Genomic DNA, 59,681 nt, shown 5'->3' with positions numbered 1-59,681 from the left:
ACTTGTGTAGTTTGTGTAAGACGAATATCTGCTTTGTACCTCATATTGGACGCTGCTTATACAATACAATGCAGGGGTGGGTGATGCCCCGCCAGAGGGCGCCCCCTTCGCTCTGTACACCACCAGGACCTGGATATCAGCCCACCCCCTAGCTAATAATCACCATAAAATACATGTACAGCATGTACCGCCTGTCGATGACTTTCAAAACATAAACAGATACATACATGTTACATATATGCAGAAAAATGACATCATACAAAAATGGTCAGCACTCCAGTGTTCTAAATCGAATGGGGGAAGATTTATTCCATTGCACCCCTTTTAGATTTTTTAACTATTTTATAGCACGATGTGACTGTAACATTACAATAGATTATTCATTACTGCAATTTTCATAGTGGCCACTAGATGTCAGCAAAACAGTGAACATTTTAGACTATGGGAAGAATATGCAAATCTGTCTTCCATGATGTAATTAGGAAGTCAGGTGCCTCAGTGTTACAAACCAATAGAGGGCGCTCACTGAAATGTGCAAGCCTGTCTTCCCTGATGTAATTAGGAAGACAGAATCTCAGTGATATGGCCTAATAAAGGCTGCTCCCTTTAGCATCATGCTTGACCTTCCAAGAGGCCTTTGTTTTGCAGTGATGCTGGGATTATTACCAGGTGTAGTCGCTCAACCGAGGGTGGCCGTTTTGATGTTGTTGCATCTCATCAGCCCGGTGTAGAGAAGACTAACCTGGTAGAGGTGAGAGGCTTAGACAGGGTTAGGGGGATATCGTCACTCCTTGGGGAGAGACCAACAGATGCAAAAAATGAATCAAAGAGTTGCAAACAAATGGCGATCAATTTATAGAGACATCAAAAAAAGGATATTAGTGTATATCAAGGTTGACCTAACGCTGAATGATGATACGGTAATTCCTACACATATACTGAGGGAAGCGAGCCTTATTCAGGGGGTCTTTGAGGGTCGCTTTGCTAGATTGGTACGAGAGGAGGAGAGGAGAGAAGTACGGCTGGTACTGCAGAGTCTTCATTACCCTTTGGCTGGTCTCTTAAAGTCTAAGATATTGTCTATTGAACTGTATGCTGTAACCCATCTTGCAAGGCTGCTGGTGAATCTGTTGGCGCTGTTGAATAAAAAAGTTATTTGGTTTACCCCTTCAATCCCGGACTCCTGAGGTAGAACTGCAGGACCCACACACGGCTGCACGGCCCTGGGGAAGGTTCGGAGTGTGTGAGTACTGTACCAGGCCTATAATAATAATAATAATAAATTTTATTTATATAGCGCCAACATATTCCGCAGCGCTGTACAATTTGTAGGGTTCAAATACAGACAGAAAGATACATTATAAAGAAAGTAATTTCACACAATGGGACTGAGGGCCCTGCTCGCAAGAGCTTACAATCTATGAGGTAGAGGGGGTGATACAAGAGGTAGCAAGGGCGGTATTGCTTATGCAGAGGTCAGACACTTTTGTAATAGAGGTGACTGTCATTACACAAACATAAAACTTTATGAGCCGTCAACAGTTGTGTCCCTTAACATGTGGATGGAGCTTGGACCTATAAAGTTATCCTGAGATGACATCATATCATGTGGGGAAATGTGGGAGCGGGGACAGAGGAGGTTTAAGGGTTTACGTTAGAAATTATGATCGGCTTGTCTGATAAGATGTGTCTTTAGTTTGCGTTTGAAGCTGTAGAAATTGGGAGTTTATCTGATTGTCCGGGGTAGAGCATTCCAGAGAAGTGGTGCAACTCGGGAGAAGTCTTGTATACGAGCGTGAGAGGTTCTGATAATAGAGGATGTAAGTGTTAGGTCATTGAGTGAGCGGAGAGCACGGGTTGGGCGGTAGACAGAGATGAGGGAGGAGATGTATGGAGGTGCAGCATTATGGAGAGCCTTGTGGATGAGAGTGATAACTTTATATTTTATTCTATAATGAATAGGCAGCCAATGTAGTGACTGGCTCAGACCGGAGGCATCGCTGTAGCGTCTAGCCTGATAGATGAGCCTGGCCGCTGCATTCAGAATAGATTGTAGAGGGGAGAGTTTAGTGAGGGGAAGACCGATTAGTAAGGAGTTACAGTAGTCAAGGCGAGAATGAATCAGAGAGACAATAAGTGTCTTTAGTGTATCTCTGGTAAGGAAAGGGCGTATTCTGGAGATGTTTTTGAGGTGGAGGTGACATGAACGTGCGAGTGATTCAACATGAGGGGTGAAGGAAAGGTCTGCGTCAAACATGACCCAAAGGCAGCGGGCATGCTGCCTAGGAGTTATAGTAAGGCCTGAGACTGCAATGGATATATCAGGGACAGATCTATTAGATGGTGGAAACAGTAGTAGTTCAGTCTTGGAGAGATTTAGTTTCAGATAGAGTGAGGACATGATATTAGAGACAGCAGAGAGACAGTCACTGGTGTTCTGTATGAGTGCAGGGGTGATGTCATGGGAAGATGTGTATAATTGGGTGTGATCAGCATAAAGATGGTACCTGAAGCCAAATCTGATGATGGTTTGTCCAGTGGGGGCTGCGTAGAGAGAAAAGAGCAGGGGACCTAGGACCAAGCCCTGAGGAACCCCAACAGCAAGGGAAAGAGGGGAAGATACAGAGCCCACAAATGATACACTGAAAGTGCGGCCTGAGAGATAAGAGGAGAACCAGGAGAGCGCAGTGTCATTGAGGCCGACTGAGCGGAGCATAGTGAGGAGGAGATGATGGTCAACAGTGTCAAAAGCTGCAGAGAGGTCCAGAAGAATAAGAAGAGAGAAGTCACCATTGGATTTAGCCATTAGGAGATCATTGGAGACTTTTGTGAGAGCCGTTTCAGTAGAGTGTAGAGCGCGGAAACCAGATTGTAAGGGGTCAAGCAGAGAGTTAGCAGAGAGATAGCGGATTAAACGAGAATAGACCAGGCGTTCCAAGAATTTATAGATGAAGGGGAGGTTAGAGACAGGTCGATAGTTAGCAGCACAGGATGGGTCCAGGGAGGGTTTTTTCAATAGCGGAGTGATAACAGCATGCTTGAAGGAGGATGGGAAGATTCCAGAAGAGAGAGAAAGGTTAAATATTTTAGTAAAGTAAGTAGTGACAGCAGGCGACAGAGATTGGAGAAGGTGTGAGGGGAAGGGGTCACTGCTGCAGGTTGTAGGGCGAGATGAAGAAAGTAGTTGGGAGACTTCCTCTTCTGTAACAGGTTCAAAAGATGAGAAAAGACAGTCTGAAGTGCGGTTGGTGAGGGGATCATAGCTATGGTAGGTGGTGGGATCAATGCCACCTGGGGCTTGGGCAGTAATTTCCTGACGGATCTTATCAATTTTATCATGAAAATACGTGGCCAGGTCATCGGCACTAAGGTCTGTGAATGGCGTCTGCACCTTGGATGTAAGTAGTGAAAAGTTTCAAAAAGCCTTTTAGGGTTGCCGGAGAGAGAAGAGATGAGGGCGGTGAAATAGTCTTGTTTGGCGAGGTAAAGGGCAGAACTATATGTTTTAAGCATAAATTTGAAGTGGAGGAAATCTGCAGGTGAACGTGATTTTCTCCAGAGACGTTCAGCACACCTAGAGCACCTAGCAGGTGACACAGCCTGTGTCATTTTGATATGCACTCTCTGACCCCTCCACCAGGGTGCTGCACACGTCATTTTCATATTTCTATGGCGCTCTAGAAAATCATACATTTTATATAGATTCAATATTATTATTATTATTATTATTATTATTATTATTATTGTTTATTTATATAGCACCATTAATTCCATGGTGCTTTACATTTGGGGGTTACATACAATACACAAAATATACAGGTACATATCATACTAACAGTGATCGGCTGGCACAGTGGGGTAGAGGGCCCTGCCCGCGAGGGTTTACAATCTATGAGAATAAACGCTAAGTTTTACATAGTAGTACACATGTATGGGACACGTAGTCATCATTGCCTATAGGCACAGTCATGTTTGATAATAACATGTAGATCTGAATTAGTAATACCATACAATACAAAAATGAAACAGCCATACAGTGCTCAAAGTAATACTCCAATACAGCAAGCTCATGGCACTGTCTCTAAGTAAGAAATCCATGGATATGTTCAAATAAAACTGCCAAACAGTTTGGGGTCTTATGATATTATCTGAGCAATATATAAAGTTTATATTCTAGAAAATAATTTGCTGATAGTGCACATCCAGCTTGACTATTTAGGTAATGTGTCCTTCCCTCCCCCTGACATGTCCTCCTCCTCCTCCTCTGTGTGCTATGAACCTGTCTAACCTGTGCAGGCTCTTCCTCTGTTTACTTGCAGCCTGACATTCCAGCCAGATGTAGCAGAGCTCAGGCTGCGTCCCGGTCATGTCTGCACCTGTATTCTTTGGCCTGCTCCCTCTCAGTGATCTGTGGTCCTGGGCTCTCGGGCTCTGCCTCCTCTATGTGCTGGTAAAAGTCTCTGAGCTCTATGTGAAGTGGAGGAAACTGGAGAAAACTTTTGGCCCATTTGAAGGTCCTAAACGTCATTGGCTGTATGGCAATGCCCACGAGGTAAGCGATACCATCTATATGGCGTCTGCATTGTGGTAAATTCCAGGGTAGGTTTGCTTTCCGCTTAGGACATTGCATAGCGATTCTGTAAAATACGGTAAATCCATTCATATGCAAATTTACAGTCCAATCCGGCAAGGAGGGACGTTGTACAGAAAATAGATCTCTGGAGACTTTCCAGTGGGCTAAGGGATGCTCCGACTCATATGTTTATTACTTAATAGTGCTCTTCAGGGGAGGCTTTACTCACCTCTCCCCGAGCCTCAGTTTCTAGTGGTGGCAGCTTCTGTCCTCTAAATATGGGTCTGAACACCCCTTTAATGTGCCCTAGGAGGGTGCCAAATAAATAACGTTGTCTTTGGCTCCACACCAGAGAGACTATTCAACCAAACTATAAACTTATTTGCCAGCGTAGAGGGCTTCCATAGACATCTATGCTATATGTATTAGCCCGAAAAATGTATTTCTTGACTGTGACGACTATGTCTTGACCTTCTACCTGGCTTTCATGGTTTATTACATGTCACACTATCTATTATCTATAGCATTGCGTGATATCTCCATTAGTTGTGCAGGTAAATGTGATCTATGGCTCCCTGTTATCTCAGTTCGGAGAGAGGCAAAGGCCCCATTTAGGTGGGCCGGTTATGGGGAGCAAGCTTTTGTAGGAACGCTCTGTGTCCATAATGGGCCATGTGAATGTAGCCACCCATACACATGCACGCTCAGCTTATCCAAGCATGCATGTGTTCTTAGGACACTGCTGATCATATCTGATGGGAGTCTGTTAAGACAATGAATCGGGCATGATAACGTTAAACATGTCCAATGGGAAAGTTTAGCACCGGTCTTGCTCTTGGGCACCTTTGGTCCACATAGATCATTGCTGTGAATGTCTCACTACTGAGGACCTGTCTGTCTTGATTTACCCCCGCAGTTCCTTAAAGAAGGCAATGATCCACAGATTATGGTCCGTTATGCCGAACAATATCCATACGCCTATCCAATATGGCTGGGAAACTTATTTGCTGGGTTAGCGGTATGTCACCCCGATTATGCAAAGGCCGTCCTGTCCAGACAAGGTAGGGCTTCCTATGGCTGACCATTAACTGGCCATCTTTCCGTCTCACGATGACTTGATGTGAATGGGATGATCTGCAGTGTTGTAAACTACTTCATTGTACTGATCGGTGGGGGCCATCGAGGTTGGACCGCCACTGATCAGTCATTGATTAACCAACAACATTGTAACATTGTATATATATATATATTTTTTTAATTATTTATTTATTTTTTTATTTTTATTTTTTTTTTACAGATCCAAAGGATGACTTTGCCTATTACTTTCTAACTCCGTGGATCGGTATGTGATTTAGTACAAATACAATGGATGTGCCTGAGGTTTCAAGTCTATGGGCAGTGTCAGACACTCCTGAAGATTAAAGTAATATAAAAATTTGTGTCCCTTAGGGAAGGGTTTGCTGGTGTTGTCAGGACAGAAGTGGTTTCAGCACCGCCGGCTGCTCACCCCGGGTTTCCATTACGATATCCTGAAGCCGTATGTCAGACTGATGTCCGACTGTGTCACCGTCATGCTGGTAAGTAGAAATGGGCGAACCACTTATTCAGATAGAACCGGAAGTGAAATGATTATACTATGGGGTCTCTTCAGACCCCGAATATAATAGGTGGAGGCCTATAGGGAATAGGGAAGGTGATAAAAATGAAAAAAGATTTATAATCACCTTCCGTTACCTCTCTTGGGCCTCCTTGTGGCCTCTGGTGCTCTGTCTTTGCCTCCTCGGTGACGTCTAGCACTCCCTTGTGTCGTCATGCGAATAGGGTCACCGGTGAAGCCTGTGATTGGGACTGAGCGGTGACATGGTGCACCGGAAGTCATGACGTCATAAGAGAACACCAGACATCACACATGTTTTTCCACCTCCCCTGGATCTCCAGCTATTATACTCCGGGGTTTGAAGTAGAGTATAATAATTTGGCCATTTTAGTTTGTTCAAGAGGAATCCCAGATTGTTAGGATTTGTTAATAACCAAACAATGTAAAATATTTGGGTCGAGTCCAGTTCAATGCGAACCGATTCGCCCATCTCTACTGGTAACTATGTTAATATACAGTCCATTGAATGCAGAATATAATATCCTTTTTTATGCAGATTGTGAGCCCCATATAGGGATCACAATGTACATTTTCCCCCTATAAGTATGTCTTTGTAGAATGGGAGGAAATCCACGCAAACACAGGGAGAACATACAAATTCCTTGCAGATGTTGTTCCTGGCAGGATTTGAACCCAGCGCTGCACCGTGTTGCCCCTAATGCAGAATATAATATCCATCATGTATGTAATATATATACTCGAGTATAAGCCGAGTTTTTCAGCACAGTTTTTGTGCGGAAAAAAGTCTGCCTCGGCTTATACTCGGGTCATTGCGGTAATTCAGCAATATCATAGTTACAGACCCCACATCCGGACCCAGCATACAGACACTGGGGCAGGTGCCGGACGGCAGCATCGCCACGCTCATAGCAGGAGTGTAGCGATGCTGCTCATTTCAAACTGCAGAAGTACTTACGTTACTTCTGCTAGCAGGCCCGGAATACAGACACCCCCCCCCCACTCCATCACATGCTGGGTGACGTGGCCATGTAAGCTCAGACCCGCACCCGGCGTGTATCTGCATTCCGGGCCTGCTAGCAGAAATACCATAAGTACTTCTGTAGTTTGAAACTGACAGCATCGCTACACTCCTGCTATGAGCGTGGCGATGCTGCGGCCCGGCACCTGCCCCTGTGTCTGTATGCTGGGTCCAGATGCCGGGTCTGTAACTATAATGGCACCGCTCTGCTTCAGAGCAGTCACCATACCAACTGGCACCTCGGACTGGCACCACTGTCGGAGCTCCCTGCAATCATACCTGCAATCAGAGATTGCAGGCATGGGGAGCATGGGGAGCTCTGACATCTCTGCTGTAAGTGTTACAGCGGAGATGCTCTACGATGTCCCGGTACGAGGGGTCCGGGTAGGTGCTGCCATGCTGCTGGAGGGAGGAGGGAGCGGGTGCGACCGCTCTCTCAAGTGCGATCTTTTAGATAGGAACTGCAGCCAGCCGCCGGCAGAAGCGATTCTGCCGGGGATTCGCCTCAGCGCTCCTGTAAAGTCTGGCCGGCTGCAGTTCTCCTTCAGGTCCGGCCAGCTGGTGATTCCCCTCAGCTCTATGCAGCCTGCAAAAGTAATGACAATCCAGGCTAAGTATAGGGTATCTGCAGTGCTCATTTTCCGTTGTGAACGGGTTAATAGCAGCACTGCAGATCCCCTATAGTCAGCCAGGCTGAATTCCAAGTGGGGGAAAAAAAAACAGTCCTCAAGCTCAGGGAAGGGGCAGACAGACAACCAAAACACCCCCTCCCCTTCCCCAGCAACTACTGCACCCAAAACTCTGACCATTTTAATTTTTGAAATTTTCCAGTAGCTGCTGCATTTCCCTCACTCGGCTTATACTCGAGTCAAGTTTTCCCAGTTTTTTGTAGTAAAATTAGGGGCCTTGGCTTATATTCGGGTCGGCTTATACTCGAGTATATATGGTAGTTTATCTCTGTTTAGGACAAATGGGAACGTCTTGTTCCAGACCAGAACCCTGTGGAGCTTTTCCATCATGTCAGCCTCATGACTCTGGACTCCATCATGAAATGCGCCTTCAGCTGCCACAGCAACTGCCAGCTGGACAGGTTTGTGAAATAAAAACTCATTCTACAGAAGTGTAACTGGGCAATCCTTCACCCGGGGCCAATATATAGGTTGGCGGGGAACCAGCGAGTTGTTGGTGTGGAGCGGAAGGGAATTAGAGTAGTAAGGATACCTACTTTTGTTTTATTTCTTTTCTCTGTTACGCAGATTTTAGGGCTAAGGCCTCATTCACATGGAGCTAGTGACCGCGTATTTTGGTCCTGATTCTGATGCGGGAAGCCGCGTCCGAATAGGACCAAAATATGCCTGCCGCAACCGTTACGGCTTCCGACAGTTGCAACTTCCTGCTATGGAATAGGCCCAATGAATTGGCCTAGTCTGGAAGATGCTGCCACGAGGCGGACGCTGGGACTGAATCAGCCGCGGAATACGTCTAAAGAAAGGGCAGCTCGCTTCTTTTTTTCTGTGAGCCGGAATATACCGCTCACGGAAAAAAGGAAGCTAGCAGTCTACATAGACGGGGCGGATTCTGAGGTGGATTCGGCATCAGTATCACCCCCTCTTGCCCCATGTGAATGAGCCCTAAGGCCCCACATAGAGGAAACGCAGTGTTTTTTGTTGCAGATGTTTTTTGTTGCATTTATCAGATGGAACAAGTCTAAGACATTCCTTTATACAGTATTTCCCATTCCTTTTCAAGCTACACCTGATTTTGGCTCAAAAAAACAGCAATATCTGCAACAAAAGGAATGGTTGGTATATAAGAAGCTCTAATACTTCTCTCTTCTGCTCTGTCCACTCCTGGATTTGGCTCAAAAAAACGCAACAAAATCTGCAACAATAAAAGCTGCGTTTCTGCAACATGGGGCCTAAGCTTAAAGGGGTTATTCAGGGACTTCATCTTACTTGGTCTGGGCACTTGTTGAACCTGGGGCAGGGGCTTGCTGGCTAAAACCATCCCCCATGGCACAAGGGGTGTGCAAACAGGAGAGGAGAGTGATCTGTGGGATGGGGCTGGTTCCAATCACCTGACCCCAAGTCGGAACTAGCATTGAATCCCCTGTTCCAGCTTCAATAAATGCCTGGACCTGATATGATGAATGAAAGTCCCTGGATAACCCCTTTAAGGGTCAGGAAAGCACATTTAAGGCTAAGGCCCCACGTTGCGGAAACACACGAGCATAATACATTATAGAAAAGTCTTCTGGATCTTGGACGTCCACAGCTCCTTCAATATATCAGATCACCCTAAAAATACGACCTTTATAATTTTTTGATCTCCCCCCCATAGTGAGAGCACTTACATCAAAGCTGTATACGAGCTGTCCCATCTTCTGGACCTCAGATTCTACTTTCTTCCATATCATAATGATGTGATATTTCACCTGAGTCCTCATGGATATCGCTTCCGCAAAGCCTTGAAGATAGCGCACGAGCACACCGGTGAGTCTACACTCTATCCGCTAGTTGTGGGATAATTCGCCAAGGGCATTCTGTAACTCTCCAAATGTGGCAAAACTTCAATGTCCAGCATGTCTTAAAAGCAGCAATAAAACATGGCTTAATAAGAAAATGACATAGTACCTTAAAGGAGTTGTCCTGGTACATCATCGCTGACCCAAGGCTGGAGTGCCGCTATACCACGTCTGCAGTCGCCATGTGGTAGGACCATTAATGGGGTTGTCCTAGTGGCATAACTACCGGGGTAGCTGCAGTAGCGGCTGCCATAGGGCCCGGGACATTATGGACCCAGCGACAGCTGTTACCGCTGTGTTTGTTTTTTCTTAATAGTTAGTTACTCCAGCCGGTAACGGGCCCTATTTACTTACTGAACCTGGCAGGGGCCGGGATTGGTAAGTGACGCCGCAGGCCCCACAAACACTATTATTATACTTGGGGGTCTTTTCAGACCCCCAAGTATAATGATCAGAGGCCCAGGAGAGGTAATTGAACATAAAAAACAGTGTTACTTACCTCTCCGGGCTCCTGAAAGGCTTCGGGCCTACTTCTGTAACGTCCCTGACGTCACATGACGGGGGCATGCATCCTAGGTCATGTGACATTCCAGACGTCATTGAAGATGGCCGACACCACTGAGGAGTGCAGTGGATCCGGGGATAGGTAAGAGTGTTTTTTATGTTGGTATCCCCCTCCATCTCTGATTATTATACTCGGGGGTCTGAAAAGACCAAAGAGCATAATAATTGTTCATGGGTGTTCACAGTGGGGCAATAATACTGTGTGCAGGGGTCACTATGGGGCATAATACTATGTGCAGGGGCTACTATGGGACATAATACTGTGTGCAGGGGCTACTATGGGACATAATACTGTGTGCAGGGGCCACTATGGGGTATAATACTGTGTGCAGGGGCCACTATGGGGAATAATACTGTGTGCAGGGGCCAGTATGGGGAATAATACTGTGTGCAGGGGCCACTATGGGGCATAATACTATGTGCAGGGGCTACTATGGGACATAATACTGTGTGCAGGGGCCACTATGGGGAATAATACTGTGTGCAGGGGCCACTATGGGGCATAATACTGTGTGCAGGGGCCACTATGGGGCATAATACTATGTGCATAGGCTACTATGGGACATAATACTGTGTGCAGGGGCCACTAAGGGACATAATACTGTGTGCAGGGGCCACTATGGGGAATAATACTGTGTGCAGGGGCCACTATGGGGAATAATACTGTGTGCAGGGGCCACTATGGGGCATAATACTGTGTGCAGGGGCCACTATGGGGCATAATACTGTGTGCAGGGGCCACTATGGGACATAATACTGTGTGCAGGGGCCACTATGGGGCATAATACTGTGTGCAGGGGCCACTATGGGACATAATACTGTGTGCAGGGGCCACTATGGGGAATAATACTATGTGCAGGGGCCACTATGGGGCATAATACTGTGTGCAGGGGCCACTATGGGACATAATACTGTGTGCAGGGGCCACTATGGGGAATAATACTGTGTGCAGGGGCCACTATGGGGAATAATACTGTGTGCAGGGGCCACTATGGGGGATAATACTGTGTGCAGGGGCCACTATGGAGGATAATACTGTGTGCAGGGGCCACTATGGGGCATAATACTGTGTGCAGGGGCCACTATGGGGGATAATACTGTGTGCAGGGGCCACTATGGGGTATAATACTGTGTGCAGGGGACATTATGGGACATAATACTGTGTGCTGGGGCCACTATGGGACATAATACTGTGTGCAGGGGCCACTATGGGACATAATACTGTGTGCAGGGGCCACTATGGGGGATAATACTGTGTGCAGGGGCCACTATGGGGCATAGTACTTTGTGCAGGAATGCGGGGGGGGGGGGGGGGGTGGAGTCTGTCAAAGTCTTCAGCGTTGGTCAAGGAGGGGGAGGGGGCATGGCAAAAGTTTGCGTTGGGGTCCCGCCATTCCTAGTTATGCCACTGGGTTGTCCAGTTACAGACACTCTCCTGAGAACAAAAGGGACTGATCTGTTGAAATTGAATTGCTTGCTCCTTCTCTTCCCAGCCATCTTCTATCAGAGGCGAGTAGATGGCCACACATACATAGATGGTTGGCTGGTTCTGTGTATATGGGCAGCTTGTATGAGACATTCATTTCCAAATATTGTTCATGTTTAGATAAAGTAATAAAAGAGAGGAAAGAATCTCTCAAAGAAGATACAGAATTGGAGAAGATCCAGAAGAAGAGGCACCTGGACTTCCTAGATATTCTCCTCTGTGCTAAGGTAGGGGATGGTAAGAACTGCAATACAACACGTTTCCATATACACTATTAGGGCAGCTTAGAGGGTGTCCTTTACTGGAGAACCCATTATATCAGACAGATAGAATAAGAGCAGGTCCCATTATGGCGGACTCAGTCTGGCTATTTATCATACGATCTCCCATGTGTGTGTATGAAATAACCATCCGACCTGTTCACGGTACGATGTAACACGTAATGTTATTAATGATAGGATGAAAATGGTCAAGGTCTATGTGATGAAGACCTGCGGGCAGAGGTGGACACCTTCATGTTTGAGGGACACGACACAACGGCGAGCGGCATCTCCTGGATATTATACTGCTTGGCCAAATACCCTGAGCACCAAGAGAAATGCCGGGAGGAGATCAGAGAGGTCCTGGGGCAAAGGACGACGGTGGAGTGGTGAGAACCTCTTGTGTCCAGTATACTTCTATAGCACATTTACCCTTGCCGAAGAAGTTGAATGGAAATAGACAAATGCTGCGATCATTTTATATAATCTTTTTTCATTGTGTTTAACAGGGAAGACCTGAGCAAGTTGCCATACACGACCATGTGTATTAAGGAGGGCATGCGCCTGTACCCACCTGTACCAGAAGTGGCCCGAGAACTTAAGGAACCAATCACATTCTTTGATGGGCGAAGCTTACCCAAAGGTCAGATAGCTAAATTTTCAAGACCATCTCTATCTATCTATCTATCTATCTATCTATCTATCTATCTATCTATCTATCTATCTATCTATCTGCGATGCTTTGGGAGCTATCCATCTATCTATCCATCCATCCATCCATTACATCTATTTATCTCCTATCTATAAATCTATCTATCTATCTATCTATCTATCTATCTATCTATCTATCTATCTATCTATCTATCTATCTGTCTGTCTGTCTGTCTGTCTGTCTGTCTGTCTGTCTGTCTGTCTGTCTGTCTGTCTATGTATCTATCTATGTGCTGTGATACAATTATATACAGTATATTGTATATATAAACAAATATTGTTTTTTCCGGTTACAGGTACCAATGTCCTCATCTGTATTTACGCTATAAACAGGTGCTCCAGTATCTGGGATGATCCAGAGGTAATAGAAGAGAAAAATATTCTGTCTAAAGTCCATAAACTCACAGATATTTCCCCATTCTGTTCATACAGTTGCAAAATTTCTTCTCTGTAGAACAGGACTTTGTACTCCTAAGTAACCAGGATCTAAGATATCACTGGCATTCTCACTATAATAGGAGAGGAGCGCTATATGCTCTACGTGGCGTTATGTTAGTTAGTGTTTGGACAAGCTTTCAATATATAATTCACCATAGCTTTCCAGGGATAATGTGTATGATTTGTTTATTTATATAGCATCATTAATTGGATGGTGCTGTACATTGTTATATTAATTCCATGATGCTGGATATTATTATATGAATCCCATGGTGCTGCACATTATTATATTACTTCCATGGTGCTGTACATTATTATATTAATTCCATGGAGCTGTACACTATTATATAATTCCATGGTGCTGCACATTATTATATTACTTCCATGGTGCTTTACATTATTATATTAATCCCATGGTGCTGTACATTATTATATTAATTCCATGGTTCTGTACATTATTATATAATTCCATGGTGCTCTTTACATTATTATATTACTTCCATGGTGCTGTACATTATTATACAATTCCATGGTGCTGCACATTATTATATTACTTCCATGGTGCTTTACATTATTATATTAATTCCATGGTGCTGCACATTATTATATTACTTCCATGGTGCTGTATATTATTATACAATTCCATGGTGCTGCACATTATTATATTAATTCCATGGTGCTGTACATTGTTATATTAATTCCATGTTGCTGTACATTATTATATAATTCCATGGTGCTGTACATTATTATATAATTCCATGGTGCTGTATAGAGATGAGCGAACACTAAAATGTTCGAGGTTCGAAATTCGATTCGAACAGCCGCTCACTGTTCGAGTGTTCGAATGGGTTTCGAACCCCATTATAGTCTATGGGGAACATAAACTCGTTAAGGGGGAAACCCAAATTCGTGTCTGGAGGGTCACCAAGTCCACTATGACACCCCAGGAAATGATACCAACACCCTGGAATGACACTGGGACAGCAGGGGAAGCATGTCTGGGGGCATAAAAGTCACTTTATTTCATGGAAATCCCTGTCAGTTTGCGATTTTCGCAAGCTAACTTTTCCCCATAGAAATGCATTGGCCAGTGCTGATTGGCCAGAGTACGGAACTCGACCAATCAGCGCTGGCTCTGCTGGAGGAGGCGGAGTCTAAGATAGCTCCACACCAGTCTCCATTCAGGTCCGACCTTAGACTCCGCCTCCTCCGGCAGAGCCAGCGCTGATTGGCCGAAGGCTGGCCAATGCATTCCTATGCGAATGCAGACTTAGCAGTGCTGAGTCAGTTTTGCTCAACTACACATCTGATGCACACTCGGCACTGCTACATCAGATGTAGCAATCTGATGTAGCAGAGCCGAGGGTGCACTAGAACCCCTGTGCAAACTCAGTTCACGCTAATAGAATGCATTGGCCAGCGCTGATTGGCCAATGCATTCTATTAGCCCGATGAAGTAGAGCTGAATGTGTGTGCTAAGCACACACATTCAGCACTGCTTCATCAAGCCAATACAATGCATTAGCCAGTGCTGATTGGCCAGAGTACGGAATTCGGCCAATCAGCGCTGGCTCTGCTGGAGGAGGCGGAGTCTAAGGTCGGACCTGAATGGAGACTGGTGTGGAGCGATCTTAGACTCCGCCTCCTCCAGCAGAGCCAGCGCTGATTGGTCGAGTTCCGTACTCTGGCCAATCAGCGCTGGCCAATGCATTCTATTAGCCCGATGAAGTAGAGCTGAATGTGTGTGCTTAGCACACACATTCAGCTCTACTTCATCAGGCTAATAGAATACATTGGCCAATCAGCGCTGGCCAATGCATTCTATTAGCTTGATGAAGCAGAGTGTGCACAAGGGTTCAAGCGCACCCTCGGCTCTGATGTAGCAGAGCTGAGGGTGCACAAGGGTTCAAGTGCACCCTCGGCTCTCCTACATCAGAGCCGAGGGTGCGCTTGAACCCTTGTGCAGCCTCGGCTCTGCTACATCAGAGCCGAGGGTGCGCTTGAACCCTTGTGCACACTCTGCTTCATCAAGCTAATAGAATGCATTGGCCAGCACTGATTGGCCAGAGTACGGAATTCGGCCAATCAGCGCTGGCCAATGCATCCCTATGGGAAAAAGTTTATCTCACAAAAATCACAATTACACACCCGATAGAGCCCCAAAAAGTTATTTTTAATAACATTCCCCCCTAAATAAAGGTTATCCCTAGCTATCCCTGCCTGTACAGCTATCCCTGTCTCATAGTCACAAAGTTCACATTCTCATATGACCCGGATTTGAAATCCACTATTCGTCTAAAATGGAGGTCACCTGATTTCGGCAGCCAATGACTTTTTCCAATTTTTTTCAATGCCCCCAGTGTCGTAGTTCCTGTCCCACCTCCCCTGCGCTGTTATTGGTGCAAAAAAGGCGCCAGGGAAGGTGGGAGGGGAATCGAATTTTGGCGCACTTTACCACGTGGTGTTCGATTCGATTCGAACATGGCGAACACCCTGATATCCGATCGAACATGTGTTCGATAGAACACTGTTCGCTCATCTCTAGTGCTGTACATTATTATATAATTCCATGGTGCTGTACATTATTATATAATTCCATGGTGCTGTACATTATTATACAATTCCATGGTGCTGTACATTATTATATTACTTCCATGATTCTGTACATTATTATATTAATTCCATGGTGCCGTACATTATTATATAATTCCATGGTGCTGTACATTATTATACAATTCCATGGTGCTGTACATTATTATATTAATTCCATGATTCTGTACATTATTATATTAATTCCATGGTGCTGTACATTATTATATTAATTCCATGGTGCTGTACATTATTATATTACTTCCATGATTCTGTACATTATTATATTAATTCCATGGTGCTGTACATTATTATATAATTCTATGGTGCTGTACATTATTATACAATTCCATGGTGCTGTACATTATTATATTAATTCCATGATTCTGTACATTATTATATTAATTCCATGGTGCTGTACATTATTATATTAATTCCATGGTGCTGTACATTATTATACAATTCCATGATTCTGTACATTATTATATTAATTCCATGATTCTGTACATTATTATATTAATTCCATGGTGCTTTACATACCTTACACCCCTAGCACAGTGGGGTATGATCTATAATTGAATTAAGAAAATTTCCCAATATGCATATTGTGTAGCGCCTGGTAGGTCTTTGGATGGTGCTCTGTGTTTGTAGTCTAGACATATTGTAAAGTCGTCATAAGCGTGTACTATGTGCTGTAGCATTACTTGTGTTTGTGTCTTTTCAGGTGTTTGATCCCCTGAGATTCTCTCCAGAAAATTCATCCAGCAGACATTCGCACGCCTTCTTGCCTTTCTCTGCAGGAGGAAGGTAATGCTAAAGGAAACTACTATATATATATATATATATATATATATATATATATATACACACACATACACTCATCGGCCACTTTATTAGGTACACCATGCTAGTAACGGGTTGGACCCCCTTTTGCCTTCAGAACTGCCTCAATTCTTCGTGGCATAGATTCAACAAGGTGCTGGAAGCATTCCTCAGAGATTTTGGTCCATATTGACATGATGGCATCACACAGTTGCCGCAGATTTGTCGGCTGCACATCCATGATGTGAATCTCCCGTTCCACCACATCCCAAAGTTGCTCTATTGGATTGAGATCTGGTGACTGTGGAGGCCATTGGAGTACAGTGAACTCATTGTCATGTTCAAGAAACCAGTCTGAGATGATTCCAGCTTTATGACATGGCATTGCATTATCCTGCTGAAAGTAGCCATCAGATGTTGGGTACATTGTGGTCATAAAGGGATGGACATGGTCAGCAACAATACTCAGGTAGGCTTTGGCGTTGCAGCGATGCTCAATTGGTACCAAGGGGCCCAAAGAGTGCCAAGAAAATATTCCCCACACCATGACACCACCACCACCAGCCTGAACCGTTACCGATACAAGGCAGGATGGATCCATGCTTTCATGTTGTTGACGCCAAATTCTGACCCTACCATCCGAATGTCGCAGCAGAAATCGAGACTCATCAGACCAGGCAACGTTTTTCCAATCTTCAATTGTCCAATTTCGATGAGCTTGTGCAAATTGTAGCCTCAGTTTCCTGTTCTTAGCTGAAAGGAGTGGCACCCGGTGTGGTCTTCTGCTGCTGTAGCCCATCTGCCTCAAAGTTCGACGTACTGTGCGGCGTTCAGAGATGCTCTTCTGGCTACCTTGGTTGTAACGGGTGGCTATTTGAGTCACTGTTGCCTTTCTATCAGCTCGAACCAGTCTGGCCATTCTCCTCTGACCTCTGGCATCAACAACGCATTTCCGCCCACAGAACTGCCGCTCACTAGATGTTTTTTCTTTTTCGGACCATTCTCTGTAAACCCTAGAGATGGTTGTGCGTGAAAATCCCAGTAGATCAGCAGTTTCTGAAATACTCAGACCAGCCCTTCTGGCACCAACAACCATGCCACGTTCTAAGGCACTCAAATCACCTTTCTTCCCCATACTGATGCTCGGTTTGAACTGCAGGAGATTGTCTTGACCATGTCTACATGCCTAAATGCACTGAGTTGCCGCCATGTGATTGGCTGATTAGAAATTAAGTGTTAACGAGCAGTTGGACAGGTGTACCTAATAAAGTGGTCGGTGAGTGTATATACTATACACCTGTATTGTTGTTCATGGGGACTTTGACAACTCTAACATAACACTAACATAAAAAAGATCTGGACTTTACGATCAGACTACATGGGATTTGTTTGGTGTCTTTTACCATGGAGACACATAGGTTTTTATTGGAGCTGTAGGAACAAAACGACTGGCACCAAAGTTCTCCGTGAATGATGTTGTCTTCATCTGGAGCTTTTATTGTGTAAGATCCTGGGGCCACCAGAGAATGCTTTGGTATTGTGATAGGCCTGTGTAACCCTAATTTCATGTATTATATATACAGTAGCTGTATATACCTTACGTCTGTATATTCTCATTCCCAGGAACTGCATTGGACAGAATTTTGCAATGAATGAAATGAAAGTTGCAGTTGCTCTGACATTACAGAGGTTTGAGCTACATCCGGACCCTCAGAGAGAACCCATACAACGATCCCAGTTAGTCTTACGCTCCGCGAATGGGATACACCTTAACCTAAAGAAGATAGATGGCGATAAGATGAAGAATATCTGATCTGATAAAGTTCTTGATATTATTTTTATACTTAATTATATTAATTTAGTGATGTTAGTATTTGTAAATACAGCCAGTTTACATGTAGAACTATATCATGTATTGGATATAAAGTAGAACTCTACAGCTACAGCTGCATACACATTGTCTAAGTATTAGTAAAAAATATGCAAATCTATTTTCCAGGATGTAATTAGGAGAACAGTGCCTCTGTATGCTGCCCTCTAGGGGGCAGCCCCCTTAACATCATGCATGACTCAGTTAATAAGCCTACTGACATGATGCGGGGTTTATTGCCAAACTAGTATTTCTATTCCAAAAGGAACAGATTCCCAGCTATGGACAGCGCTGTTTTGGTCTTTTGGACCTCATCAGCATAGCGCAGGGATACTAGTTTGGCAGAGTGAGAGACTATAGATGAGGGTCAGGGGATAATCATACACATTAGGGAGAGTGTGTGCCTACATAGGCGTCTGGAGACTTACAAGTCATTCCTGCTCCGCTAGGGATTCTGGGTAAAAAATATGCAAATCTATTCTCCAGGATGTAATTAGGAGAACAGTGCCTCTGTATGCTGCCCTCTAGGGGGCAGACCCCTTAACATCATGCATGACTCAGGTAATAAGCCTACTGACATGATGCTGGGTTTATTGCCAAACTAGTATTTCTATTCCAAAATGAACAGTTTCCCAGCTCTGGACAGCGCTGTTTCGGTCTTTTGGACCTCATCAGCATAGTAGATATTCTACAATGCTTCAAATCCACTAGGGGGAGCTTAAGGGGTACTCCCATTTTGGGCATGGATGTCATATACTCTGGATATATAAATATCCCTTAGATGTGGCTTCCATCTCTGGTACCTTCGCCTATCTCAAGTGCTCGATCCCTATCTTGTGAGTGCTATGAATGACCCCTGGGGCCTGTGACATCACCCAAGAGGCCGTAAGAGGCCAGAAAAACAAACCTGAATTTTCAGAAAATTTGCAACGGATATGGGCTGGCTCATTGCAAGCCAGTTCTCGCACCACTACATAGAACAATAGAAAATTTAATGTAACTAATAATATATGGTGTTCAAATGCAGACGTTCACTTTAAGGATGAGGCCCCACGTTATGAAAACGCAACTTTTTTTGTAGATTTTTCTGCAGTCTTTGGAGCCAAGGCCAATAATGGCTAAAAAAAGGGAAATACACAAGAAGTTGTAATACTTCTCTCTTCAGTTCAGTCCACTCCTGGCTTTGGCTCAAAAAAATGAAGCAAAATCTGCAACAATAAAGCCGTGTTTTGCAATGTGGGCCTAAGCCTAAGGCTTCCTAATTCTATTTCACTTTTTTTTGGTAACCACTACTTGAATACATGACACTACCTCTACTGGGATATGAACTTATATTGGGGCACTACCTGTACTGGTGTGTGAACTTATACTGGGACACCACCTCTGCTGGGATATGAACTTAGATTGGGGCACTACCTGTACTGGGGTGTGAACTTATACTGGGACACTACCTGTACTGGGGTGTGAACTTATATAGAGGCACTACCTGTACTGGGGTGTGAACTTATATTAGGACTCTACCTGTACTGGGGTAGGAACTTATATTGGGACACTACCTGTACTGGGGTGTGAACTTATATTGGGGCACTACCTGTACTGGGGTGTGAACTTATATTGGGACACTACCTCTACTGGGATATGAACTTAGATTGGGGCACTACCTGTACTGGGGTGTGAACTTATACTGGGACACTACCTGTACTGGGGTGTGAACTTATATAGGGGCACTACCTGTACTGGGGTGTGAACTTATATTAGGACTCTACCTGTACTGGGGTAGGAACTTATATTGGGACACTACCTGTACTGGGGTGTGAACTTATATTGGGGCACTACCTGTACTGGGGTGTGAACTTATATTGGGACACTACCTCTACTGGGATATGAACTTAGATTGGGGCACTACCTGTACTGGGGTGTGAACTTATATAGGGGCACTACCTGTACTGGGGTGTGAACTTATATTAGGACTCTACCTGTACTGGGGTGTGAACTTATATTGGGGCACTACCTGTACTGGGGTGTGAACTTATATTGGGACACTACCTCTACTGGGATATGAACTTAGATTGGGGCACTACCTGTACTGCGGTGTGAACTTATATTGGGACACTACCTCTACTGGGATATGAACTTAGATTGGGGCACTACCTGTACTGGGGTGTGAACTTATACTGGGACACTACCTGTACTGGGGTGTGAACTTATATAGGGGCACTACCTGTACTGGGGTGTGAACTTATATTAGGACTCTACCTGTACTGGGGTGTGAACTTATATTGGGACACTACCTCTACTGGGATATGAACTTAGATTGGGGCACTACCTGTACTGCGGTGTGAACTTATATTGGGACACTACCTCTACTGGGATATGAACTTAGATTGGGGCACTACCTGTACTGGGGTGTGAACTTATACTGGGACACTACCTGTACTGGGGTGTGAACTTATATAGGGGCACTACCTGTACTGGGGTGTGAACTTATATTAGGACTCTACCTGTACTGGGGTAGGAACTTATATTGGGACACTACCTGTACTGGGGTGTGAACTTATATTGGGGCACTACCTGTACTGGGGTGTGAACTTATATTGGGACACTACCTGTACTGGGTTGTGAACTTATATTGGGACACTACCTCTACTGGGATATGAACTTAGATTGGGGCACTACCTGTACTGGGGTGTGAACTTATATTGGGACTCTACCTGTACTGGGGTGTGAACTTATGTTGGGGCACCCAGACAATAACACTACTGTGATACATTTTTATACATTTGGATGTAGGTATTTTTTATAATCTTACGCTGGATCTTTGTGTTTGCTATTATAACAGTGAAGTTCTTAAAATTGATTTTAATAAATGATATGAAGTGTATGCAGCAGAATATTGTCTTCTTACATGGAGAGAGAACTTTATTGTCACCGCTATTAAAATTTTTATAACTTATTCCAGTATCTAGTAGTGCATATTTGGATTCGTTCCTCATCTCCAAGGTTGACTGTTGCAGGCGCCCTACTCTACTGCTGTATGGCGGTATACCTATTTCTGCAGTACTCTACCCCGGGGTTGTGTGCTGACTACCGCCCATTACTACTATCAGTGGGAACTGCCATAAAGCAAACTGTGATGGTTTTGGAACTCACAGCATGTCATTTATACCTACTGACACGCCGGTGGTTTCCCTATAGGTAGAATTGAAGCCCTGCACGAAAACCCTTGATGCATTGCGCTGCGGTTTTGCTTGCAGCGCTTTTTTTTTTGTCTTTTCTAAGGGTTTTTTTGTACCTTATTTTTTTCAATTTGGAAATCTGTATATCTTCAGCATGCTGATAACAGCACAGTGTTCCCCTATCTCTGTGGGGGAAGGGACGTGACAACCCCTCTGGGCTCCACAATGCCTTCACATCTGTATTGCAGAAACTTTCAGTAGAGAGTGGCTATATATGACCTATAGAAAAAACTATGACTGGGATCAGATCCATTGGAGACTCCGCTGCAGAGGGCAATGAAAATCAGCGAAGAAAAAAGTCCTGCACGGAGGACACCCAACGGACCGCAGTATAGTCAACGTGCTCTGCATGTATCTGCTGTTTCAGTGGTCCAGCACTCCATCGCTCGGATCCATGTGGGGTTTGTTTTTTTTTCCACTGATACATTTATCTCAATGGGGTCCGTGAAAACTGACCCTATAGTCCAATACGTGACGTAATAGGACAGGCTCTAGTTCTTCATGGATCATGGACAGCACGTGGTCGGGCAGATCATTCATCTGAATTGGCCGGTAATCTGAGACACATCACCAGATTATCACTGGGTCAGGCCGCTGCTCCCCCCTCCTCCCATAGCTCGGCCTCCTCTGACTTTCTCCTGAGTGTAAACACAATTCTGTTCCAAAATTTTCCAGGAAGTCAGTGCATGTAGAGAAGATCTCCATTACAGAGGGGACGCCAAGATCCTAAAGTACAACTGACTACAATACTAGGATGATTATCTGCTAATTCCTGCACATGGAGGGTCCCTGCACCCGGATCCCCTCCTCCTGGACATGCCATGTTATAAGGAATAGGACCTGTTGTATATCTTCAGAAAACTCAAGACTTTAGTGGAGTCTCAAGGCAATGAACTAATGATAAACAAAGATTCCTTGGAGACAGCGGCCTCCTATGTCTCTACAGCAACTCCAGACAGCAGATTGTGCACTGCCTGACATAGCACAGCAGGTGGGTGATAAAGGCAATGCTAAAGGCAGGGGCGGACAACAGGGCCCCCCGTAGGTAAGGGGGCCCATCACCTCAACAGCAGCTTTCTTCTTTCTATTAGATTATTAAATACCTAAATTAATGAACTTCATGGCTAAAGATTAGAAATGGGTGAAACATTTTGTTCTGAGGTTCAACCCGAATATACTAAATTGTTTGTTTCTTTAACAAAATTGGTAATTTGTCTTAGATTAAGTAAAATGACCCCCGCCACAAGCATTGCTGTAAATTATTATAGTCTGGAGTATAAGAGGTGGAGTCCCAGGGGAGGTGTAAAAAATAAACATTCATACTCACCTTCTGTTACCTCTTTTGGTAAAATAAAACCGCCATACGGTGTTCGAATAGTGCAATATAGTGCCCCAGACTGTATCTATACTACTAAGCACTTATCATAGCAGCATTTTCTCTGCGTTGTGACCCCCTTGTCCTACTGCAGGGATAGGGAATATTCGGTTCTCCAGCTGTTACATGACTACAACTCCCAGCATGCTACTTGCTCTGCTGTTCTTGGAGCTCCCATGGAAGTGAATGGAGCATGCTGGGAGTTGTAGTTTCGGAGCAGCTGGAGAGCCGAAGGTCCCCTACCCCTGTCCTACTGCCTGGGGCTGAGCTGCAATACCAACACGGAGACAGAAGTGGCACTGTGCCTAGAAAAATTCAATGCCACAGCCCCTTTAATGCAGCAATTGTCAGGGGTCCAAGCACTTATGCGAATCCTAGTAATATGCTAATACTTTCTCCTACTGGTTAACCCCTATAGTGTTAGCGTAGATATCTTTGCTACTTCTGGAAATGTTCAGAATAGAAAAGTTACATAATAGATATTACTTTCTTATATCGCAGACATGAATCATTGTGTCCTTCCCTCCCTCTGACATGCCCTCTTCCTCCTCCTCCGTGCAACGTACTATGATCCTGCCTCACCAAAGCGGGCACATTGTCTGTTTACTTGCAGCCTGGCAATCCAGCCAGATGTAGCAGAGCTGAGGCTGCGTCCCGGCCATGTCTGCACCTGTATTCTTTGGCCTGCTCCCTCTCAGTGTCTCTGATCTGTGCTCCTGGGTTTTCTGGCTCTGCCTCCTCTATGTGCTGGTAAAAGCCTCGAAGCTCTTCGTGAAGTGGAGGAAACTGGTGAAGGCTTTTAGCCCATTTGAAGGTCCGAAACGCCATTGGTTGTTTGGTAATGCCCACGAGGTAAGAAATACGATATATACAGTATGGCGTTCAGACTTAGAAAGACGCCAAACAGTGGGGGCTCCATCTGAATGATCTATTCTATCACCGTTTAAGCCCATTACTCTTATCCATCATAGGGACTATAATGATGGTAGTGTGAGCCCAACCTTACATAGCAATTCCATAAAATTCTGCAAATTTCCATTAAGATTCCATTTGATAATCCAAAAATCCTGATAATCTGCACAAAATCAGAAATATTGTATTCTTCTTTCCCTATCGCAGACCCGTTTTGCTGAATTTCACTCCATAGGTGCCATAGACAGAGGACAAGAAGTAAATCCTGTCTAATAATATAGCATCTTTTCCCATAAGAATTAATGGGTGTTCCCGAAAAATGTCATTGTGTTGTGGAGAACCTTAAAGACGACCTGTCACAGGTCTACGAAGTCCAATAACATAGTGGGCCACTACATGATATACAGCCAACGCCTGGACAGGATAGCCCTGTGCTCCACCATTTTATTCAACTTTATCTGTGGCCTAAGGATGAAGATAGAGTTGGAATTTCTACTTGTCACTAGGAGCAGTGGGACAGCACCCAAAATCTGGGACAGTCCCGCTCGACCTGAGGTCGGTTTCCATACAAGAACTATTGGATATTTCTCCGTTGAGCCCCTTCTTGCTATAACAGCGAGGCTTATCCCGTTAATTGATTGATTTCCACCACAGTTCCTTAAAGAAGGCAATGACCTGGAGGTCGTGGTCCGTTATGCTGAACAATATCCATATGCCTACCCAATTTGGCTGGGGAACTTCTTTGCAGGGCTAGTGGTCTGCCACCCCGATTATGTAAAGGCCATCCTGTCCAGACAAGGTAAGGGTAGGGTTGAGACGATCTTGAAATTTCAGGATCGTTTTTAAAATCCGATTTTTGATCATTTTCCAGCCGATCCCGATTGTGAAATTTGCTCGATTGCCAATCAGGATCCGATCTTTCCCGATCCTGATCGCTCAACGCTATTAATGATATATACATGAATAGGGTTGAGCCAATCTTGAGATAACCTCCGACCTCGATCCTGCTGGAAAGGATCTGGATCGAAATTCCGATTGTGAAAATTTACTCGATCGCCAATCGGAATCCGATCTTTTCCCATCCCTCAACCCCAGGTAAGAGCTCTTGTTGGTGACAACTTGCTGACTATCTTTTTGTGCTACGGGCACTCGTACAGACTATCTGCTGAGCCTATGGTATGCAAATAATGGGTGTTGCGAATCACTTCATTGTGCTGATCAGTGGGGGTCCCGGAGGTCGGTATATGTAGTAGTCACATCGTAGTATATAACTTGAAATACTCCTCGAGGAACACTATAGGCAAACCTTAGGGAGTGTTTGTGACGTAGGGTTCATGAGTTCCTGCATCAGGCTCCCACAAAAGATCTGTGTTAGGCTAATATAGTGTATGAGTCCTGCTCGGAGTATCCCTTTAAAGGGGTTGTACCCCTAAGGACACCTATCCCTTAAACACAAGACATGCTTTATAACTGAGGGTCCAAATTCATGATCACATCCATTGGCAACCAAGCAAAGCCAAAGCTGTCACCTCTAAGATAGTCGGAGAAAATCTGTAAAACTCTCCAAAAATTTTTAGTAATTTAGATTTTCATACATGTAAAAAAATTTAATTTTTTTTACAGATCCAAAGGATGATTTTGCCTTTCGCTTTATAACTCCGTGGATCGGTAAGTACAAATATACAAATGCAATGGCTGTGCCTGTAGATATTGGATGAATTCCTTGGGATAGGCTGACAGGTCTCATGTCTATGGGCAGTATCGGACGCCCTATCTCCAGAAATCTCATTTTTAATATTTGTACCCCTTAGGGAAGGGTTTGCTGGTGTTGTCAGGACAGAAGTGGTTTCAGCACCGCCGGCTGCTCACCCCGGGGTTCCATTATGATATCTTGAAGCCGTATGCCAGACTGATGTCCGACTGTGTCACCGTCATGCTGGTAACTATATAAACACACGGTATATGGAATGAAGAATATAATAGTCCATCGTGTATGTAGTTTATCTGTGTTTAGGACAAATGGGAACGTCTTATCCCAGATCGAAAGCCAGTGGAGCTCTTCCATCACGTCAGCCTTATGACTCTGGACTCCATCATGAAATGCGCCTTCGGCTGCCACAGCAACTGCCAGCTGGACAGGTTTGTAGAAAATAACCCATTCTACAGAGGTGTCACTGGGCAATCCTTCAACGGGTGAAGATCCAGATGGTGGGGAACCAACGAGCTTGGCATGGGGGCAGCAGAGACTGGAAAGTATGTGTTATGAGTTATGGGTCTCATCACTCCATCATGGATGCTCCCGAGATAAGACCGACAGGGGCCCTTAACACATTACTAGGTAATAGGGTTGAGCGATCGGATCCGGAAAAGATCGGATCCCGATCGGTGATCGAGCAAATTTCACAACTGCGATCGGGATTGGAAAATGATTGGAAATTGGATTTTGAAATCTCAACCCCAAAAGTGACTTTTCCCATAGAGAAGCATTGACTAGGGTTAAGTGATCGGGATCGGGAAAGATCGGATCCCGATCAGCGATCGAGCAAATTTCAAGATCGGGATTGGCTAGAAAATGATCGGAAATCGGATTTTAAAATCGATCCTGAAATCTCAAGATCGGCTCAACCCTACTAGGCAATGAGTTGGTCCTAAGACTACCTTAAACATCAGATCACTGTAGAAGTATGTGCATTTATAATGTTCTGATCTCCCCCATAGTGAGAGCGCCTACATCAAAGCAGTATACGATCTATCCCACCTGGCGTACCACAGATACTTCTGTATTCCCTACCACAATGATGTGATCTTTCACCTGAGTCCTCATGGATTCCGCTTCCGTAGAGCCTTGAAGATAGCGCACGAGCACACCGGTGAGTTGAAATTGAACTGCTTGATTCGACTACCCCTGACATCCCCATCGTGGTAGTAGTCCCTCAAATATTAGATGATGGCTAGTTCTGCCAAATCTGTGTTTGGTATATTTTGGGCACTCGTTTCCAAATAATGTCCATGTACTGTACTTATATTCAGATAAAGTAATAAAAGAGAGGAAGGAATCTCTCAAAGAAGATACAGAACTGGAGAAGATCCAGAAGAAGAGGCACCTGGACTTCCTAGATATTCTCCTATGTGCTAAGGTAGGGGATCTATGGCGGGTCCAGCTCTTGGGGGACAGAGTTACAGTGGCGCCCCCATATGCCTCAACTTTACCTATACTGTATAAGGCTGGAGCTACATGGTGATATTGGCAGAAACCCAAGTCACTGGACGTACAGACATGTCACAGCTCGAGCCACTGCCTCCATTATTCTCAAACAGATGATTTTCTCTTACTAAACTTCAATAGGAACATGGGAAGAATATGCAAATCTGACTTCCATGATGTAATTAGGAAGCCAGTGCCTCAAGTATGCACACCAATAGAGGGCGCTCACTGAGAATGTGCAAGTCTTCCATGATGTAATTAGGAAGACAGAGTCTCAGTCAAACAAACCAATAGAGGACGCTCCCTTTAACATCATGCCGACCTTCTCAGAGGCCTTTGTTTGCAATGATTTGAGATTATACCAGATACAGTCTCTCAGCCAAGGACAGCTGTTTTGATGTATTTGCATCTCATCAGCTTGGCGTAGAGAGGATTGATCTGGCAGACAGGGTTGAGGGGATATCGTCTGAGAAGGTCAGCATGATGTTACAGGGAGCGCCCTCTATAGGATTGTTTGACTGAGGCTCTGTCTTCCTAATTACATCATGGAAGATAGACTTGCACATTCTCAGTCAGCGCCCTCTATTGGTGAGGGGGGTATCATCACTCCTTGGGGAGAGACCACCATATCGGTGTGTGGAGACTTATTAAGCCTTTAGCACTCCACTTTGCAAGGGACTATGGGAAGAATATGCAAATCTGTCTTCCATGATGTAATTAGGAAGTCAGGTGCCTCAGTGTTGCAAACCAATAGAGGGCGCTCACTGGAATGTGCAAGCCTGTCTTCCCTGATGTAATTAGGAAGACAGAATCTCAGTGATATGGCGCCCTCTATTGGTGTGCATACTTGAGGCACTGACATCCTAATTACATCATGGAAGTCAGATTTGCATATTCTTCCCATGTTTCTTTGCACAGTGGAGCGCTCATGGCTTAATAAGACTCCACACACCTTAATGGTGGTTCTCTCGTTATGGAGTGACGATATCCCCTTAAACTTCAATAGTAATCATACAAGGTTGCAATTTGGTAAGAGAAAAACCTCCTATTCAGATTAATGGAAGCCGTGACTCAAGCACAAACCCTGATAGCAGCCAATGAATAAATACATAATAAACCTCATATACCTTCAGGATCGCCTCTGCAATTTCTAATCTCCTGCAAATATAGTAATAAAAATAGATGATCTATTTATAATTAATATTCTATATATTGTATATACATTAGATTACAAAATATATACTATATGATATTGATTAATAGGATGAAAAGGGCCAGAGTCTATGTGCTGAAGACCTGCGGGCAGAGGTGGACACCTTCATGTTTGCAGGACACGACACAACGGCGAGCGGCATCTCCTGGATATTATACTGCTTGGCCAAATACCCTGAGCACCAAGAGAAATGCCGGGAGGAGATCAGAGAGGTCCTGGGGAAGAGATCGACGGTGGAGTGGTGAGAAGCTCTTGTGTCCAGTATTTGTATATACCATTAGTGTCATAGTCATGACAACCATGAATTTCCCATATCTGATATTTTGATGATGTCATGGTATATCTATGTCTCTTTCAAATGCTTTATACTGCAGCTCTGCTTGTTATGATTGGCTGTTAAGACTAAGCACAAGCCCACCCCTCACTAAGTGGCCATCTTCACTTGAAGGAGCTTTTTTCTAGAATAACTTGCAAGCATATTGAGTATACACAGTAGTTTTTGTCTGTTCTTCTGTTCCATTGTAGTAACGAGAGAATGGAATGAACATTGAAATAGATCCATCTAATGACGGCAACAACAGATCCCGAGAGATCCCACTGCTTCTATTATGTTTTTTCATTGTGCTTGACAGGGAGGACCTGAGCAAGTTGCTGTATACCACCATGTGTATTAAGGAGGGCTTACGTCTCTACCCACCTGTACCTACAGTGGCCCGCCAAATTAAGGAACCCATCACATTCTTTGATGGACGAACTTTATCTAAAGGTGACTTTATCTATCTATCTATCTATCTATCTATCTATCTATCTATCTAATATCTATCTTATACTGCATATATAAGGGCACATATATGGTTCTTGTGTCTTCCGTCTGCAGGTACCACTGCTCTCCTCTGTATTTATGCCATAAACCGCTGCCCCAGTATCTGGGAAGATCCAGAGGTAATACTCGGAAAGTGGAATTTTTCTATAAGTCCATAAAAATCACAAATGTTATTCTTTTATGTTCTACATCTGTGTCTCTGTATTAGGGTCTGACACTCACAGGTAACAGGAGCTCAGATATTGCCGGCACTGTCTGTACTATAGGAGCGGGGGCGCTATAGGTACTATGTGACATTATGTTAGTTAGTGTTCGGACATGCCATTCAGTATGTAATTCACCTCAGTCCTCCAGGGGTATAATAACTGTATATTGTATAGCAGCTAAGTCTTTGGATGGTGCGCTATGTTGTAGACAGGTCATGCTAACAATGCAGTATGCCACACTAGTACTCTTAAAGGTGTTCTCCAAGGAGTCTATCATCACTTGCTTCCTCAGGGGTATTGTATGTGACGAACCCAATGTCTGGTTCCAAGTTCACATGACCAAAACCAGGGTCCAGCCCCAAGAGCTCTGCCTCTGCCCCCCTCTTCCATGTTTTCTATCAGTTACCTATATCTTGGGACCTGGCTGTATACATCATTATAATATTATAGCCACTCCCTATGATACAGGCATCTAGTGGTGAACACGGGAGAGAAGGGGTTGAGGATGGTTGAGAACTATGTGCTATAAGGCTCGACAATTTGTCTATTGCACCGTTCTGTCCCTGCTATAAACGTCTTGTGAACACTGCCCCCCAGTGGCCAAAAACACATAAAAAATAAGTCACATGTTTAAAAACCCCAGGTTGCCAAAGGTATCCTAATAGTGTACTATGTACTGTAGTAAGCATTTCTTATCCTGTGTCTGTTTAGGTGTTTGATCCCCTGAGATTCTCTCCAGAAAATTCATCCAAAAGACATTCCCACGCCTTCTTGCCCTTCTCTGCAGGAGGAAGGTAATACAAAAAGGAGACCTTATACTATATATACAGTATCTGTACGTGCCTTACCTCTGTATATCCTCATTCCCAGGAACTGCATTGGACAGAATTTTGCAATGAACGAAATGAAAGTTGCAGTTGCTCTGACACTACAGAGGTTTGAGCTACATCCAGACCCTGAGAGAGAACCCATACAACGATTCCAATTGGTCTTACGCTCCTTGAATGGGATACACCTTAACCTAAAGAAGATAGTTGGCGATAAGACGAAAAATATCTGATACTGAGTTGAAGAAATGAGACTAATGGAAAAGTGGACAGCACAATTACAGGATAGATCTGAAACAAAGAACCTGGATTTACTGGGTGATAAGTTTTAGATGAGAAAAGTAAACAAAATAAGTGTAGAAAATTTATGATACACTAGCATCTGCCCGCGACTTCGTCTGCAGGTTGGTGTTGGCGCTGAGCCGCTTATATATAGCCAATCGCTGTTGTGGATGATCCACCTGCTCCCGTGTATCAGCTCTGCTACATCACAGCCTATGCGCAGCATACTCTGCATATGGAGAGCGTACTCAGCTGTGCTACAGCGCTGCCTAAGCTCTGCTACATCTGGCCATTTGGATTAGAGGGGTGTTCTTATGTCAGTGTGTGAGCAGCTTCTGTGTTACAAAGGGCTGAACGGATGTTGCTGAAATGTGCCAAAGTTCTCCCCCTCCCAACTCTATGTGAGCCGTCTATTTCCCATCATTTGTAGGGACCATTTTTGCCCCTATTGGTCGGTCCTGATCTCTTATAGTATTCACAGTGAATTGGCTAAACCCCGCTCTCTGTAAGGACCTTTATAATAACTGGGCTTCGGCTTCAGTAATGTTTGTAAATCCTATTAATATTATAAATGTGAAAGTTTGTGGGTTTGTGTGTTTGGATGTTTGCATGTTCGGATGTTTGTTCCTCAATCACGGAAAAACCGCTCGACCGATTTGGCTGAAATTTTCCACAAACATAGTTAATACACCCGATTAAACAATAGGCTACTTTTCGTCACAATAGCGCACATACGTTTGTGCCAGGACCCCCACAAACCCCAAACTCACACCACCATCTCTGCAATCTCACACACTTTGGACCATAGCAAGCCCCAAAATTCATATTGCCCTCTACAGCCTCGCCCCTAACCCCACACAATCACATATACATATACTTTACCACTTTGCCCCTCACCTTAACGATACTCCAGGAGGCTCTCTTTAACGCTCCGGAGCAGCCATGTTTGCCGACCCCCACCACTCTGACAATCCGCGACACCCCCCACCCATGTCAATACCCCTAGGCAGTCTAAAAAATGCAAAAAAATTTTTTTTAAAAAAAGTAAAAAAAATATAAAAAAATAAATAAAAAGGAATAAAAATTCAAATCACCCCCTTTTCTCTAGAACACATATAAAAGTAGTGAAAAACTGTGAAACACATACATGTTAGGTATCCCCATGTCCGAAATCGCCCGCTCTACAAAGCTATACAAATATTTTTCCTGTTCAGTAAACGCTGTAGCGGGAAAAATGGTCAAAAGTGCCAAACCGCTGTTTTTTCACTGTTTTGATTCTGATAAAAATTTGAATAAAAAGTGATCAAAGCAAAAGCATTTCCCAAAAATGGTAGAACTACAAAGTACACCCGGTCCCGCAAAAAAATACGCCATATACATCCCCGTACATGCATGTATAAAAAACTTACGGCTGTCGGAATATGGCGACTTTTCAAAAAAAAAAAAATTTAAACACAGTTTTGGATTTTTTTTAAGGGGTCAAAATGTAAATAAAACCATATAAATTTGGTATCGCCGGAATACACAGAATACAGGGGACATGTCATTTTGCTTGCACAGTGAACGCCGTAAAACCAAAGCCCGTAAGAAAGTCACAGAAATGCATTTTTTCTTCAAATCCACCCCATTCTGAATTTTTTCCCTGCTTCCCAGTACATTATATAGAATAAGTAATGGTGGCATCATGAAGGAAAATTTGTCCCAGGAAAAATTAAGACCTCATATGGCTCTGGGAGCGGAGAAATAAAAAAGTTATGGGGTTTAGAAGGAGGGGAGTCAAAAACGAAAATCAAAAAATGCCATCGGCGGGAACTTCAAATACTTCTGTCCCAAAGTCACAGCTCAAATACAAATTAACTTCAACACAAAAGTCTCATGTATTGTCTGAATTACAGCAAAAACAAGATACAAAGTTACATTTCATATCCCATACCTTATACACAGTACGAAAACCTTACCCATGCCTGTATATACCCACTGCTACAATCACCACAGACGAAGTCGCGGGTACCAGCTAGTATATATATATATATATATATATATATATGTCCAGGAATGTGTTTTTCCTATATTTTTATTGATATCATATACATACTACAGTGCACCAAATACTCAGCTGTGAGGGCCGTCTACTACCAAAGACTCTCTGCCCACATCCCAGACTTCATATCTGCAGACGAGAAGAGGAAACTCTACATCCTACTGGGAGAAGAAGAGGCCACTGTGGAGATCGCTGCCCAATACGTGTCCAGCTGTCACCAAACAAGAGGAAGATGAGACCCCACAGACTGTTATACCCCAAACCTGTCATCACAGGTCCTTTAGTGTTGTGTGAACCTAAATTCCTTCATTGCAGTCGTGTAGTGACGTCATTTACCGGGATAAAAAGTAACCTATGTTTTAATCGGGGTTCCTATCTATGTATGTGGCAAATTTCATGCAAATCCGTTTAGCCGTTTTTGCGTGATTGAGGAACAAACATCCACATATTATATTATATATATTATATTAGTTGGATAGGATAGGAAGTAGGATGAGTGTATAAGATGTATTATACATGCGTGCATAGGTTGGGGGATACATGAGTGTATAAGCTGTGTGATACAAGTTTTGTGATAGTGTGTATGAGTTGTATGGTACAGTGTAAGATGTATGTTATGTGAATGTATAAGTTGTGTGATACATGAGTGTATAAGATGTATTATACATGAGTGTATAGGTTGTTTGATACATGAGTTGTATGAAGTTATTGGCGGCTCTCACTGAATCCTACAGATTTAGGGATACATTTTCCTAGATTCATGTTGTAACTGTGACCCTGCATCTTCATAAATCTGCATTTCCCTGCACCATTCGGGTTATTGGCATACAATACACTTGTCTTAATTCATTTGCCCCTCTATCTATCTATGGAATAATCTCTCCCATCTCTTTATACTTTGTAGCTTTTGTTTCTTACAGTGTTACCTTTTCTCCTCCATATCATTTCGCAAAACCATCCTCAATAAAATTTTTAAAGAAAGCAAACAAAAATCCTAACGTGTGTTGTGTGTCAATGACCTGGCAGGTTTCCCTCATTGACGCCCTCCTCTCTCGTCCCTCCTCCTCCTCTGTTCTATGCACCTTCCTCTCCAGAGCAGGTTCTTCCTCCTATCTCTTACAGCATAACAATCCAGCCCAATGTAGCAGAGCTGAGGCTGCGTCCCGGCCATGTCTGCACCTGTATTCTTTGGCCTGCTCCCTCTCAGGGTCTCTGATCTGTGCTCCTGGGTTTTCTGGCTTTGCCTCTTCTATGTGCTGGTAAAAGCCTCGAAGCTCTTCGTGAAGTGGAGGAAACTGGTGAAGGCTTATAGTCCGTTTGATGGTCCCAAGCGTCACTGGTTGTTTGGCAATGCCCATGAGGTAAGAGATACCATCTATATATATATGTGGCGTTCTACGTCTTGTTACATTACTTCTAGGTTTATGTTTGTTTCTACCTTGCAGAAAATTTAAGTGAAGTATCATTCCCCTACTATATTGCCACATTTGTCACTTTACTTGCCCCCTCCATCAGTATGGACTCTCAGCCTGGCCTAAGTCCAGGTATCTTCCAAAGCATCGGACCCTATCAGGGTGGCATTGACTATATAAGTATGTAGCGTTCATTGGGGACACGTTATCCTGACAACAGACGGAGCACCGGAGGGGTCTCTTACCTTGTAAAGTTTGGGGAAATATGCAAATCTGTTACCCAGGGTGTAATTCGGAGAACAGTGCCTCTGTATGCTGCCTCTTAGGACAGCCCCCCCCATGACGTCTTCAATAAGCCTAATCACATGATGCGGGGTAATTGCCAAACCAGTAGATCCATTCCAAAAGAAACAGAATCCCAAAACCATTTTGATACACCCCACATCTCCACACATTGCCCAGACAAGCTAATGATTTTAATGAGTACCGTGTAATACTTGATTTCCCCTCTGGAGGAGCTGCAGGAAATTTGGACACACGTTGCTTTGTTTCCCTACAGATTACAACTGATTGTTGGGAGCTTAAGAGGTTTTTTGGGGGCTAAAAATATTGATGACCTCTCCTAAGGAAAGTCAGATCGGTGGAGATTGACTCCCAGAATCCCAACAATCAGCTGTTCTCAACACAGAGAATGGAGCAGGAAGCAGACAGCGCTGTTCTCTGTGCGGTGGCCAGACCAGGTACTGCAGATGAGCTTCCAGTAACAGAGACCATTGCTGTCTGCTTCCTTATCAGTTGTCGGACCACTGATCTGACATTGATAACATTGTATAGCAGCTATGCTTGCTATGGCAGCTCTGTCCCTTTCATGTGAATGGGACTGAACTGCAAACAGTCAATGTGACAAATGTCTATGCGGATTTTTGAAGAACAGGCATATGGCGGTATAACATGGCCTCGTAGATTACAGCTCCATACCCATTACAGTTTGTATAAAGTAATGATATGGCCGTATACTCTTATAATCCTCCCACACAGATCCTATCTGGATATATTATCTATGTAATCCCTGGATCTGGAGTTTGAGCTCCACTTATGGCTCTCATGATGTTGATAACATGTCTGTGTTGCAGGATATACAACACCTGATATAATGTTTTTCCACTTTCACCTACCTAGGTCATCCCATATATTATGACGAGTTGTCTTGTTTCTTAATAAAGCCTTGAACCGTTCCTTGTAAGCCACATTAAAGGAGTACTCCGACCTTATACATTTATAACATATCCACTGGTCCCAGATTTTTATAAAGACTAATCCACGGTGTGAACATATCCTAAACCTGGAGCCCTATCTAGTACACTCCCCGATTTATTTAAACTGAACTGCAGTACCACATACAGCCCCTAGAGAGGGGTGGCGCTGTTCTAATATAAGGCAGCCATGTTTCTCCTATTAAATAATAATACATCATCTATATTGTATACCCATTATATGTCACTTCATTATATCCTTAGTTCCACGGAGACGGAAAGGACTTGGACATAATAGCCGGCTATGCCGAGCAATACCCGTACGCCTATCCATTGTGGCTGGGAAATTTCTTTGCATCTCTGACTATATGCCACCCCGAATATGCAAAGGCCGTCCTGTCCAGACAAGGTAAGAGCTGGCACTCTTTAACCTAATGGTAAATGAACACGTGGTTGCTTTTTATTAGATTTTTGTTGGTTTATGGCCGGGATAGGGAACCTTCGGCTCTCCAGCTGCTGTGAAACTACAACTCCCAGCATGCTCCATTCACTTCCATGGGAGTTCCAAGAACAGCAGAGCAAGTATGCATGCTGGGAGTTGTAGTTTTGCAACAGTTGGAGGGCCAAAGCCTCCCTACCCCTGGTTTATGGTAAGTTGTTCCAATTTCCTTTAGGAGCCAGTAAAGGATGAGACTGTATGGCTTACATCCCAGTACAATAGCGAGTATTGCTCATAGTCTAGATAGTAATAATACTGCAGATCTTATTTATACCCCATAATGTCACTTCATCCATTCCCGAATCACCGTCGCCCAATGATCTCCCCGTCCTTACAATACTCAAGGTTGTAACGTTACATCTTCTCCTTTTACAGATCCTAAGGATAACTTTGGCTACTACTTTATAACTCCATGGATCGGTATGTAATGTGCTACATCTTATTATACTAAATATATCTGCAGATTATAGTGATGGTGTCATCAGATTCACACGGGAATGTCAATGAGAGGTGAGGGTGTCATAAAAAACCTCAAAATTGGCAACTTTTTTGCACACAAACTCAATTTGCACAAACAAATTGCAACTTTTTATGCTTTGCACGTGATCTGCCCTTCTGTCTATGGGCTCCAGTAGATATTATGTATTGTATTAATGTAGGGAACAGTTGATATATCAAAATATGGTTCACCCTGCCTGTTGTACATTCAGGGAAGGGTTTGCTGGTGTTGTCAGGACAGAAGTGGTTTCAGCACCGCCGGCTGCTCACCCCGGGGTTCCATTACGATGTTCTGAAGCCGTATGTCAGACTGATGTCCGACTGTGTCACCGTCATGCTGGTAACTCTATGAAGCTCCTCAAATATCAGAGAACGTAGCATTCCAGTATGGAAGTCCTTATCTTGTCTTTATTCTAGGACAAATGGGAACGTCTTACCCCGGATCAGAACCCAGTGGAGCTCTTCCACCATGTCAGCCTCATGACCTTGGACTCCATCATGAAATGTGCCTTCAGCTACCAGAGTAACTGCCAGATGGACAGGTATAAGGTTATAGTGGAGTCTTCTGCAAAAACTAGACTTTATCTGCCAGTAGTACCCCCGACTGGACAACCTTTAGAGACATCACTATGCCCCCATACTGATTTGTGTCCTATCCTCGCAGTGAGAGCGCCTACATCAAGGCTGTCTATGACCTCTCCTTTCTGGTGGACTTCAGGTTTTGCTGTCTCCCCTATCACAATGATCTTATTTTTTACCTGAGCCCTCATGGATTCCGTTTTCGGAGAGCGTTGAGGACGGCGCATGAACATACGGGTGAGTCGGTTGCCCTCCAATAGGGTAGATAATAATGACTATAGTGTGTAATGCAAGACTTGTAGAAGCCACCACTGATGACCATAAAGACTCGAGTCTCCCAGGTAATTCCTTCACATTATTCACTCAGATAAAGTTATAAAAGAGAGGAAACAATTGCTGAAGGAAGATGCAGAGCTGGAGAAGATCCAGAAGAAACGACACTTGGACTTCCTTGATATTCTCCTCTGTGCTAAGGTACTGTATGGCGGCATTAATAGCTTCGTAACTTGTAATACTGTGATATAGTAGGTTTGCTCCCCGCCATCCAAACCCCATTACTTTTTGATGTTTCCCATTCACAGAGCCATATAAGGGCTTATTGTTTGCGGGAAAAATTTTGCTTCACAATGGTATCATTTATTATTCCGTATGATGTACTGGGGAAAAAATCAGAATGGGGTGGAAGTGAGGAAGAACTGCGTTTGTTCAACTTTATAACAGGCTTAGTTTTTATGGAATTCATTGTACAGTCAAAATGTCATGTCACTTGTACTCTATGGGTCGGTATGATTCCAGGGATAACCCCTTATAATCCAAAGGATTTAACCCCTTAAAAAATCCAAAACTTTGCAATAAAAATTTACCAATGGATGCGACCCTGAATGCAGGAACTTTCTATGGTCTGGAACTTGTCAGAAACCCAGCCATGATGTCCTTATTGTGGTCGGGTTATCTTCTCATACATGTAGTGTCCTCCTGATAACCAGCCATGATGGACTTATTGTGGTCGGGTTATCTTCTCATACATGTAGTGTCCTCCTGATAACCAGCCATGATGGACTTATTGTGGTCGGGTTATCTTCTCATACATGTAGTGTCCTCCTGATAACAAGCCATGATGTCCTTATTGTGGTCAGGTTATCTTCTCATACATGTAGTATCCTCCTGATAACCAGCCATGATGTCCTTATTGTGTCCGGGTTATCTTCTCATACATGTAGTGTCCTCCTGATAACCAGCCATGATGTCCTTATTGTGGTCAGGTTCTCTTCTCATACATGTAGTGTCCTCCTGATAACCAGCCATGATGTCCTTATTGTGGTGGGGTTATCTTCTCATACATGTAGTGTCCTCCTGATAACCAGCCATGATGTCCTTATTGTGGTCGGGTTATCTTCTCATACATGTAGTGTCCTCCTGATAACCAGCCATGATGGACTTATTGTGGTCGGGTTATCTTCTCATACATGTAGTGTCCTCCTGATAACAAGCCATGATGTCCTTATTGTGGTCAGGTTCTCTTCTCATACATGTAGTGTCCTCCTGATAATCAGCCATGATGTCCTTATTGTGGTCAGGTTATCTTCTCATACATGTAGTGTCCTCCTGATAACCAGCCATGATGTCCTTATTGTGTCCGGGTTATCTTCTCATACATGTAGTGTCCTCCTGATAACCAGCCATGATGTCCTTATTGTGGTCAGGTTCTCTTCTCATACATGTAGTGTCCTCCTGATAACCAGCCATGATGTCCTTATTGTGGTCGGGTTATCTTCTCATACATGTAGTGTCCTCCTGATAACCAGCCATGATGTCCTTATTGTGGTCAGGTTATCTTCTCATACATGTAGTGACCCCTGATAACCAGCCATGATGTCCTTATTGTGTCCGGGTTATCTTCTCATACATGTAGTGTCCTCTCCTGATAACCAGCCATGATGTCCTTATTGTGGTCGGGTTATCTTCTCATACATGTAGTGTCCTCTCCTGATAACCAGCCATGATGTCCTTATTGTGGTCGGGTTATCTTTTCATACATGTAGTGTCCTCCTGATAACCAGCCATGATGTCCTTATTGCTTGAATTATTACTTTATAGGATGAAAATGGTCAGGGATTGTCCGATGAAGATCTAAGAGCTGAGGTGGACACCTTCATGTTTGAGGGACATGATACAACGGCCAGCGGCATCTCCTGGATGTTATACTGCTTGGCCAAATACCCCGAGCACCAGGAGAAATGCCGGGAGGAGATCAGAGAGGTCCTGGATGGGAGGAACATGGTGGAGTGGTGAGAACATAGAGACTAATTTATTAAGATTGGTATTCCTTCATCTATTCCCCCAATGGTGTTGCTTTTCTGCAATGGATTTCCAGTTCATCATATACTAGATCACTTTCCAATACCATTTTGGATGGTTGCTTCAACAAGGGTTGACTGTATTCTGTGGGGCATTAATATTTTCGGCTTTATTCTCCAGGGAGGACCTGAGTAAGCTGCCGTACACCACCATGTGTATAAAGGAGAGCATGCGCCTCTACCCACCTGTACCGGGAGTGGCCCGGGAACTTAAAGAACCAATCACATTCTGCGATGGCCGGAGCCTGCCCAAAGGTCAGTTATGTTTCTCATTGTAACACCCGACATCGCCCAAATGCAAGAGTTAGATCATTTCCATGGTCAGGAGTTGCCTATATGTGATGAGTCTTCTACTTTCTATGCAGGTGTAGATGTTTTCGTCAGTATATATGCTATAAACCGCTGCCCCAGCGTCTGGGAGAATCCAGAGGTAAGTGAAGAGTTAAAACATTTTTCTTGACGAAGTTAAAAATCCCTAAAACTTCGGATAAAGGAGAAGTTTGTTTAGATGGCTGCAGTGGTGGGTTGTCCACATACACGCGTTACTACTGCAACCAGCCAGTGATCTCATCGCCATAACATAGTGACATTCACCTCTACACTCCAAGTGTGCCACATGAAAGCCCCAGTGACCAAGGTGTGGCAAAAATGACCATGCAACAAGTCAAATTTCATCAGATAGTAATGTCCCTTTAAGGCCGAGCCCCCTTGCAGATGGCCGTATGAATGGTCAGTGTGCTATCTGCTGCAAAATCTGCAACAAGCCACTTTTAGGCAATGTGAGGCCTTAGACTAAAGCGATTTTCCAGGACATTTCTGTTGATAACTTATTCTTGAAATAATATCAGATTGGTGGGTCTCCAACTCCTGGCACCCCCACTGATCAGCTGATTTAATGGACTAGGAAATAGCATGGCTCTGTCTACTGTGTAGTATCCAATAAAGGTACTGTGCACATGAGAGAGCTGCCATACCATTCTAGGCCACTATACAGATGGATGGAGCTGTTCTATGTCTGGCACTGCTGTGCTCCTTTCAATCACTTGATCGCGGTGGTGCCGGGACTCGGACACCCACCAACCTCATACGGATGAACTAATATTAGGCCATCAATAAAAGTCCTGCAATGCTACAATGCAGATAAACAAGAGCCGGCCTAGCCGGTGTGCGGTATTGTATTATAATTCTTCTATCATTTCTAATTTGATGATTTCTTATTTCTGTTTAGGTTTTTGACCCCCTTAGGTTTTCACCAGAAAATACGTCCAATAGGCATTCCCATGCATTCCTGCCCTTCTCTGCCGGAGGAAGGTAAAGCTCTCTGCCATCCTGAGAGACATCTACTATAGTATTAATGATGGCTGTAACACATAGGAGAGGATACAGATATAGTACTTATGTTATACACTAATATGACCAATCCCTTTTATAGAGTCAAAATACTGTGAATACTCTCCAATGGTTTTGATCATAGATGCCTTGGCATAGCAATGGCGGCCCCCCAACCCCCACCGCTACCACCTGTACAATAGGCTGAGCACATTGATATATAGTTGTGATGTCACAGTACAGAGATAATACACACAGTGATGTCACAATACAGAGATAATACACACAGTGATGTCACAGTACAGAGATAATACACACAGTGATGTCACAGTACAGAGATAATACACACAGTGATGTCACAGTACAGGGATAATACACACAGTGATGTCACAGTACAGGGATAATACACACAGTGATGTCACAGTACAGGGATAATACACACAGTGATGTCACAGTACAGAGATAATACATACAGTGATGTCACAGTACAGGATAATACACACAGTGATGTCACAGTACAGGGATAATACACACAGTGATGTCACAGTACAGGGATAATACACACAGTGATGTCACAGTACAGAGATAATACACACAGTGATGTCACAGTACAGGGATAATACACACAATGATGTCACAGTACAGGGATAATACACACAGTGATGTCACAGTACAGGGATAATACACACAGTGATGTCACAGTACAGGGATAATACACACAGTGATGTCACAGTACAGGGATAATACACACAGTGATGTCACAGTACAGGGATAATACACACAGTGATGTCACAGTACAGGAATAATACACACAGTGATGTCACAGTACAGGGATAATACACACAGTGATGTCACAGTACAGGAATAATACACACAGTGATGTCACAGTACAGGAATAATACACACAGTGATGTCACAGTACAGGATAATACACACAGTGATGTCACAGTACAGGGATAATACACACAGTGATGTCACAGTACAGGAATAATACACACAGTGATGTCACAGTACAGGGATAATACACACAGTGATGTCACAGTACAGGAATAATACACACAGTGATGTCACAGTACAGGATAATACACACAGTGATGTCACAGTACAGGATAATACACACAGTGATGTCACAGTACAGGATAATACACACAGTGATGTCACAGTACAGGAATAATACACAGTGATGTCACAGTACAGAGATAATACACACAGTGATGTCACAGTACAGAGATAATACACACAGTGATGTCACAGTACAGAGATAATACACACAGTGATGTCACAGTACAGGATAATACACACAGTGATGTCACAGTACAGGGATAATACACACAGTGATGTCACAGTACAGGAATAATACACACAGTGATGTCACAGTACAGGGATAATACACACAGTGATGTCACAGTACAGGAATAATACACACAGTGATGTCACAGTACAGGAATAATACACACAGTGATGTCACAGTACAGGATAATACACACAGTGATGTCACAGTACAGGGATAATACACACAGTGATGTCACAGTACAGGAATAATACACACAGTGATGTCACAGTACAGGGATAATACACACAGTGATGTCACAGTACAGGAATAATACACACAGTGATGTCACAGTACAGGATAATACACACAGTGATGTCACAGTACAGGATAATACACACAGTGATGTCACAGTACAGGATAATACACACAGTGATGTCACAGTACAGGAATAATACACAGTGATGTCACAGTACAGAGATAATACACACAGTGATGTCACAGTACAGAGATAATACACACAGTGATGTCACAGTACAGAGATAATACACACAGTGATGTCACAGTACAGGATAATACACACAGTGATGTCACAGTACAGGGATAATACACACAGTGATGTCACAGTACAGGATAATACACACAGTGATGTCACAGTACAGGGATAATACACACAGTGATGTCACAGTACAGGAATAATACACACAGTGATGTCACAGTACAGGGATAATACACACAGTGATGTCACAGTACAGGAATAATACACACAGTGATGTCACAGTACAGGGATAATACACACAGTGATGTCACAGTACAGGAATAATACACACAGTGATGTCACAGTACAGGGATAATACACACAGTGATGTCACAGTACAGGATAATACACACAGTGATGTCACAGTACAGAGATAATACACACAGTGATGTCACAGTACAGAGATAATACACACAGTGATGTCACAGTACAGGGATAATACACACAGTGATGTCACAGTACAGGATAATACACACAGTGATGTCACAGTACAGGGATAATACACACAGTGATGTCACAGTACAGGAATAATACACACAGTGATGTCACAGTACAGGGATAATACACACAGTGATGTCACAGTACAGGGATAATACACACAGTGATGTCACAGTACAGGAATAATACACACAGTGATGTCACAGTACAGGGATAATACACACAGTGATGTCACAGTACAGGATAATACACACAGTGATGTCACAGTACAGAGATAATACACACAGTGATGTCACAGTACAGAGATAATACACACAGTGATGTCACAGTACAGGGATAATACACACAGTGATGTCACAGTACAGGATAATACACACAGTGATGTCACAGTGCAGAGATAATACACACAGTGATGTCACAGTACAGGAATAATACACACAGTGATGTCACAGTACAGGGATAATACACAGTGATGTCACAGTACAGAGATAATACACACAGTGATGTCACAGTACAGGAATAATACACACAGTGATGTCACAGTACAGGGATAATACACAGTGATGTCACAGTACAGGATAATACACACAGTGATGTCACAGTACAGGATAATACACACAGTGATGTCACAGTACAGAGATAATACACACAGTGATGTCACAGTACAGGGATAATACACAGTGATGTCACAGTACAGGATAATACACACAGTGATGTCACAGTACAGAGATAATACACACAGTGATGTCACAGTACAGGATAATACACACAGCAGGGGCGTAACTACGTGGTAGCAGCAGTAGCAGCTGCCACAGGACCCGGGACATTAGGGGGCCCGGTGACAGCCGCTACCGCTGCGTTTTTTTTTTTTTTTTTTAAGTCCGTTACGGGCCCTATTCACTTGCCGATCCTGGCTGGGCCGGGATCGGCAACTGACACCGCGGGGCCTACAGAGGCTATCATTATACTCGGGGGTCTTTGCAGACCCCCGAGTATAATGATCGGCGGACCGGGAGGGGTAAGGTAACATAAAAAACAGTGTTACTTACCTCTCCACGATCCTGCCAGGCCTCCGTCATTCGTGTCTGACGTCACATGACCCAGGCCAGCTTCCCGGGTCATGTGACGTCTGACGTCATTAAAGCTGGACCAGAGCGGCAGCCGACAGGAACAGGTAAGCAACTATCTCTGTTCTTTTAATGGTTTTAATCCCCCGGGTCTCCGATTATTATACTCTGGGGTCTTTTCAGACCCCAGAGTATAATTAATGTTTATAGGTGTCCACAGTGGGACATATGGGGACACTATAGGGGTTAATACTGTGTGCAGGGGACACTATAGGGGTTAATACTGTGTGCAGGGGACACTATAGGGGTTAATACTGTGTGTGCATTGGACACTATAGGGGTTAATACTGTGTGTAGGGGACACTATAGGGGTTAATACTGTGTGTGCAGGGGACACTATAGGGGTTAATAATACTGTGTGCATTGGACACTATAGGGGTTAATACTGTGTGTGCATTGGACACTATAGGGGTTAATACTGTGTGTGCAGGGGACACTATAGGGGTTAATACTGTGTGTGCAGGGGACACTATAGGGGTTAATACTGTGTGTGCAGGGGACACTATAGGGGTTAATACTGTGTGTGCAGGGGACACTATAGGGGTTAATACTGTGTGCATTGGACACTATAGGGGATAATACTGTGTGCAGAGGCCACTAATGGACATAATACTGTGTGCAGGGCTTACTAAGGGACATAATAGAGTGCGGAGGAGGGGGTCAGTCGAGGTCTTCGGCATCGGTTTGGGGAGGGGGGGCCCCATGTCAAAAGTTCGCCACGGGGCCCCGCCATTCCTAGTTACGCCACTGACACACAGTGATGTCACAGTACAGGGATAATACACACAGTGATGTCACAGTACAGGATAATACACACAGTGATATCACAGTACAGGGATAATACACACAGTGATGTCACAGTACAGGATAATACACACAGTGATGTCACAGTACAGGGATAATACACACAGTGATGTCACAGTACAGGGATAATACACACAGTGATGTCACAGTACAGGGATAATACACACAGTGATGTCACAGTACAGGGATAATACACACAGTGATGTGACATCACAACATATGATGAAAGTACTTACAATGATGTTACTGACAGCTCCATTTCAGTTTGTGCTTCTTACACATTTCCTCCTCTCATGTAATATTACCGCTATAATTTCTCACTTGCAGGAACTGCATTGGGCAAAACTTTGCAATGAATGAGATGAAGGTTGCCATTGCCCTGACTTTACAGAGGTTTGAATTGCACACGGTCCCTGGGAAGGAGCCATTATTATTAGCTCAGTTAGTCTTACGCTCCTTGAACGGCATACACCTCAATCTAAAGAAGATCGACTGCGAGAAGAAGAAAAATATCTGATCTGAAGAAATAATGACTCTAAAATGCAAAAAAAGTACAGATAATATATATAATTTTTAATAATTATACATGGATGTGATCGGCTCCTGCAGATAATCTGATGGGGAGTAGCTGTTTATTCTACAATCCAAACATGTCGGACCACAATACATTGTATCTATTTTCTACTAATCCGGCTCCCTTTGTAGACCTTTTACCACCATCATCTCCTACTCTTTGCATCCTTCAAAAGGGGTCTCTGATTCCGGCACAGTTGGAATCTTTTCTCTAGCCCCCGCCATTCCTGAGCCACCATTGCTGTAACTTCAATCACAATTATACTATTGACTTTGTTTGGACGTCTATGGAGCCTGACAATAGGTCTATGTGTCTTTAGTCAAAGGAAAGAAAGGCCAGAGATCGACTTTCTCCAGCCAAAGATAACAGGGATCATATATGTCCGGCAGCCGCTGATCTCCACCCTCCATTACATGGGATAACCATTCACCTTATTAGATAACATGAACCTAAGGACTCCGGTACGAGACGATAAAATCTTTACAATTTTTTAGATAATATTTTCTCATTTATTTTTATGAACTATGACTCAATATTTATTGATAGGATGAATTTGTTGTACAATAAACTGATGTAATATACTGGATGTCTGGGGAATTTATGGGGTTTTATTCCTGTGGAGGCGCCAATGGGAGGATTGTTTTCATCGCTATTATGTATCACATTATAAAGTTATTCCCTACCCTATCGTATTCATTCGTTGGACAATCCCTTTAAGGCTACGTGCCAGATTGCGCTCCACTTTACTACGTGTGAACGCAGCCTAAGATTGATTTACTAACCCTTTGCTGGGTATAACCATCTGCTATTCAGCAGCACTAGTTAAAGGGGTTTACCATCTCAAATCAATATTACATATTGATGACCTTTCACAAGATATGTTGGGGTTCAATACCTGGACCCCATACAGATCAGCCGTTGCAACGGCCCCAGTGTGGCAGAAGCTGATAGTGGTCAGGGAGCGTGTGCAGTGCTGCTCCTATTCTGGAAATAGAAGTAGTGCAACAGCTCCACCCTCTGAATAGTGGTGATTGGTGGAACTGCATGCCACTCCTATTACTTGTATAGGAACAATGTTGTATACACTCCTATGCTGCATCAGCTGATCTGTGTGGGGTCCGGGTGTCAGACAGTTCGCCTACTGATGACCTTTTCCAGTATAAAAATTCAATTTGAAACCGGAAAACCCAATTCTAGGCTATTGTTTATATTAATAGAAGATACAGCATTCACTTCACAGAACAGGCAAATGCCAGCTGGTTAAGGGAACGCGCTGAATCACTATGAGGACAAAGTTCATACAGTAAACACTGACAAGCATATTAGTGACGGGTGTGACAGTGACAAGGAATGCAAAATCACGTGTATGCAATAAAAGCACAAGCAGGTGCTGAGCTGTGGTCACAATATACAAAAATGTCTGCAATAATGATAAATAATACAAATCATATTCAAAGACTTCAAAGACCTAATGGGAGTCAATAGAAGGGACCCTGCATTCATAACCCTCCTCTACTTGTCAGATCACTGTCTACAAAGAGCATGTTTAAGGACCCAGAACATCAGTGCGTTACTTAGCTTATAGATTTATAGAGGATATGCCACAAAAAGTATCATTCCTCTATCTGTGACTTGAGATACTTTGTAATACTTGTATACAGTATGAGAAAAATACTTCTTTATAGATTTAGCTTAGGTCTCATGGACACAGTGCAATGTGCAGGCCAAGGCTCCCCTGATGCTCCAATGTTTATGGAGCAGGTTCTCAGCAGACTGTCAGAAACGCCCTCCTGACAATGAAGAGATATTGGTAACGACACCGATATCTTTTCTCCCGGGGCAAATAATGAGAAAGCCGACAGTGCACTGATTTCTAGCGGTGTATCACATCGCATGTGATCGAGGACATGAAAGGTCCTCTTTAGGTGAATGGGAGTAGAGCTCCAGTTCCAGGCGCCACCACTACAGTGTACAGAGCCAAAAATTGTATACAGTGTACAGGAGCGGAAGTTGTATACAGTGTACAGGAGCCGGAAGTTGTATATAGTGTACAGAGCCAAAAATTGTGTACAGTATACAGGAGCCAGAAGTTGTATACAGTGTACAGGAGCTGGAAGTTGTATACAGTGTACAGGAGCCGGAAGTTGTATATAGTGTACAGAGCCAAAAATTGTGTACAGTATACAGGAGCCAGAAGTTGTATACAGTGTACAGGAGCCGGAAGTTGTATACAGTGTACAGGAGCCGGAAGTTGTATACAGTGTACAGAGCCGGAAGTTGTATACAGTGTACAGGAGCCGGAAGTTGTATACAGTGTACAGGAGCCGGAAGTTGTATACAGTGTACAGGAGCCAGAAATTGTATACAGTGTACAGAGCCGGAAGTTGTATATAGTGTATGGGGATGTACACTGTAGCAGTTCACTTGAATAGGAGCAGAGCTGTTTCCAGCTGTATACCTTGTATACAGTTTCTGGCAGCCAAATCAGCTGATCGGGTGTTGGACCCCACTGGTGTGATGCAGATGACCTATCCAGTGCCTAGGTCAATGGTATCCATTACGCTTAGACAACCCCTGTGATAGCAGATGCCATCAATGAAACTGATGTTGATCAAGGAAATTTACGAAAGAATATCAAAATGTAAAAAATTAAATGATTTTAAAACTCTTGTAGCCTGACACATAAGGCGTCCCCGGATTTGGCGTCATACAAATGCTCTGCAGGCCACATACTAGAAGTATACTGTATATAGTATACAGATGATCACATGACCTGAGATCTTACCTTTACCTTGCATCCTATAAAAAGGGCTGATGAAATGGTTGATGTCAGGCTGTAATCCCTGGAACAAGAGATGAATAGTTACAGTAGGTGTGTCTGAGATTACATATCATACAGAGCTCGACCTCTCACCTGCTCGGCATTATACTGATATATGCAATGCTTCCATACGACCTGAAGAGGGGGCTGCACACAGGGCATCCCAGAAATAGCAATGAGCTGAAACACCTTAGCTAGGAAGACTGGTCCAATAGTGTCTGCAGCTACCGGAAATGCTACATGAGATTGATGTCTTATCCTAAGGATGTGTCTAGTTTTCTAGGATATTAGGATCAGTGGGGGTCCGGCACCCAGCACCCCTCGCTAGACATTCAGGTCACCTCTGCAGCCTCATCACAAAAAACCAAACAAGTATAGCACCGTATATTGTATAGTGGCTGTGCTTGGTATTGCAGTTCAGCACCTTGTCAAGGGGGGCGCTGCTGGAGATCCAATAGACAGGCGATCATGTGGTTGAGGTGATTTACCTTTGCCTTCCGTGCCATAGACAAGCCGCTTCCTATAAATAGTATGATGGGAGACAGAGATGTGATAAGTGACCAAACTCCAGAGATATTTCTGCCCTTACTTATTGATTCTGATGTCTTCAGTTTTAGGAGGTTGCGGGTGCCGAGGTCTCATCCTACAGATAATAGCGCTGGTATATGAAGTGATAATGTATCGTCATATAGATGTCATTCTATACCTACAATGTCTGAAACCCAATACCTCCCCCACACATGATTTAATGCCCCCACATAATGCATTTGTCCTATGGCCCTGGGTGTGGCGCCCTAACAGTATCAAAGCATGCTCTGGTGTACCCAAGCTCTAACACAATAAGGGACAAGTACAAGACACCCAAATATGAAGGGGGCCAAGGTCTATACGCTATTGGTTGTTGGAGGGTGCCATAAACTGCATTAGTTATTCCAGATTCTTGGAGTGCCCCCCAAGTATTACCCCTGAACCCCAAAACATAATGGCTAAAGTTATCTCTCCCAATGCTTTCGTTGTCTGCTGTGCTTACCTAGGACAGTACTACGACCTGCTTGCTGGAAATGTGGATCGATAAGTGGCCGCCTGACTAATGTATCGCCTGGAAACACAGGAAATAGATTAGAAACAAGTAACCAAAAGGCAATGAAATAATGGCACTCGGAACGGAAACCCAACGGATCCTATGTTAGAATATGGGATCTTTCAGACTCCATTAGTGTCCATCCTATTGGAGATCCCTCGCGTCCTTCATTGTATATCAGTAAGTTTATTGTGATACAGATACAATATGTTCCAGTGTGACAACCAGTCTGTGAATTTCTATCTAGTCGTCATCCTTATCAATACCGTCACAGAAAGCAGGTCATGGAGGGTTAAGCTCACGAAACAAGACTTTGCATTATTTCCATTATATGGAGGGTTATTAATGTCTTCAAGGAAAGCAGGGACAGGGAAAGCTTCAAGAATAACCGAAATATCAGTCAATGTCTCATTAGCTTACATCATCAGAGAAGCTCCTAGGTAGGTTCCTTCATCTGGATATCTTGGTTCATACTTGATCATCTGGTTGACGGACTCTGGGATGGTCACGACATCTTGTTCAGGATGACAGAGAAGAGACAGCAGGCAGACCGGCCATAGATCCCCCATGGATGACCACCACCCACCACAATGATGACAACCCAGACGTGTGTCTGTCACTCATTTATGTTCATGAGAGAGGGTCTTGCCCTTCATCTTGTTGCTTTATAAGAACAACTCTAAAATGATGTACCCTAACCGCACCCATGTACCAAAATATAGAAGAGTGAAGTCAACAGAGTATTAACCCTATGTATGCCATGTATATTGTAATATCATAAAATTTAACAGATAAAAAAATTGAATAATTTCCGTATGCTAAAAACCAGTCGGCCTATGAGCTGTCCGCGGTGCTGACTAATTTGCTTGAAATGGTGAAAGGTGTCAATGTAACCAAAACCTTTATATTGTATCCCCCCAGGAACTGCATTGGACAGAACTTCGCCATGCGTGAGATGAGAGTGGTCATGGCGCTGATGTTACCGAGGTTTGAGCTGAGTATAGACCTAACAGTCTCCCTCACAATTTGATGACTCGGGTCTATAACCTTATCTTGCACCATAAGGTCTGGTTTGTGGCCGACGCCACCTTCGGCAGTATGTCTTTGGGGAGGGAGACTCCCTCTCCTCCCATATGTCATCTCAATGGCTTTCCCCTTCCCTGACACTTTCTCAGAGTCAATGTGACATCGTTGAGATTGTCGGCAACCCTATATACCCTATATGCATCGTAATATACATTGTAATATACATTGTGCTTTCATATAACATGGGCAATATAATAAAGGAACGCTACCCTGCCACCTTCGGCAGTATGTCTTTGGGGAGGGAGACTCTCTGTCCTCCTATATCTCATCTCAATGGCTTGCCCATCTCTGACACTGTCTCAGAGTCAATGTGACATCATTGAGATTATCCGCAACCCTATACACCCTATATCCATTGTAATATACATTGTGCATTCATATAACATGGGCAATATCATAAGGGAACTAGAAGAACGCTAACCATTTTCTTCAGTTGTCCCCACTTCTCAATGCTCATGGTGATGTCCCTTATCCCAATCTCCCTATATACTCCATTGTGGTGATCCAGGAGAGGAGCCCTGAGATTGCATGTTATATACTTGTTGCTCCTCAGCATTTATACAACATCTTATTTAGTATTGGTCAGTGCAATGGAATTATAGATATGGATTATAACTTCATTGCTTTCTTCCATGACATAATCCATCTTCCTGGTTCACTGATAGCCGGTGTATGTGTGTATACGCCTCTGTGCACACCTTCCTCAGGCTTTCATCTCCTCCTCCACATGTTCATTGCTCTGTCTTTTGCATTTGTCAGGTTGTAGCTCCTCCTGTCATATATAAGGCTCTGCAGTTATAGCAGAGCACTCACTCCAGACATGGCCTCGTCCCTACTGCCCGGACCCTTCCCCCGGAGCCCCTCTGATGTCTTATACTATGGCGCCTGCCTGCTGGCCCTCTACCTGCTCTACAAAGTCTCTGCTCTCTACCTGAGACAGAAAAAGTTGGAGAGAGCATTCAGCGCTTTTCCGGGACCGAAACGCCACTGGTGGTATGGCCATGCCCTTGAGGTAAGTGGCATCGGAATTTTTTGTTACACAATTGGATTTATTACTTACCAACGTTCCGATTGTCTTTGGCCCTTTGGGGCCCAAGTGTCTTGTAGGATAACTTTCTTTGTGCCATTGCCATACCGATTTCATAGCCCTGGATTCATCTACAGCCTGATTTTAACACATCTCTGTGCCACATGACAAATTCAGCTCAACTATACCTATGCTAATAGATCTATAATAATAATCCTATGTGTGCAGAGCAGTGACATATTCGGGATTTTTTGCAAACAAAAAATGTATGCGATTATGTTAGTGGCACGCACCTGGATTTTTGCAAGCCCCAGCCCCAGGTGACTATAACAATTTCAGCCATATTTCTGTTTTTGCAAATTTCTGATAGATTTTGCATTTTAATTCTTAACCATTTTCAATGTCTCTGCTTGTTGTCAGTGAATGAAAACATTCATTGCATACGTTCGGAGATGGAAGGCCGCTTCTATGGTCAACTTTCACATGCGGGGTTTGTTACAGTGTTTCAGGACAGGATTTTAGCTCTGATCGCTACTCCTACTCTCCCTATCAGCCAAGTGTATTGACCATAATCGGACCCAGAGATCCGATTGAAGCTCATGGGCCCCAATACCATATCCATAATGGAGCTCCTACCAACTCCCTCAGGGTCCAGGTCTCGGTAGCAACTGCTTACCATATAGCTACGCCCCTGATCAGACCCTAAAAGGCGGCCATATTAGGGGCATTTACAATGGGTCGAAACAGTCATGTCAGCTGTGTTTACACATGTTGTAGGGCGGTACAATGGGAATTAGGTTAGACGGTGGTGACATGACTCGAGTGTTCATCTTTACCTTCCATACCATACAGTATATCAGACAGAGGATAACAAATTGGAAAGTTTCCAAGCTCGAGAGATATTTATGCCCTTTGTGCCGCTTTTATCTGAGGTTGTGGGTCCAGAGGTCTCATCCTGCAGATAATATAGCTGGTTGGTATATGAACATGTTATTTCCAGGGACAGACAGTATAGGGGCCCCTATGCAAGAACAATATGTGGGCCCCATGCTTTCCAATAACTTGTCCCTTCCTATAACAGTCATTAGCTCAGTATCTTACGCAAGGTTCATACCTGTTTTTGGGTTTCCATTGAGGGCATCAGCTTGGGAACGCCTCGTACGGAAACCTAATCCTCTTAAAAAAGTGGTTACCCATGGAAATCCATCTCTAGTTTCAAGTATAGGGTTTTCTTTACATTTTTAAAGAAGCTTTTGAGGCTTACAGACCATAGGATGGGTCTTCTATTGAAGAACATCAGGAGATACTCGATGATTGCCACAACTATAGACAACTTTCTAAATGTCTCTTTTTTTCCGACCATGATGCTTGTCATTGCCATGTCTAGTCTAGGTGGACCATCTGGTGGGACAAGGAAAGGTTTTAGCTGACATCTTTCTTCTTCTTAACAGTTCAAACAAGATGGGACTGATCTAGACATGGTGAATGGATATGCCAAACAATATGACTGCGCCTTCCCTATGTGGTTTGGAAATTTCTTCGCCTCTCTCACGGTCTATCATCCAGACTATGTGAAAGCCATTCTGTCCCGGCAAGGTCAGGAACAATGCTGGTTATATCGTTGCGTCTATAGTTTATTGGTTTTGGTTTCGTGGATCTTTTTGTTATGTTTTTGAATGATTTATCAAACTTTATATACAGCCGCTCTTGTCTTCGGCTCAAAAAACTGTTAAAAAATCTGCAATTAAAATAATCCGCTTTTCCGAAACATGAGGCCTCGGCCTAACAAATGGAGCTGCATGGAGTTGTATGCCTTGTCATGATTAATGAATATATCCTAAATACACTTATCATTTCTTTATAGATCCCAAGGACAACTTTGCCTATTACTTCATAACCCCATGGATTGGTATGTAACACGGCTTTGTAAGCTGTATCGTATCTAGGCAGAAACGTATATTGGGGACCCAGTGCTATGTATAGTGCTTGTGTCTTCTTATGTTGTAGAGAGGCTCCAGGGCCCCCTGAGGCTCCAGGGCCAAGTAGTAATTGCTGCCTCTGCACCCCCTATAGCCATGCCCCTATATCCATGTGAAAGTGAAAATTAAGTGATGTGAATTGGATACAGCAACCAGAATGTGATGAGCAGGAGGTGGCGGTTTTCTATGGGCGTAGAATTTTGGCTAAATGTATAACCTTTAAAATGCAGAAAATACATATTACTATTTTTGTGTCCTAAAGGTTGAACATTAATGGAACACGATTCATAGGCATCATAGTAAATACATCCAACAGCTATTCTTCCTTACCTCCCCACATACTTGCAGTCAAGGCTACATGCATTCTCTATGGTGGCTTATCTCCATTGAGAACAAGACATTGGCATGCTGAAATTCAACTCGTCCGATCCTTTCTGTGCCCTGATATCTTCTGATTGACCATCTAATATACACAATACATAGCCATCTACCACTTTGACCAGTCTTCTGCCTTCATGTCATCCAGGGAAAGGTTTGCTGGTGTTGTCAGGACAGAAATGGTTCCAACATCGGAAACTGTTGACCCCGGGATTCCATTACGATGTTCTGAAGCCGTATATAGGAATAATGTCCAACTGCGTCAACGTCATGCTGGTAAGGAGAAATTGTGAGGTCCAGAAACCCAAATATCGTTCTAGAGTAAAACACTACATAGAAGACAAGGAGGGTGAGGGATGAGACATAGCCTATGTCTGACTATTATATGACCGCAATGACTTGTACTGTGTATGCTCGGGGTAATGGTATATTGTGTTTAGGACAAATGGGACAGACTGGGTCCACAGAAGAAATCAGTAGAACTTTTCCATTACGTCAGCCTCATGACCCTGGACACCATCATGAAATGTGCCTTCAGTTATGAGAGCAACTGCCAGCTGGACAGGTCGGTTACTGACAATTCATATCAATGCTCGACTAATCTAAGTTCACTTCTGCACCTTGGTCTCCGTCATCTGGGTCCACCAAGGGATCCAAACGACGGAGAGCCGGACCGGTGAAACACTGGTTACTCATGAAGGCTGGTGGACCCCATTGACTATAATGGGGTTCCAGTTGTGCACCATCCATGGAGAATCCGGCGCAGATGTAAACTTAGCCTTAGTGGTGAGAACTACATTGACTTGAAGGACCTAGTAGTCATGTGATCCATAAAACATGGCTGACCACTTTCTTCTTCCTGCAGTGAGAATGAATACATCAAGGCGGTGTACGAGCTCTCCTACCTGGTGGATCACAGATTCCGCTGCTTTCCGTATCACAATGATTTTATTTTCAGCTTGAGCCCACATGGATTCCGCTTCCGGAGAGCATTGAAAACAGCGCACGGACACACAGGTCAGGAAACACCGAGAATTATTCACACTTTAAAGGGGATTCCGAGACTTAAATATCAATGTCCTGCCTTTAGGATATCTGCTCAGTGGGGTCAACACTTGGGACCTGCACAGATCAGCCGCACAAAGCGGCAGTGGTGGTCAAGGGACATCTAGCTCATTTGCAATGTGACCTGTCTATATCCGGGACACAGGGCGATTTGGGACACGGAACCCCCAGTCTATAAGAACCTGTGGGTGGTTTACTGTCCCAAATTGACCTGACATTTAACACACAAATGTAACAATTTTTGTCAAAATCTCCGAAAATATTCTCCGAGAAATAATCTCATTATATTTCTTCCATATAGATAAAGTTATCAAACTGAGGAAAGAATTGCTAAAACAGGAGACGGAGCTGGAGAAGATCAAACAGAGGAGACATTTGGATTTTCTGGATATTCTTTTATGTGCCAAGGTACTGACGTCGCTGTATCCAAAGGAGTAGCTGTAAGGGGGTGCAGGGGTAGACCTTATATTCACAAGGTAGTGACAGCTCTGCTCCATTCAAGGGCAATACCAGACGCAAGCCATGGATAAGAGTGGCGCTGTGTCTTGGGGGGTAAAAAATCGAATCCCTTATTTTAACCCTGGACAACCATTCCAAGTTTTTTTGGGGACTAAAATATTGAACATCAGTACCAATACCAGATCAGTGGGAGTCCAACATCCGGCACCCTCACCGATCAGCTTTTTGAAGACTACTTACCAAGCATAATGCAGTACATTGTACAGCGGCTGTGCTTGGGATTGCAGCTCAGCCCCGTTTTCATGAACGGGACTGAGTTCCAAACATACCATGTGACTGATGAAGGTGAAGTTATATAGAGTGCTACTACCGCTTCAAAACATTGATCTGTCCCGGTCCCCTGCCTATTCCAGAAGGTAGGTCATTGATATTTTAGTCCTGGAAAAACCCTTTAACTATTATCCATCTACTCAAGAAACAGTGATGTGTGTCTGTTTATATCAGGATGAAAACGGTCAGGGATTGTCTGATGAAGATCTACGAGCGGAGGTGGACACCTTCATGTTTGAGGGACACGACACAACGGCCAGCGGTGTCTCCTGGACATTGTACTGTATGGCTAAGTACCCCGAGCACCAGGAGAAATGCCGGGAGGAGATCAGAGAGGTCCTGGGAGATCGGACCACGGTGGAATGGTGAGAAATCTGATATCTTATTGCTTAATCTCAACTGTAGATGTTGTTGTGCCCCTACGTCCGGGTGGGCTGTCTCCTCTAATCTCCTTCCTACAATGGCGCCTGACACTGTTCTGCCTCTCAGTGCCATGATATATGGGATTCCAGAAGATGCATAACATGCAAACAGTAGAATTTTTTTGCAAAAATATTCAAGTCAAATGGAGGAATCTCACCACACCTTACATTTGCATGGACTGTCTATAGGGGCGCCCTTGTCCCTCTAGTATTAGGCTATGTAATACAGTTGTATACATGTTTATAATGTGAGAACCCCACAAACAGCTCATGTCTCAGCTTCCTGAACACCTGTGAATGTGACATGGAGGGAGGTGGAGATCATGTTCAGGTTGTGCATACAAAGAGCATGGGAGAACAAATGCTGACCCCATCTACAACCCGTCCTGCAACATTCTGGGAACTCTAGTATAATGTTTCACCTCAGCTTACAAGCAATTGCTATACCAGGGGTAATCCAACTCATCTTTCTTGTTGACCTATCCCCAGTAATAATAAATCAGGGGCTCCAACACCCAGGACCTCCGCTGATCGGCCTTGGCGCACTCACGAGAAGTTTCTGTTTCATAGTGGCCATACAATGTCATTACAGCCTTGTACCATTCTCTTCTATGGCTGTAATGACATTGTATGGCCACTGTAAAACAGAATGTGTGTGTGCAATGTAAACAGTGAAGAGGTCACGGCACAGGTGGGAATGGTCCCAGGTGTCTGACTCCCCCAAACTCTATATTGAGGATAATAATATGATCACAATCATAGATTATATAAGACCGGCTCAGGTCTGAGCTCACTAAAGTCAGTGAGAAGATCCTCGTGGGTGGGACTGTTTAAAGCTATTGACAGAATAAACATTGTAATATTATTATTATTCTATGTTGCCAGGGATGACCTGAGTAAGCTGCCGTACACCACCATGTGTATAAAGGAGAGCATGCGCCTCTACCCACCTGTACCGGGAGTGGCCCGTCAACTTAAAGAGCCAATCACATTCTTTGATGGGCGGAGTGTCCCTAAAGGTCAATGAAAAATTGAATTTTTTTTTAACCCAATGATTACAATAAAATAAATCATAAAAAAAAAAAGAAATACAAGATACATCAGAATCCAGAATTTTACAGGTTAAAAGTTATCTCGCCACATTTGATATAAGAGCGCCATCATTGGAGATATTAAAATTCTATTTGAAATCTATAAAATTCAATCATTTTCAAGACCAGTAATCTGGGTGTTTGTGAATAAAGGAAGTTTTTAATATATTTTGTACCAAACTATTACAAATTCTTCCTGTGTCTTTTGAACAGATACCGTCACCTTTCTGAGTATATATTGTATAAACCGATGTCCCAGTATGTGGGATAACCCCGAGGTAAGTGCAGTCTATGAGTCAGTACATGGCATAACTAAAGTGAAGCCTAGTCTGATACAGATGTATATACAGTATACTGTGACCCCAGAGTATATAGGTGGAGGTCCAGGGGAGGTGAAGGAAGAAGGGGCAACACGGTGGCTCAGTGGTTAGCCTTGCAGCGCTGGAGTCCTGGGTTCGAATCCCACTAGGAACAACATCTGCAAGAAATTTATATGTTCTCCCCATGTTTGTGTGGATTTCCTCCCATTCTGCAAAGACATACTGATAGGGGAAAAAATGTACATTGTGATCCCTATATGGGGCCACAATCTACAAAAAAAAAGAAGAGGTGAAGGAAGGGGAGTATAATTGTGTTGTTTGTTTGTTTTTTACACCTATCCTGGGCTATTCACCTATTATTAGGGTTGAGCCGATCTTGACTTTTCAGGATCGATTTTGAAATCTGATTTCTGATCATTTTTCATTCGAACCTGATCTCGATCCCAATTCCGATCCCAATGCAAGTCAATGGGATTTTTTAACTAATCGGAGATCGGATTTTAAAAACAATCCTATTCACCATACAGCATGGAATCTAACAATTGAACACTTTAATTGTTAGAATCCACACTGTGTAGTGATTATTTTTAATCCTCTGGCTACTTAGTCCCCCCTGGTGTCCACTTACCTGCAGAGATGGCTGGTCCGGTGCCCGGTGTTCTCGTTCTTCTTCGCCTCACTGCGCCCTGCCTCCCAGGTTAGGAGGGTGTGGGCGGGTACTGGGAGGGGAGACATCGCGTCTCCCCGCCCTGTACCCGCCCACACTCTCCTATGTCACAAGCCCCACCTTCTCTCTAGCTCTTTAACACTAACCTGGGAGGCGGGGGCAGCGAGGTGAAGAAGAACGAGAACACCGGGCACCGGACCAGCCATCTCTGCAGGTAAGCAGCTACTAGAGATTTTAGCTAATCTCCCATTAGAATGAATGGACGCAGTTGGCACGCAGGGGTTTAAGGCTGTGTGCCGGCTGCTTCCATTCATTCCTATGGAACCACAGCGGAGCCTTCACACTGAATATACACTCCGCTCAGAATGAGCGGAGCGTATACTCACTGTGAAGGCTAACATTCTTAGCTTTTCCCACAATGCTTGGCCAGTAGCAAAGCAATGTGGGAAATAATCACCAATCTCGATCCCACCTAAAAAGATTGTGTTCGGAATTCCGATTGCGATCGTGAAATATTCTCGATCCCCGATCGGAATCTGATCTTTTCCAAACACGATCGCTCAACCCTACCTATTATAATCTGGGGTTTGAGGAGACCTCAAGAGTATAAAGATTTCACTTCTGGTTGCGAACCCCGAAAGTTTTGTCTTTGGACAAACACAAAACTTTTGGAATACTTGGGTTGAATCTGGTTCGTTCCCAAACGGTTTGTTCTCTAATTGTGGATTAGCTCAGAATTTTGTATTATGTAGCAATTGGATTTCTTCCTACAACCAGGTTTATGTCTCTATTTATGGGTTTTAGGTTTTTGATCCATTGAGATTTTCCCCGGAGAATTCATCCAAGAGACATTCACATATGTATGTTCCATTCTCAGCTGGAGCGAGGTAAGACAACTTGAAGATCTAGAAATATTACACATAGGTTTATAGAAATATTGAGAAGCTTAGTGGGATACAGACGTAGTAGGTTCAAGTGTAACAACTAGAGATGAGCGAGTAGGTATTCGATTGATTTGATACTGACAGATTTACATTATTGGCATAAAATGGTGACATTTATCAATTAAATTGAAACCTTCTATTTTCTCATCCCCCAAGGAACTGCATTGGACAGAACTTCGCCATGCACGAGATGAGAGTGGCCTTGGCGCTGACGTTACCGAGGTTTGAGCTGAGTATAGACCCCGACAATGAGCCCCTGAAGATCCCTCAGCTGGTCCTACGTTCTGTGAACGGCATTCACTTGTATCTCAAGAAAATAGAAAGATCGTAAATCCTGAAGACTGAGATGTCTGTGATTCTGTTGTGTTTGTGTTGGCAATTTGACAAATGTGTTGTAAAATAAAAATGAATATTTGCTGTTATGCAATCTATATATGACAATGTGTGCTTTGTGACAGTAGCTACATAGTAGCAAGGGAAAGAGTAGTGCTTGCCTATTGGTGTACCAACCCCAGGGAGACTAGTGCAGGGAACGGTGCATCATCCATACAGCAGTGAGGATAGCTCCTGGAATAGCTATGGAGACCGGAGAAGGTGAATCCCTACCTGGGGCACATCTGACTCTGAGACTACAACACCTGGTGGTGAATGTACAATACTGCCGCCCTACTGGTGGACACCACCTACAACAACATGTGACTGGTTAGAGACCAAGCCTTTGCTGCCCGAGTAGATTAAGG

The 59,681-nt window shown here is 43.7% G+C and overlaps 4 protein-coding genes across 4 annotated transcripts; all 4 read left to right on the top strand.

The window, feature by feature from the left end:
• Positions 1-4,366: 4,366 nt before the first annotated feature.
• Positions 4,367-18,437, top strand: LOC142218343 (cytochrome P450 4B1-like). Its single transcript, XM_075286997.1, has 12 exons — positions 4,367-4,552; positions 5,490-5,634; positions 5,871-5,915; positions 6,023-6,150; positions 8,175-8,303; positions 9,554-9,701; positions 11,904-12,010; positions 12,242-12,432; positions 12,553-12,686; positions 13,051-13,115; positions 16,506-16,588; positions 18,227-18,437. Exons 1-12 carry the CDS (start codon positions 4,367-4,369, stop codon positions 18,414-18,416), a joined length of 1,551 nt encoding a protein of 516 aa, XP_075143098.1. The 3' UTR covers positions 18,417-18,437.
• A 3,994-nt stretch (positions 18,438-22,431) lies between these two features.
• LOC142218349 (cytochrome P450 4A6-like) lies at positions 22,432-31,401 on the top strand. The gene is made up of 13 exons (XM_075287006.1): positions 22,432-22,700; positions 23,698-23,936; positions 24,651-24,795; positions 25,620-25,664; positions 25,808-25,935; positions 26,011-26,135; positions 26,715-26,866; positions 27,027-27,133; positions 28,465-28,655; positions 29,047-29,180; positions 29,292-29,356; positions 30,155-30,237; positions 30,314-31,401. The coding sequence occupies exons 2-13, from the start codon at positions 23,745-23,747 to the stop codon at positions 30,501-30,503; spliced, it is 1,557 nt and encodes a 518-aa protein (XP_075143107.1). The 5' UTR covers positions 22,432-22,700; positions 23,698-23,744; the 3' UTR covers positions 30,504-31,401.
• A 9-nt stretch (positions 31,402-31,410) lies between these two features.
• Positions 31,411-45,825, top strand: LOC142218340 (cytochrome P450 4A4-like). Its single transcript, XM_075286994.1, has 12 exons — positions 31,411-33,954; positions 35,523-35,667; positions 36,133-36,177; positions 36,468-36,595; positions 36,673-36,797; positions 36,920-37,071; positions 37,202-37,308; positions 38,932-39,122; positions 39,313-39,446; positions 39,557-39,621; positions 40,420-40,502; positions 45,025-45,825. Exons 1-12 carry the CDS (start codon positions 33,763-33,765, stop codon positions 45,212-45,214), a joined length of 1,557 nt encoding a protein of 518 aa, XP_075143095.1. The 5' UTR covers positions 31,411-33,762; the 3' UTR covers positions 45,215-45,825.
• Positions 45,826-51,079: 5,254 nt separating this feature from the next.
• On the top strand, positions 51,080-59,327 carry LOC142218341 (cytochrome P450 4B1-like). The gene is made up of 12 exons (XM_075286995.1): positions 51,080-51,271; positions 52,738-52,882; positions 53,151-53,195; positions 53,792-53,919; positions 54,084-54,208; positions 54,509-54,660; positions 55,010-55,116; positions 55,672-55,862; positions 56,805-56,938; positions 57,224-57,288; positions 58,802-58,884; positions 59,098-59,327. Exons 1-12 carry the CDS (start codon positions 51,080-51,082, stop codon positions 59,270-59,272), a joined length of 1,542 nt encoding a protein of 513 aa, XP_075143096.1. The 3' UTR covers positions 59,273-59,327.
• Positions 59,328-59,681: the final 354 nt, after the last annotated feature.

This window comes from Leptodactylus fuscus, chromosome 9 (genome assembly GCF_031893055.1).
Source record: "Leptodactylus fuscus isolate aLepFus1 chromosome 9, aLepFus1.hap2, whole genome shotgun sequence".
Classification (NCBI taxonomy): Eukaryota; Metazoa; Chordata; class Amphibia; order Anura; family Leptodactylidae; genus Leptodactylus; species Leptodactylus fuscus.
The sequence above is the reverse complement of the archived record's forward strand: the minus strand, read 5'-3'. Positions and strand labels throughout refer to the sequence as shown.

Coding starts and splice junctions, on each gene's coding strand:
- LOC142218349 (XM_075287006.1), top strand. CDS start 23,745: ATGTCTGCACCTGTATTCTTTGGCCTGCTCCCTCTCAGTGTCTCTGAT. Junction 29,357..30,154: donor GTATCTGGGAAGATCCAGAG/GTAATACTCGGA, acceptor GTGTCTGTTTAG/GTGTTTGATCCCCTGAGATT. Junction 30,238..30,313: donor CCCTTCTCTGCAGGAGGAAG/GTAATACAAAAA, acceptor CCTCATTCCCAG/GAACTGCATTGGACAGAATT.
- LOC142218343 (XM_075286997.1), top strand. CDS start 4,367: ATGTCTGCACCTGTATTCTTTGGCCTGCTCCCTCTCAGTGATCTGTGG. Junction 9,702..11,903: donor GATAGCGCACGAGCACACCG/GTGAGTCTACAC, acceptor GTTCATGTTTAG/ATAAAGTAATAAAAGAGAGG. Junction 12,011..12,241: donor ATATTCTCCTCTGTGCTAAG/GTAGGGGATGGT, acceptor TATTAATGATAG/GATGAAAATGGTCAAGGTCT.
- LOC142218340 (XM_075286994.1), top strand. CDS start 33,763: ATGTCTGCACCTGTATTCTTTGGCCTGCTCCCTCTCAGGGTCTCTGAT. Junction 36,798..36,919: donor AGTAACTGCCAGATGGACAG/GTATAAGGTTAT, acceptor CTATCCTCGCAG/TGAGAGCGCCTACATCAAGG. Junction 37,072..37,201: donor GACGGCGCATGAACATACGG/GTGAGTCGGTTG, acceptor TTATTCACTCAG/ATAAAGTTATAAAAGAGAGG.
- LOC142218341 (XM_075286995.1), top strand. CDS start 51,080: ATGGCCTCGTCCCTACTGCCCGGACCCTTCCCCCGGAGCCCCTCTGAT. Junction 54,209..54,508: donor AGCAACTGCCAGCTGGACAG/GTCGGTTACTGA, acceptor TTCTTCCTGCAG/TGAGAATGAATACATCAAGG. Junction 56,939..57,223: donor TGGGCGGAGTGTCCCTAAAG/GTCAATGAAAAA, acceptor TCTTTTGAACAG/ATACCGTCACCTTTCTGAGT.